The sequence below is a fragment of the Salvelinus namaycush genome, chromosome 22, assembly GCF_016432855.1.
Source record: "Salvelinus namaycush isolate Seneca chromosome 22, SaNama_1.0, whole genome shotgun sequence".
Taxonomy (NCBI): Eukaryota; Metazoa; Chordata; class Actinopteri; order Salmoniformes; family Salmonidae; genus Salvelinus; species Salvelinus namaycush.
Genome location: NC_052328.1, coordinates 22,111,967 through 22,184,055, shown reverse-complemented (window position 1 = coordinate 22,184,055; position 72,089 = coordinate 22,111,967). Strand labels below are relative to the sequence as shown.

Genomic DNA, 72,089 nt, shown 5'->3' with positions numbered 1-72,089 from the left:
CTAGTCAACAGAAATGCTTATCTTTGATTTAAACAGACACAGTGATGTTGATGAGGTCCATCTAAAAAAACAGGGTGCTTTGTGCAATACCACTACTGTTGTGGACAGAATTCATGCTGACGTATTGTGCAGGACACCGTCGCTTGTTTCCCACAGGCTCCCGCTGAGCATGAGCTCTATGTACAGTCTCATTCTACAGCAGAACATTTATTTAGCATCTCACCGTACCCAATGGGAGATGATGAGAGGAGATGCTGGAGGGCATGCTGGGCTACATTAAAGTGTGCAGAATGAGCAGAATCTTAGCAAAGGGGGCATCTTTGCCTTGCCAAATAAAATGTGACGTAGTAAAACTAATAGCACCCCTTCCTCCTCTAAACTTCTTACTAAGTCAAGGAACTGTGAACTTTTCTAATTTTCACTTGCTGTCAGCTGGGATAATGAATCTCAGGTGAAGATATAGGAAGAACGTTTATGAGATAAAAACTGAGATAATGGTCTGAATTTGGTTTGTTTACTACATGGAGCCATGTATGCTGTATCTGAACATATGGAAGGACAACAGGATACTTTACTGAGCTGCATGCAATCATTCGTTTTGACTGTGTTCATTTTAATTTAACAGTTTTACATAAGATTTATGAATCCCCTCTGTGAAACTTCATATACCCTTCCGAATAAACATGTTGTTCAACACAAGTAGTCATAATGATTATTGCATATATACTCATCATGTCTCAGGCTGCGCTAGAGAAAATTAACCAGAAGTTAACACACGTGACTGCCTCAAACAATGATACAAATATGTACGGTTCAGGTGGAAGCCAAACCTTTTACAAACACACTCAGTATGCTCTTTATAATGGCTGCTGCTGAGGTGCCAACATCAGGACCGCTGGACTGGAACCAATGTGTCAAGTGCTCTTGTGGTGTGTGTGTGTTGTATTGTATTGCCTGTGTGTGTGTGTGTGTGTGTGTGTGTGTGTGTGTGTGTGTGTGTGTGTGTGTGTGTGTGTGTGTGTGTGTGTGTGTGTGTGTGTGTGTGTGTGTGTGTGTGTGTGTGTGTGTGTGTGTGTGTGTGTGTGTGTGTGTGCCATACTGTCTGGGTGCGGTGGTGGTCTGGTGCGATAGTTCCAGTCTGTTTCCTTTAGGCTGTCAGGGCTCTCACAGACAAAGCATGAGTAGAATGATAGTAAGGTTTTCTGAAGAGTAGTTCCAGACAGTAACGTTAGAAACAAGAACTAATGAAGAAACAAACTAGGGATTAGAAACCAGTCTCAACGACTCTCCACATGTCTTGTGTCTTCTGGATAGAGGATTTCCATATAGCTAAATGAGACATTTCACAGTCATAGTCTGTACATATTTTTCAATAGAGTAGTTGTCAGCAAAGTCAGTGCTAGTTTAACTATCACGTATTTTTTTATTTTGTCATTTTGAAAACTATTCCTCATTCATTTGACATAATCCTCAATCTGTACTCATCTCTGATAGACCCTGAGTAATATTTCATTTGAAAGTAAACACAGTGTGGTGGAGTATCTACCACTTCACTTCAGATTTGGCTTCTCCTACAGTGCCTTCAGAAAGTATTCACACCCCTTGAATAAAAAATTAAAATAAAAAAGATGTTGTGTTACAGGCTGGATTAAATATGTATTTATATTTTGTCACTGGCCTACACACAATACCCCATAATGTCAATGTGGAATTATGTATATATACAGTATATGTACATATGTATATATACAGGACACACCTACTCATTCAAGGGTTTTTCTTTATCTTTACTATTTTCTACATTGTACAATAACAGTGAAGACATCAAAACTATGAAATAACACATATGGCGTCATGTAGTAACCAAAAGAGTGTTAAACAAATCAAAATATATTTGAGATTTGAGATTCTTCAAAGTACCCATTCTATTCCTTGATGACAGCTTTGCATACTCTTGGCATTCTCTCAACCAGCTACATGAGGTAGTCACCTGAAAAGCCTTTCCAACAGTCTTGAAGGAGTTCCCACATATGCTGAGCACTTGTTGGTTGCTTTTCCTTCACTCTGCGGTCCAACTCATCCCAAACCATCTCAATTGGGTTGAGGTTGGGGGATTGTGGAGGCCAGGTCATCTGATGCAGCACTCAATCACTCTCCGTCTTGGTCAAATAGCCCTTACACAGCCTGGAGGTGTGTTTTGGGTCATTGTCCTGTTGATAAACAAATGATAGTTCCACTAAACGCAAACCAGATGGCATGGCGTATCACTGCAGAATGCTGTGCTTGCCATGCTGGTTATGTCACTCCCTGATCTGTTTCACCTGTCCTTGTCATTGTCTCCACCCCCCTCCAGGTGTCACCCATCTTCCCCATTATCCCCTGTGTATTTATACCTGTGTTCTCTGTCTGTCTGTTGCCAGTTCAACTTGTTTGTCAAGTCAACCAGCGTTTTGTTTCTCATCTCCTGCTTTTTCTTTTCTCGCCCTCCTGGTTTTGACCCTTACCTGTCTTGACTCCGAGCCCACCTGCCTGACCACTCTGCCTGCCCCTGACCCTGAGCCTGCCTACCGACCTGTACCTTTGCCTTACCTCTGGTTTTCTGACCCATGCTGGCTTTTGACATCTGCTTACCCTGACCCTGAGTCTGCCTGCCATCCGGTACCGTTGCCTCACCTCTGGTTTTCTGACCCCTGTCTGCCTTGACCTGTCTATTGCCTGCCCCTATTGGATCATTAAACTATTGTTTATTCAATGTGGACTGCATCTGGGTCTTACCTTCATAGCTCATAGGTTAAGTGTGCCAAGAATTCTAAATAAATCACTGACAGTGTCACTAGCAAAGCACCCCCACACCATCACCCCTCCTCTTCCATGCTTCACGGTGGGAACCTAACATGCGGAGATCATCCGTTCACCTACTCTGCGTCTCACTAAGACATGGCGGTTGGAACATGGCGGTTGGAACAAAATATCTCAAATTTGGACTCAGAACCCCCCCCCCCCCCCCCCCCCCCCCAGACCAAAGGACATATTTCCACCGGTCTAATGTCCATTGCTCATGTTTCTTGGCCCAAGCAAGTCTCCTCTTGTTATTGGTGTCCTTTAGTAATGGTTTCTTTGCAGCAATTCGACCATGAAGGCCTGCTTCACGCAGTCTCCTCTGAACAGTTGATGTTGAGATGTGTCTGTTACTTGAACTCTGTGAAGCATTTATTTGGACTGCAATCTGAGGTGCAGTTTATTGCCGATTTCTGAGGCTGGTAACTCTAATGAACTTATCCTCTGCATCAGAGGTAACTCTGGGTCTTCCTTTCCTGTGGAGGTCCTCTTCAGAGCCAGTTTCATCATAGCACTTGATGGTTTTTGCGACTGTACTTGAAGAAACATTCAAAGTTCTTAATGTCCTGGATTGACTGACCTTCATGTCTTAAAGTAATGACGAACTCTCATTTCTCCTTGCTTATTTGAGCTGTTCTTCCCATAATATGGACTTGGTCTTTTACCAAATAGGGCTATCTTCCGTATACCAACCATACCTTGTCACAACACAACTGATTGGCTCAAACGCATTAAGAAGTAAAGAAATTCCACAAATGAACTTTTATCAAGGCACACATGTTCATTGAAATACGTTCCAGGTGACTACCTCATGAAGATGGTTGAGAGAATGCCAAGAGTGTCCAAAGCTGTCATCAAGGCAAAGGGTGGCTGCTATGAACAATCCCAAATATATATTTAGATTTCTTAAACTTTTTTTTACTTTTTTGGTTACTACATGATTCCATATGTATTATTTCATAGTTTTGATGTCTTCCCTATTATTCTACAATGTAGAAAATAGTACAAATAAAGAAAAACCCTTGAATGAGTAGGTGTGTCCAAACATTTGACTTGTACTGTATATCTTTTTTGTACAATTTAATACAAAATGAAAAGCTGAATTGTCTGAAGTCAATAAGTATTCAGCCCCTTTGTTATGGCAAGCCTAAATAAGTTCAGGAGTACAAATTTGCTTAGCAAGTCACATAATAAGTTGCATGGACTCATTCTGTTTGCAATAATAAGGTTTAACATGATTTTTTTTATGATGACCTCATCTCTGTACCCCACACATACAAGTATCTTTAAGGTCCCTCAATCGAGCAGTGTATTTCAAACACAGATTCAACCACAAAGACCAGCGGGGGTTTCCAATGCATCGCAAAGAGGGGCACCTATTGGTAGATGGATATAAAATGAAATAAACAGACATTGAACATCCTTTTGAGCATGGTGAAGTTATTAATTACACTTTGTATCAATACACCCAGTTACTACAAAGATACAGGTGTCCTTCCTAACTCAGATGCCAGAGAAGAAGGAAACCACTCAGGAATTTCACCAATAGTGACTTTAAAACAGTTACAGAGTTTAATGGCTGTTATAGGTGAAAACTGAGGATGGATCAACAACATTGTAGTTACTCCACAATACTAACCTAATTGACAGAGTGAAAAGAAGGATGTCTGTACAGAATTAAAATATTCCAAAACATGCATCCTCTTTGCAACAAGGCACTAAAGTAGTACTGCAAAAATTGTTGCAAAGCCATTCACTTTTTGTCCTGAATACAAAGTGTTATGTTTGGGGGAAATCCAATTCAACAAACTGGCCATATTTTTACTCTCCACATTTTCAAGGTTAGTGGTGGCAGCATCATGTTACAGGTATGTTTGTCATTGTTAAGGATTGGCAAGTTTTTTAGGATAAAAAAGAAACGGAATGGAGCTAAACACAAGCAAAATCCTACAGGAAAACCTGGCTCAGTCTGCTTTCCACCAGACATTAGGAGATTAATTCAGCTTTCAGCAGGACAATAACCGAAAACCCAATGCCAAATTTACACTGGAGTTGTTTACCAAGAAGAACGTTCCTGAGTGGCCGAGTTACAGTTTTGACTTAAATCTACTTGAAAATCTATGACAAGACCTACAAATGGTTATCTAGAAATGATCAACAACCAATTTAACAGAGCTTGTGGAATTTTGAAAATAATAATTAGAAAATGTTGCGCAATCCAGGTGTGGAAAGCTCTTAGAGACTTACCCAGAAGGACTCACAGCTGTAACCGCTGCCAAAGGTGCTTCTACAAAGCATTGACTCAGGGGTGTGAATACCTACGTAAATGAGATATTTCTGTATTTCATTTTCAATCAATTGGCAAAAATAGAAACATCTATTTAATCCATTTTGAATTCAGTAACACAACAAAATGTGGAATACTTTCTGATGGCACTCTATGTACAGCAGCTGTGATCTAAGACGTTACTTCAGGTGTAAAACAATCTATCCATTCAGTCCGCCTATATATATATTTTGTCATCTGTCACATACTATAAGTAATCAGCACTCAACAGCTTTCAGAGCTGTGACCAGTCACTTTCTAATCCCCGCCTACATGTACATATCTACTTCAATACTCCAGTATCCCTGCACATTGTAAATGTGGTACTGCCACTGACCCTGTATATAGCGTGCTCTCTTATTTCTTATTTCTCCTGTTTTCTTTAATTCATTTTTATTAGTTATACTATTTTGATATTGAATACTGCACTGTTGGGTAGTGCTCATATATTAAGTATTTCTGTACTTGTAAATGTGACAAATTAAACTTGAAACTTGAGAGAGCCTCTACAAAGCCATTGAACCACAGAGTGGCTCAGTGTACGAGAGCTGCCCATACACGCTCATTTACAGAGTCAGAGGAATCTCTGAGGGCAGATTTAGAGGTTGGATGAGAGCGATGTTCATTAGCAAACACCCACACCTCCCTTTGAGAACGCTGTGCGATGGGCAGGTAGTTGCTCTCCTGAGGAAATAACAAATCTTTGCCTTTCCTTTGCCCTCCCCTGTTTAATAGTCAAGGCATGCTGCAGATATTCTTTATGATCCTGTGTGCTCACCTCTGTTTCTCTCCTTCCCCTGCCTCCTTACTCACCGTTTCGCATGGTAGTTAATGTGGGTTTCGAAACAGCGGTTATAGGCTGACAGTATGGAAATGACTGCGGTCAAGTGAGGTTATATAGCCTGTGTATATGAGTTTCTTAATCCTGACAGAAAGAGGGAGAGACTTGATAAGGAAATATTGCACCTTAAAGGAAATTGTTTCCAACACAACTGCCAAAGATAATGGAGATGTTTGACATAACTGCAGGCAACAGAGAAATGGGGTCTTGCCCTTTTAATTAGAGTGTATTTTGCCATAAGTTAGCTGTCACTGTAGCTTTCTCTACCCACAATGTGCAGACATGATCCATGAGTGATACTTGTACAGTACTGTGTACAGTGCCTATAGAAAGTCTACACCCTATTGAACTTATTCCACAATTTGTTACGTTACAAAGTGGGATTGAAATATAACTAATAATAATTATTTGTAATGGATCTACACACAATGCTCCATAATGTCAAAGTGAAAATAAAATTCTGCATAATGTTTACAAATTAATACAAATTAAATAACAAAATATAGTTGCTGCATACGTATTCACAGGTTCAACTACAAAGACCAGAGGGTGTTTTTAAAGCCTCATAAGAAGGGCAGTGATTGGTAGATGGGGTAACAATAACAAATCAGACATGAATATATCTTTAAGCACGGTCAAGTTAATCATTGTGCTGCGAATGATGTATTAAACCACCCAGACACATCAAAGATGCAGTCGTCCTTCTGAACTGAGCTGCAGGACAGGAAGGAAACTGCTTAGGGATGTCACCATGAGGCCATTGGTGATTTTAAAACAGCTACAGCGTACAATGGCTGTGATGGGAGAAAACTGAGGAATGATCAAAAACATTGTAGTGACTCCACAAGAATGACCTAAGAATAATACAAATATACAGAATAAAAATATTTAAAAAAATGTATATTTATGCAACGACGTACTAAAGTAATACTGCAAAAAAACACTGCAAAGGAATACACTTTTGGGCCTAAATGCAAAGTCTTATGTTTAGGGCAAATCCAACACAACACAACACTGAGTAACTGCCTCCTTATTTTCAGGCATGCTGGTGGCTGCATCATGGTGTGGATATGCTTGACATTGGCAAAGACTGGAGAGTTTTCAGGCTGTAAAGAAATGGGATGGAGCTAAGGATAGGCAAAATCCTAGAGGAATGCCTTCTTCAGTCTGCTTTACACCAGACCCTGGGAGAGGACTTCACCTTTCAGTGTAACGGATGTGAAATGGCTAGCTAGTTAGCGGGTACGCGCTAGTAGCGTTTCAATCAGTTACGTCACTTGCTCTGAAACCTATTAGTAGTGTTGCCCCTTGCTCTGCAAGGGCCGTGGCCTTTGTGGAGCGATGGGTAACGATGCTTCGTGGGCGACCGTTGTTGATGTGTGCAGAAGGTCCCTGGTTCGCGCCCGTGTCGGGGCGAGGGGATGATTTAAAGTTATACTGTTACATCAGCAGGACAATAACCTACAACACAAAGCCAAATCCAAGAAAACAGTGAATGTTCCTGAGTGGCTAAGTTGCAGTTCTGAATTAAATCAAATTACAGTTTTGACTTAAATCTGCTTGAAAATCTATGCAAGACTTGAAAATTGCTGTCTAGCCATGATCCCCAACACCTTGACAGAGCTTAAAGAATTTTGAAAATAATAATGGGCAAATATTGCACAACACAGGTGTGCAAAGCTCTTATGAGACTTACCCAAGAATTCTGTAATAACTGAGTGAATATGTATATTAGTGTTTAATATTTCATTCATCTTTTTTATTTTATTTTTATCTTCCACATTACAGAGCATTTTGTGTTGATCGTTGATTAAAACATACAATTAAATCAATTTTAATCTCACGCTGTAAGACAATAAAATGTGAAGAAATCCAAGGAGGGAGTACGCTTTCCATAGTATATGACTCTACTCTATCCATATGTGCATTGGCCTCTAAAAATCACAGCCGCAATGCAGATACCATATCATAGTTTCTATGGAGAATGCAGTATCACCAAGGCCATGTTAGCGATGGATCCCTGTAGCTAAATACTTATTATGATTTGCTGGCTTACATCAATACTACTTGTCAATACTAATTTATGTCTGTTGTATTTGGCACTAGGCTTGGGCTGTTTTGTTGTGGCTATTTTACCTAAGTTTCCTTTAAAGGATAATACCTAACCTTATTGATTCCCCCTGTCTAGCTGTGAAAAAAATGGTCTGGGTCTAATTTCCCTCTCATCCTTATCTTAATAAACTACATAGTCTGCAGTATAGACTTATCCAGCCATCATCAGCAACATGAACACCTACCCATAGCTCATAAGCCTGATGAGAAATATCGACTTTACGTCAAGGATTCATGTGGTCTGTGAACACTATACTCTCAAAATGCAATATATTACTGAAGCAGCTGATGTACTGCAGGAGAGACTCCTATATTGTCTCATTGGTGTCTTTTCCTAGCTTACGTCACACGCTTTGTTTATGTGAGAAATATCAATTTGTGTGTTGATTAATAATGTGGGATGTGGGCTTCTCTAAGAACAGATTGAACTATCTGAACCCCTCAAACACCCTCAAGGCAAACCCTTGTACCGACCAATTGTAACGATCGTCCTGGGAAGAAGGAGTGGACCAAAACGCAGCGTGATAAGTGTCCATGTTAATATTTATTTTAACTCAGAACACTAAGACAAAATAACAAAAATAGACCAACACGAAACAGTTCTGTCTGGTGCAGACACAGAGACAGAAAACAACTACCCACAAAACCCATGTGGGCAAGAGCTACCTAAGTATGGTTCTCAATCAGAGACAACGATAGACAGCTGCCTCTGATTGAGAACCACACCCGGCCAACCAACAAAGAAATACAAAACATAGAACACAGAACATAGAATGCCCACCCCAACTCACGCCCTGACCAAACCAAAATAGAGACATAAAGGTCAGGGCGTGACACCAATCGTCTCTGTCCATATTCCATATTCTATTTTCCTTCCTCCGTCTGATTGGATCCCTTTTCAAAAATATATTTTACATTTATTTTTAATTTAACCTTTATTTAACTAGTCTGGATCCATTTATCCCTGAGGCACAGAGATATATGCAGTATGGGTGACAGATTCAGCATAGGAGATGTGATATGACACACCTGGTTGCTATGGAAATGGAGCCCAATGGCTCTGCAGATGTGTGTCAGGTAGAAAGGGTTAGTTGGCAGAGTGGCAGCTGGCAGTTTGCAAGGAAGGAGATACAAATGTCATGCTCTGAGGCTCATTTGGACATGTTATCCTGGCTGGAATAAGGACTTTCTTCTTCTACCTACAGCATCAGGATTAGGAGTCACATCTGCAGCATGATGAAGGGCAATCTCACGCACTCTTACCTGCCACATTTAATGATGTATTATTCATAACACTGTCTTGTCTGAGAAAACGTCTTGGTGGCGACTCATCCCACTGTTGAGAAGGACATTTTCTTTTTTTAAACTCTCAAAATGCATCTACCTCACGTAGCCTACAAACCAAGCAGAAACTATTTTGGTTATGATCCCAGTGGCCTACAGAATAACATCCAAAGCAACACACTGGATTATTAGAGGGGGGCCATTTCTGAGTGCACATGCTTTTAGCAGATATGTAACAGGCTTTTGGAGCTTCACTGCAAGATAAACACCCCGAAGATCAGGGCAGCAGAACAATATTACTGCACTAAACAACTTTCTCCCGCTGTCTCTCTCTTTTTTTCCCACTCTCTCTCACCCATTGTTCTCTTTCTCTGTTACTTACTGGTGCAAAGGTCACCTGGCACTAAAGTCGATGCAGCTGATATAATTAGTTAGAAAGGTGCCAGTCTACCTCTCAGTCTGACAGGTGAGAAAACTCCTCTCATTGTGTAACATTGTCAGTTGAATTCGCCGTGTATTAACCCCCTAAGGTCGATGTCCACGCCCCCGCGTACATCAAATTAGCATAATAAATAAATCCCCGTCAAAATCCATCAGGTTAAGCTAGAGATACCTATTTTTCTTTTTTGAAGCGACACCTGTCTCAATCCACCGCATCCGCCTATGTCGCTCTTCCGCATCTCGGGTGAAAGAGCTACAGCGATGTTTGTCAGACCATGAGACATCCTGAAAATCGGTCTTCTCACAAAATCGTCTGTAGTGTCTGAATGTTTGTGACCCCTCTATGGAAAGATGGGAAACACTTAACTTGACACCCAGCGTCATAAACCATTATGACACGGTGATAACCATGTCATAATATGTCATCACAGCAATCATAACTTGTCATAAACTGTCATGACACATATATTTAGACCTGTTTTGACATATATTGCATCATTTAATGGCTGGTTATGACACCTACATAAGAGTGTGAAGACCCAGAAAACCTACCACATAAGGCAAAACATAGCCTATGTGTCAACAGTATGTTGATGTTATATATTTTTTTTAAATGTACACCATGTACAAAATTGTACACCATGTACAATTTTCATTGTAATTGTGCACACATTTATGTCAGACATGCAGCTACCCCAATGCGCTGTTGATGATGACTGGGATGAATGCAGGAGCAGATTTCAGGAGCTGGACAAGACACCCTCTTTTTGACTGATGACTGACATAAGGGCATGTACATGATAGGCCTATCTGGCTTATATAATTATGATGGTATTAATGCTTCATGACAGTGTCATAAAGTTATTTAAAATATGATGGAAAAAAGCATGACTGTAAATAATTAATAAAAACAACAAAGGATTTAAGAAAGAAACTTTCAAATGAAAGGAAACTTCTTGGCAGGAAAAAACTAATTTCAATTAATTTGCATGTTGACGCTCTTATTTAGGTGTCATAACTGTTCATAAAATAACGCAACATATGTCACAACAGGTGTAAATATATGGGTCATGACAGTATTATGACCATATTATGACAGGTTATGACAAGTTATGTCAGCTGTTTACTCTGGGATGCCCACAGGCCTGAAGGTCTCCTGGTACCAGTTGAAAGGAACGGTAGCCCCTATCTGCAAAGCAAGGTATCTGAGTGAAGCTAAGTATATTGGCTATTGATCGGTGCATTCAAATTTTTTGGTATGACTTACTACCATATATGGGCATACACATTTATAAAGGCAGGCCGAGCCGATTACCTCATTTCAAGATGGCTGCTACCTACATTCCGGTTAGCGTTGTGAAGCATTAACGAAATTAACAAGGAATACGTTCATAAATACCGAAAGGCGGGACTCCACAGATCATGATCGTATTTGTCTGCCTGTGACCTACCATTACTGATCACCAGCCCCGAGAATCAAAATGTATATTTTACACAATGTTTTCACCAAACAGCAACATCTTACAAGGTAAGCTTCGATTTGGTCTGTGTTTGAGCTATATCTACATAGGGGGTATCAAATTAATTCTTAGGTTGGTAGGAACAAATCTAGCCTAATGATTGTATGACTTAAAATCTTGTTAATCTAAATGCACTGTCCAATTTACAGTAGCTATTACAGTGAAAGAATACCATGCTATTGTTTGAGGAGAGTGCACAATTTTGAACATAAAAAGTTAGGCATATTTGGGCAGTCTTGATACTACATTTTGAACAGAAATGCAATGGTTCATTGGATCAGTCTCAAACGTTGCACTTACACTGCTGCCATCTAGTGGCCAAAATGTATATTGCAACTGGGCTGGAATAATACATTATGGCCTTTCCCTTGCATTTCCCCCAAAAATATACAAAAGAACGGTTGTTTTTTTCTTTGTATTATCAGTTCTATTGTGTTATATTCTCCTACATTCCTTTCACATTTCCACAAACTTTAAAGTGTTTCCTTTCAAATGGTACCAAGAATATGCATATCCTTGCTTCAGGGCCTGAGCTAGATTTCTTAGATTTGAGTATGTCATTTCAGGCGAAAATTGAAAAAAAGGGGTGGATGGTAACATTGAAAGTACACTATATCTTTGCACATCAAAAAAATGATGTTGCCAGCTTACACGCTGTAGGCATCCATATCCCCATTTCTAGTTGTTAGGTCTATCAATCCCTTTTTTTCTGATATTGTTCACATGTTGTGGAAGCCATCTGATGTGTTTCCAGCTCTAGTCATCAGTAATTCACTTATAGCTTATCAATGAAAGATGACTATCAAAATAAAAAAATTAAAAAAGCGTATTTTGTGTGTGTTTGATCTTGTGTATTCTGAACTATGTAACTCCTATCTATCTTCTGATCATTTCCTCATAATCTCCCAGATGTCTTCTTTCCAAATATTTGCATGTCAGAATCATGTAATTACACATGAATAGCAGGTACTTTTGGGTATATCTATTTAGGCGGAATTTTACATTTTGCCATTACATTTAAGAGGTTTGTAAATACAAGGTTTCCTGATCTTTCTTATATCTCTCTGATTTTTCTGGGGGGGAACTATCTCTTGTTCCATGTAGGGAATTTGTTATTAAATGTGTTTGTACAGTATGGGCTAATAGCAGTAAGGCTAAAAATAGTTTTAAATCAAATATTTTGTTTAGATATTTTTTGTTATACTTCAAGTGGTATTAAAATTAAAAATCAAGGGCAAATCAGCAGATTGTTTACCTTCTTGGCTCTGGGATTCAAACTAGCGACCTTTCAGTTACTGGCCCAACGCTCTAACTTCTAGGCTGGACCCCAAGAAGAGTCACTCCTGCTTTGGCAGCAGCTAATGGGGATCCATAATAAATACAAATACCTGCTGCCCACATCATGGATGAGTGTGGCATGAAGTCACCCTGCTGAGTCTTTTCCTAGGGACTTGAGACGAAATGCTCCCATAAAGTGTTACTGAGCGGAGAAAAAAGGGTGAGAGGAGGGAGACTTGAGCTGCCTGGTGACATGACAGGAAGGGTGCTGATAATGAACTATATAGCTCAGCTCTGACATTGAAGCATTGCCCTGAGCTCTCTCCCTCCTCCCTCCTCCTTCTCCTTCCATCTTCCTCCATCGTTCTTCCACACATGATGTGAGCTGTCAAAGCACTGCTATGTCAGAAATGTCTCTGAGTAATCACAGTGCCTAACAATGCATGTAATGACACAGTGTTCTCCCCAAATACACTGCTGCGCAAAGTGCACAGAACATGAGAGGCAGCTTGTTCAAGGTCTCTCCGACAGCTTAGTGATGTCTCTGAACTAAACCTAGCACAATTTGAGTCTCATTTCAACAAATGGCCCTGTTGGGTGATGTTGAGTATTTTTTACCATGTGGAGTTACATTGTTGTTTGAGTAAGCCATGGTATTTTTAAAGAGTGTGTGATTCCCAAAGTCTAATTAAACACAAAAATACTGCCCTCTACAGTTATGATAGGTCTATGGTTGAACCTTGCCTCTAGGCCTCTACGGTTATGATAGGTCTATGGTTGAACCCTGCCTCTATCCCTCTACAGTTATGATAGGTCTATGGTTGAACCCTGCCTCTAGGCCTCTACAGTTATGATAGGTCTATGGTTGAACCCTGCCCACAGCTTTGACACCAGCTATATTACTGCAGCCTCATCAGTCTACTGTGCTTCAAACATATACTCACCACGGGGCAGGTTGCATAGGATTCCAACCTTCTAAACAGGTTAGTAATCAACAATTGAGTGTTCGCCACCAAGATCAGAGGTTTTGATGAGGTGTGGTGTGGTTTTATGATAAGCATGTCTCAGAGGCACACATCCTATGGTATAATTCCTTCCCTCAGTCCTCCTCCACACATACACATCTTTCATATGGAGCAAACACCGACCTCTCCATTCTTTGACCACTGACATTGGTCACAAATTATCTGTCCTCCCCCTTGTCAGTTGTTGTCCCACTTTGCGTCACTCATAAAATTGTGATGCGGCAAGCGATAGCTTTTAAAGCTTGCTTTTCCCGAAGCAGTCCATTATTATTTAACAAGCAGTAAGGATGGCTTGAATTTTAAGATTTAAGATTCAGTCCAGTCTTGACAAGCTCTCTCTGTCTCTGGGCTCTATTTTAACCAACCAAACGCAATGGTAAATCTAAGCGCTGTGTCTCTGAAATATTTTGTTACTGGCAGTGGTGCGAAAAGGGCTGAGCTTTGATTAATAAATAAGTTGTAGGTGTGTTGAGTCTTAACCCCGCACTGGCCAATCTGTCATGTATACTCCCTCTCTGGCCTCTAGGTCACCAGGCTGCTGATTATTACGCACACCTGTCACCATCGTCACGTGCACCAGCGCTTCATGACACTCACCTGGACTCCATCACCTCCTTGATTATCTTCCCTATATCTATCACTCCCCTTGGTTCTTTCCTCAGGTGTTATTGACGCTGTTCCATGTCAGCCCGTTGTTTGTGTTCCTTGTTTTGTGTTCCGTTTATTTACTAAACACTCACTCCCTGTACTTGCTTCCCGACTCTCAGTGCATTCGTTATACAATCAGAACATGCTCCATAGCTAAATATGTGGTTATTTCAAGTTGTGAATTTACGGAATTTTATGTATTGCCTTGGTATCAACTCAAATTCCAATCTTAGTCCATTTATATGTTTCAAAATGTTTCAAGCAGACCACCATAGTCCCTGTGCCCAAGAACACCAAGGTAACCTGCCTAAATGACTACCGACCAATAGCACTCACATCTGTAGCCATGAAGGGCTTTGAAAGGCTTGTCATGGCTCACATCAACACCATTATCCCAGAAACCCCAGACCCACTCCAATTTCCATACCGCCCAAACAGATCCACTGATGATGCAATCTCTATTGCACTCCACAATGCCCTTTCCCACCTGGACAAAAGGAACACCTACGTGAGAATGCCATTTATTGACTACAGTTCAGCGTTCACCACCATAGTGCCCTCAAAGCTCATCACTAAGCTAAGGACCCTGGGACACCTCCCTCTGCAACTGGATCCTGGACTTCCTGACGGGCTGCCCCCAGGTGGTGAGGGTAGTCTTGTGGAAATTCTTACACAAGGACAATCAAAGTCAATCTTAAATTAATCATTGTTTATTGTCAGCCTGCTGGAGAGGTTACAACCAACTGAGTGCACCATAGTACAAATGTCAATCAGGAGCTCTGCCTGGGCAGTCCCAGCAGTTGTCTTATATTTATTTATATGTAAATCAAATCAAATTTTATTTGTCACATACACATGGTTAGCAGATGTTAATGCGAGTGTAGCGAAATGCTTGTGCTTCTAGTTCCGACAATGCAGTAATAACCAACAAGTAATCTAACCTAACAATTCCACAACTACTACCTTATACACACAAGTGTAAAGGGATAAAGAATATGTACATAAAGATATATGAATGAGTGATGGTACAGAACGGCATAGGCAAGATGCAGTAGATGGTATAGAGTACAGTATATACATATGAGATGAGTAATGTAGGGTATGTAAACATAAAGTGGCATAGTTTAAAGTGGCTCGTGATACATGTATTACATAAAGATGGCAAGATGCAGTAGATGATATAGAGTACAGTATATACATATACATATGAGATGAGTAATATAGTGTATGTAAACATTTATATTAAGTGGCATTGTTTAAAGTGGCTAGTGGTACATTTTTACATAATTTCCATCAATTCCCATTATTAAAGTGGCTGGAGTTGAGTCAGTATGTTGGCAGCGGCCACTAAATGTTAGTGGTGGCTGTTTAACAGTCTGATGGCCTTGAGATAGAAGCTGTTTTTCAGTCTCTCGGTCCCTGCTTTGATGCACCTGTACTGACCTCGCCTTCTGGATGATAGCGGGGTGAACAGGCAGTGGCTTGGGTGGTTGTTGTCCTTGATGATCTTTATGGCCTTCCTGTGACATCGGGTGGTGTGGGTGTCCTGGAGGGCGGGTAGTTTTCCCCCGGTGATGCGTTGTGCAGACCTCACTACCCTCTGGAGAGCCTTACGGTTGTGGGCGGAGCAGTTGCCGTACCAGGCGGTGATACAGCCCGACAGGATGCTCTCGATTGTGCATCTGTAGAAGTTTGTGAGTGCTTTTGGTGACAAGCCGCAATTTCTTCAGCCTCCTGAGGTTGAAGAGGCGCTGCTGCGCCTTCTTCACAACGCTGTCTGTGTGGGTGGACCAATTCAGTTTGTCCGTGATGTGTACACCGAGGAACTTAAAACTTTCCACCTTCTCCACTACTGTCCCGTCGATGTGGATAGGGGGGTGCTCCCTCTGCTGTTTCCTGAAGTCTACAATCATCTCCTTTGTTTTGTTGACGTTGAGTGTGAGGTTATTTTCCTGACACCACACTCCGAGGGCCCTCACCTCCTCCCTGTAGGCCGTCTCGTCGTTGTTGGTAATCAAGCCTACCACTGTAGTGTCATCCGCAAACTTGATGATTGAGTTGGAGGCATGCATGGCCACACAGTCGTGGGTGAACAGGGAGTACAGGAGAGGGCTCAGAACGCACCCTTGTGGGGCCCCGGTGTTGAGGATCAGCGGGGTGGAGATGTTGTTACCTACCCTCACCACCTGGGGGCGGCCCGTCAGGAAGTCCAGGACCCAGTTGCACAGGGCGGGGTCGAGACCCAGGGTCTCGAGCTTGATGACGAGTTTGGAGGGTACTATGGTGTTAAATGCTGAGCTGTAGTCGATGAACAGCATTCTCACATAGTTATTCCTCTTGTCCAGATGGGTTAGGGCAGTGTGCAGTGTGGTTGCGATTGCGTCGTCTGTGGACCTATTGGGTCGGTAAGCAAATTGTAGTGGGTCTAGGGTGTCAGGTAGGGTGGAGGTGATATGGTCCTTGACTAGTCTCTCAAAGCACTTCATGATGACGGAAGTGAGTGCTACGGGGCGGTAGTCGTTTAGCTCAGTTACCTTAGCTTTCTTGGGAACAGGAACAATGGTGGCCCTCTTGAAGCATGTGGGAACAGCAGACTGGGATAAGGATTGATTGAATATGTCCGTAAACACACCAGCCAGCTGGTCTGCGCATGCTCTGAGGACGCGGCTGGGAATACCGTCTGGGCCTGCAGCCTTGCGAGGGTTAACACGTTTAAATGTTTTACTCACCTCGGCTGCAGTGAAGGAGAGCCCGCAGGTTTTGGTAGCGGGCCGTGTCAGTGGCACTGTATTGTCCTCAAAGCGAGCAAAAAAGTTATTAAGCCTGTCTGGGAGCAAGACATCCTGGTCCGCGACGGGGCTGGTTTTCTTTTTGTAATCCGTGATTGACTGTAGACCCTGCCACATACCTCTTGTGTCTGAGCTGTTGAATTGCGACTCTATTTTGTCTCTGTACTGGGACTTAGCTTGTTTGATTGCCTTGCGGAGAGAATAGCTACACTGTTTGTATTCGGTCATGTTTCCGGTCACCTTGCCCTGGTTAAAAGCAGTGGTTCGCGTTTTCAGTTTCACGCGAATGCTGCCGTCAATCCACGGTTTCTGGTTTGGGAATGTTTTAATCGTTGCTGTGGGTACGACATCGTCAATGCACTTTCTAATGAACTCGCTCACCGAATCAGCGTATTCGTCAATATTGTTGTTGGACGCAATGCGGAACATATCCCAATCCACGTGAGCGAAGCAGTCTTGAAGCGTGGAATCAGATTGGTCGGACCAGCGTTGAACAGACCTGAGCGAGGGAGCTTGTTGTTTTAGTTTCTGTTTGTAGGCTGGAAGCAACAAAATGGAGTCGTGGTCAGCTTTTCCGAAAGGAGGGCGGGGGAGGGCCTTATATGCATCGCGGAAGTTAGTATAACAATGATCCAAGGTTTTACCAGCCCTGGTAGCACAATCGATATGCTGATAGAATTTAGGGAGTTTTGTTTTCAGATTAGCCTTGTTAAAATCCCCAGCTACGATGAATGCAGCCTCAGGGTGTGTGGTTTCCAGTTTACAAAGAGTCAGATAAAGTTCGTTCAGGGCCATCGATGTGTCTGCTTGGGGGGGGAATATATACGGCTGTGATTATAATCGAAGAGAATTCCCTTGGTAGATAATGCGGTCGACATTTGATTGTGAGGAATTCTAGATCAGGTGAACAGAATGACTTGAGTTCCTGTATGTTGTTATGATCACACCACGTCTCGTTAATCATAAGGCATACACCCCCGCCCCTCTTCTTACCAGAAAGATGTTTGTTTCTGTCGGCGCGATGCGTGAAGAAACCAGCTGGCTGCACCGACTCCGTTAGCGTCTCTTGAGTGAGCCATGTTTCCGTGAAGCAGAGAACGTTACAATCCCTGATGTCTGTCTGGAATGTTACCCGTGCTTGGATTTCATCAACCTTATTGTCAAGAGACTGGACATTGGCGAGTAGTATGCTAGGGAGTGGAACGCGATGTGCCCGTCTCCGAAGCTTGACCAGGAGACCGCTTCGTTTGCCCCTTTTTCGACATCGCTTAGGGTCGCCGGCTGGGATCAGATCCATTGTATTGGGTGGAAGGCAAAACACTGGATCCGCTTCGGGAAAGTCATATTCCTGGTTGTAACGATGGTGAGTTGACGTTGCTCTTATATTCAGTAGTTCCTCCCGACTGTATGTAATGAAACCTAAGATTACCTGGGGTACCAATGTAAGGAACTACATATTCTTATTCCATCCCTTTAGATTTGTGTGTATTAGGTAGTTGTTGGGGAATTGTTAGATTACTTGCTAGATATTACTGTACTGCTGGAACTAGAAGCACAAGGATTCCCTTACACTTGCATTAACATCTGCTATCCATGTGTATGTGACCAATAAAATTTGATTTGATTTGATATTCGGCTATACACAGACAAGTTATATTTGCATGATTTAGTATAATTAATTAATCATTACCATTTTGTTTCATCCATGTGACAGACTGGTTCATAACATGTGACAGACCAATACCTCATGAGGCTTCTTCTCTCTAAGCTGAGACGTTGAAACGGAGATATCTTTGTTCATTCTCAAAACAAGGTCTGGGCGTACTGGCAAAGTGCAGCTACTAACAGTGAGGATTCGTTAAATCAGTCACTTGCATGTACACAGAAATTGGTTATTAGAACAGCACATGAATAGAAGACAGAAATTAGTTAAAAGAAAAGCACAGACATTACAATTCCCTTACTGTAGGTAACAACACATCTGCCATGCTGATCCTCAACATAGGGGCCCCTCAGGGGTGCGTGCTCAGTCCCCTCCTGTACAGCCTGTTCACCCATGACTGCATGTCAAGACACAACTCCAACACCATCATTAAGTTTGCCGACAACACAACAGTGGTAGGCCTGATCACTGGCAACGATGATACAGCCTATAGGGGAGAGGTCAGAGACCTGACAGTGTGGTGCCAGGATAACAACCTCTCCCTCAATGCGATCAAGACAAAGGAGATGATCGTGGACTACAGGAAAAGGAGGGCCGGGCACGCCCCCATTCTCATCGACGGGCTGTAGTGGAGCAGGTTGAGAGCTTCAAGTTCCTTGGTGTCCACATCACCAACGAACTATAATGACCCAAATACACCAAGACAGTTGTGAAGAGTGCACGACAACACCTATTCCCCCTAAGGAGACTGAAAAGATTTGGCATGGGTCCTTAAACGTCTTACTCACGTCGGCTATGGAGAGCGTGATCACACAGTCGTCCGGAATAGCTGATGCTCTCATGCATGCCTCAGTGTTGCTTGCATCGAAGCGAGCATAGAAGTGATTTAGCTCGTCTGGTAGGCTCGTGTCACTGGGCAGTTGTGCTTCCCTTTGTAGTCTGTAATAGTTTGCAAGCCCTGCCACATCCGACGAGCGTCGGAGCCGGTGTAGTATGATTCAATCTTAGCCCTGTATTGACGCTTTGCCTGTTTGATGGTTTGTCGCAGGGCATAGCGGGATTTCTTGTAAGCTTCCGGGTTAGAGTGAAAGCGGCAGCTCTACCCTTTAGCTCAGTATGAATGTTGCCTGTAATCCATGGCTTCTGGTTGGGGTATGTACGTACAGTCACTGTGGGGACGACGTCCTCGATGCACTTATTGATAAAGCCAGTGACTGATGTGGTGTATTCCTCAATGTCATCAGAAGAATCCCGGAACATGTTCCAGTCTGTGATAGCAAAACAGTCCTGTGGTTTGGCATCTGCTTCATCTGAGCACTTTTTTATAGACCGAGTCACTGGTGCTTCCTGCTTTAATTTTTGCTTGTAAGCAGGAATCAGGAGGATAGAGTTGTGGTCGGATTTACCAAATGGAGGGCGAGGGAGAGCTTTGTATGCGTCTCTGTGTGTGGAGTACAGGTAATCTAGAATTTTTTTCCCTCTGGTTGCACATTTAACATGTTGATCGAGATTTGGAAGAACTGATTTAAGTTTCCCTGCATTAAAGTCTCCGGCCACTAGGAGCGCCACCTCTGGGTGAGTGGTTTCCTGTTTGCTTATTTCCTTATACAGCTGACTGAGTGCGGTCTAGTCCCCGCATCTGATTGTGGTGGTAAATAAACAGCCACAACAAGTATACCTGAGAACTCTCTAGGCAAGTAGTGTGGCCTGCAATTTATCACAATATACTCTACTTCAGTATTAGTGTTTTTTCTATTTTCTTCTTTATTTATTAATTTTTTACTTCAGTTTATTTTAGTAAATACTTTTTTAACACTTATTTTCTTAAAACTGCATTGTTAAGGGCTTTATAAGTGAGCATTTTACTGTAAGGTTGTTGTATTCAGCGCATGTGACAAATACAATTTGATTTGATTTCGAGTTTGTTAAATAGCTTACAGAAACAAATAACAAAATGTAGACCTATCCCATCTTTTTTTAAATATATTAACTTGTTTGCAGTCCACATTGTTATAAGTAATAGCATAACTTCAATGTGGAAATATATACATAGCATTCACACTGATATAGGGGCTAGGCCTACTATAAATCACATTATGGCTGAGCATGGATATCGTAACAAAAATAAATACATGTAAAATGTAATGATATCATGAAATCTCCAGGATAGAAAATATACAACGCATTGCTGTTGAACAAACCTTTATTATAGCAGGGTAAGGCTAGCCTACTGGGGGCTTGGGTTCCGAACATATGAAACGTAAAATAAGCAATTGTGCGCATCACGGCTGGATAGGCTGCGTTTACCTTGTCAAAATTAGTGCCATAACCAACCGCGTTACTGCTAAAACCAGATTTTGGCTGGTCTTAAATACAGTGCTGTGTTTGAGACCACCTTAAGAGATACCGATTCAAGGCCAGGGCGGGTTTCAGACCCAGATCCCTAGCTTAATGATGAGCTTGGAGGGTTCTATGTTGTTGAATGCTGAGCTCTAGTCAATGAACAACATTCTTACATAGGTATTCCTCTTGTCCAGATGGGATAGGGCAGTGTGCAGTGCGATGGCGATGGCATCATTTGTGGATCTATTGGGGCGGAAAGCAAATTGAAGTGAGTCAAGGGTGTCAAGTAAGGTGATATAATCCTTGACTAGCCTCTCAAAGCAATTCATGATGACCAAAGTGAGTGCTACGGAGCGATAGTCATTTAGTTCAGTTACCTCTGCTTTCTTGGGTACAGGAACAATGGTGGAAATCTTGAAGCAAGTGGGGTCAGCAGACTGGGATAAGGAGAGATTGAATATGTCCGTAAACATTCCAGCCAGCTGATCTGCGTATGCTCTGAGGATGCGGGCTAGGGATGCTGTCTGGGCCGGCAGCCTTGTGAGGGTTACTCAAGTTGACCACGGAGAAGGAAAGCCTGAGATCCTTGGTAGCAGGCCGCGTCGGTGGCACTGTGTTATCCCCAAAGCGGGCAAAGAAGGTGTTTAGCTTTTCCGGAAGCAAGATGTCAGTGTCCGCGATGCGGCTGGTTTCCCCTTTGTAGTCCATGATTGTCTATAGACCCTGCCACATACGTCTCGTGTCTGAGCTGTTGCATTGCGACTCCACTTTGTCTCTGTGTTGGCTTTTTGCCTGTTTGATTGCCTTATGGAGGGAATAACTACACTGTTTGTATTCAGCCATATTCCCAGTCACCTTGCCATGGTTAACTGCGGTGGTTCACACTTTCAGTTTTGCTCGAATGCTGCCGTCTATCCACAGTTTCTGGTTTGGGTAGGTTTTAATAGTCACAGTGGGTACAACATCTCCTATACACTTCCTGATGAACTCAGTCACCGTATCCGTGCATTTGTCAATGTTATTCTTAGAGACTACCCGGAACATATCCCAGTCTGCGTGATCAAAGCAATCTTGAAGCATGGATTCCGATTGGTTAGACCAGCGTTGAATAGACCTTAGCATGGGTACTTCCTGTTTCAGTTTCTGCCTATAGGAAGGGAGGAGCAAAATGGAGTCGTGATCAGATTTGCCGAAGGGAGGGCAGGGGAGGGCCTTGCAGGAATTTCGAAAAGTTGAGTAGCAGTGGTCCAATGTTTTACTAGTACTACAGTCAATGTGTTGGTAGAACTTCGGTAGCGTTTTCCTCAAATGTGCTTTGTTAAAATCCCCATCTACAATAAATGTCGCCTCAGGATATGTGGTTCCCAGTTTGCATAAAGTCCAGTGTAGTTCTTTGAGGGCCGTCGTAATATCAGCTTGAGGGGAAAAATTCACGGCTGTGACTATTCTCTTGGGAGGTAATACGGTCGGCATTTGATTGTGAAGTATTCTAGGAAAGAACTTGAGTTTCTGTATGTTATCACAATCACATCATGAGTAGTTAATCATGAAATATTTTGCCATTTTTCTTTGCAGAGAGTTCTTTATTCCTGTCTGCGCGATGTACTGAGAACCCAAATGTCTGTATGGATGGCGACAGTATATGCCGAGAGAGCCATGTTTCCTTGAAACAGAGTATGTTACAATCCCTGATGTCTCTCTGGAAGGAGATCCTTGCCCTGAGCTTGTCTACTTTATTATCCAGAGACTGAACATTGACAAATAATATACACGGAAGCGGTGGATGGTGTGGAAGCCTACTCAGTCGGACTAGAAGTCCACTCCAAACTCTTCTCCTCCGGCGGTGTTATGGAGCAGCCACTGGAATAAGTTAAATTGCCCTGGGGGGTACGAACAAAGCATCCATTCGGGAAAGTCGTAATCTTGGATGTAATGTTGGTGAGTTACCACCGCTCTGATATCCAAAAGTTTGACAGAAATAACACATAAAAAAAACAAAATACTGGAAAGTTGCTTAGGAGCTAGAAGCAGAGCTGCCATATCTGTCGGCGCCATCTTACATCAATCTGATTGGGCTGATTGGCTCCCCAGTGGGTGGGCCAATCCATGTCTACGTCCCTGATGCAAACAGGCATGATGACAATTGCACATCACAAATAGCCTAGCCTACTAACCAACACTTCGGACTAAACTTTTTCAATACCTGGTTTGCATACCCATTGTTGCTTTAGTTAGCATTTACTGGTATATATCATAAGTTGAAACGTCTTTCCTACCGACTAGCGATGTCTTTCTTCTGTGAGCTGCTCCATGCCAAAACCAATTGAGAGCTGCACACTCTTGCTGCCTGCAGATGATGTTCCTCTGAAACTTGAGTATGTGTGCGGCGCGCATGTCAATATATTTCACATACTCTGCGATTGTATAGTCTACTTTGTGCATGATTTCTCTATTGTACTACATAATTGATAAGTCATATACCTCCACTACACTACTTTTATATGTATCAGTCGTGATTAAGGAGTATACGCAATGCCCACTGAAAAAATTGTGGGTATCCGGCTTATACCTGCAAATACTGTAGCCTCCACTACACCACTGGCCCTTTGTTTTACAAAAAGTGCACTCTCCTAAATGAGTGTGCTGGTATTACAGTTGCTGTCCTTTCAGAATCACAAACCTGTCACACAATGAAGGCCTATTCTGTAGGTTTGTCACTGCGCAAACATGTCTATAAAATATATAATGGCTGTTAAGATACTGTATTAATGTATCTAGAAAGGAGTGTATATATTTGACATGGCGAAGCGGTTTTATGGGCTGACTGAATGGAAGCTGATAAAAGGAGTTATTTACTCTGCTAGTCTCGGCTAGTCTTGGCAAGAAATGAAGAGTCCTCACTGTCCGAGACCGAGTCAAGACCGAGTACAAATGTATCAGACAGGAGACAAGACCTAGACACTTAAATATCCCTACCAGTGCTGCCTGAAATTAGCACTTGGGATCACGTTTATAAGGCCACACCTCAGATATTTCCACCCCTCCCAAGGAGCTGAGATAAAAATGGTAAATTACCAATCCTTGCATAACTGTTTAAAAATAGCAGCATGCTGGATGTAACATGGAAATTTCCAATGAAAGAACGTTTGACCGTAGCGCTGCCTTATTAAAAAACCCTAGAGTTGATGTCTGCGCCCCCGTTGAATTCTAATTAGCATAATTAAAACAATTCCCATAAAAATCTGTCAGTTTAAACTAGAGATAATCCTCCTATGTCGCACTTCCGCATCTGCTGTGAAAGGTGATAGAGCTAGAGTGGTGTTTTGCTCTATGACCCCCCACAAGCGTCTTGGGACTCGTCTGAAGTCGGTACAGTCGATCTACCAACTTCTGTCTGTAGCATCTGAACACTAATATGACCACTCTGTGAAAAGGTGAAACTCTCACGAACATGTACATGACGTTTGATTTGCTCTAATAGCCCTCAGGCCTCACAAGACTCGTCTGAAGGTCCCCAAGTACCAGTTGAAAACATTTCTGGAAGTATTTATGGAGACTGTTTAGTGCCAAGAATAATAAGAAATAACAAATGTTTCCTGATCTTTCTTATATCTCTCAGATATAAGACAAACACTTCAGAAGAAACTTCCTTTTTGGGGGGACTATCTGTTGTTCAATGTAGTGAATTTGTTTTTCAATGTGTTTGTATGGGCTAATAGTAAGGCCAAGTAACATTTTCCATCCAATGTTTTTTTTATATATGTTTTTGATATTTAACTAGGCAAGTCAGTTAAGAACCAATTCTTAATTACAATGATGGCCTACCGGGGAACAGTGGGTTAACTGCCTTGTTCAGGGGCAGAACAACAGATGTTTACCTTGTCAGCTCTGGGATTTGATCCAGCAACTTTTCGGTTACTGGCCCAACACTCTAACCACTTGGCTACCTGCCGCCCCATCATAATATATGCACAAACCGTACCAAACTGTTTCGGTTGGGAAGCATGGGGCCGCCTTTAGTCTGTAAAGGGTTAACACCAGCCAAAAATAGAACCTCCTCTCTCTCCCTCTCTCTTTCTCTTGCTTTCTCTCTCCCTCTCCTTTCTTCCTTCCTTTCTCCATCTCTGCATATACTGTACTGTATGTCCTAATAATGCTTTACATGGGAGTGGGTCCATAGGCTTGTATCTGTTCGTTAGTTTTTTTATGGGGATGTTTTACACCTGAAATAGGTGTGATACAGGAATGCAATGTAAAATTAATTGTGGCACATGGGCTTATGATTCAGATTTCTGTTAAACTTCATTTACATTTAAGTAATTTAGCAGATGCTCTTATCCAGAGCGACTTACAAATTGGAAAGTTCATACATATTCATCCTGGTCCCCCCGTGGCAATTGAACCCTGGTCCCCCCGTGGGAATTGAACCCACAACCCTGGCGTTGCAAGCGCCATGCTCTACCAACTGAGCCACACGGGACCACGCGACAACTTCATGATAAATACTAGTTTCTTTCTTAACAAAATCCAGTATGACAGGTTGTAAATTCAGGGAAATTTACAAACTTCCTAAACTCCCTAGCCTAGATTTGAGGAACTGCTTGGTTGTCACATGACATTGTCCACAACCTTATATTATTGGACTTGATGACTGCAGAAACAATGATAAAAGGGAAGTGTTCAATAATAAAGGGACAGAGATACAGTATAGCAAAACAAGCTCAGACACAGATCACTCACAGAGGCTGACCTCCACGTGAAGCGATCATAACGTGTACACGAGACTGGAGATAGATAAGCATTGTTTCTGTACAGAACAGAGAATGGGAGACGGAGAGAGATTCCCCAGGTCAGCACTGCAGATTGACCTGGACTGTTTCTTTGTGTCTGAGGAGTTTGGATTCATCCTGGAGCAGCCAGCAGTAAGGCATCTTTTTCCAACTTTATACATGTACTTTGAGCTGAGCATAAAAATGTTTCAAAATTACTGCAATTACTGTTAACAGATAACTTTATAAATGGTGAGTCTTCAGGTTCATCTGTTGGCATTTTATTTATTACAATATTGGTTAATTTTCCTTTACATGCTGTTTCGTTTTCTGTTAAAACAAGCTAGACTCCGCTGCTCTTTACAAATTTGATCTACTCACTAAGTCACCATTCAAATAATTTCCTGGTATTGTTTTGTGGATGTGAAAAGCAAAATTAAAGAACCTACTTCCACATTTAATATCAGTCTGTAGACTTCACAACAGAAACAATGAGAAGTGTGGAATTACTTCTGTGTCAGTGACCTATAGTATTTCCTCCAGTAAGTCTTGATCCACTAATCCCATGTGCTACCATGGTTTTAAACTCAGAAATATGTTTGCTTTGGTTAATGTTATATAGATACCTATTGATCTTTCTCCCTCCAGCGTGCACTGAGCTGTGAGCCAATGACAGTTGGTCTGTTCTGGTCTCTATTGACTTACACTGGAGACAGTGTGCTCAGTGTCAACACTAGATCAATGAGATTTGAGGAACTAGATACAGTTCTACTCTCTACTTTAGATCATGCTTTTATCCCATCACACCATACTGCCATGTCTAGTTTCTTTCTAACCAAAATCCAGTATGACAATCAACAGGTTGTAAATTTAGGGAAATTTACAAACTTCCTAAACTCCCTAGCCTAGATTTGAGGAACTGCTTGGTTGTCACATGACATTGTCCACAACCTTCTATTATTGCACTTGAGGACCGCAGAAACAATGATAAAAGGGATGTGTTCAATAATAAAGGGACAGAGATACAGTATAGCAAAACAAGCTCAGACACAGATCACTCACAGAGGCTGACCTCCACGTGAAGCGATCATAACGTGACAATGAGACTGGAGATAAATAAGAATAGATACTGTACAGAACAGAGAATGGGATGTTATATAGATACCTGTTGATCTTTCTCCCTCCAGCGTGCACTGAGCTGTGAGCCAATGACAGTTGGTCTGTTCTGGTCTCTATTGACTTACACTGGAGACAGTGTGCTCAATGTCAACACTAGATCAATGAGACTTGAGGGACTAAATACAGTTCTACTCTCTACTTTAGTGCATTATTTTATCCCATCACATCTCATTAACTTACAGTACGTTCCGATTTCAGACAGAAACATATTTTTTGCTTGAACTTCTAGAACCAACAATTTTCTTCTTTTGCGTATAGTGCACAGATAAAACAGTGTACTGTCATATCTAGCTATATGACCTTTGCCCATTTCAGACAGACCTTCCAGATTACTACCGGGTATGGATGGGCTTGGCCAGCAACCTCACACCCCTCATCCAAACACATCAGCTGCGAGACCTGGTCAATGAGGTGAGAAACCACATGTACTGTATCTCAGTCAACAATCAAATACACTTGATTTAGGCTTCAGTACTGATGTAATTTTGCATGTGTCTGGGCTTGTGATGTCCGTGCTGACGTGTGTGTAGTGGTGGAAAAAGTACCCAATTTTCATACTTGAGTAAAAGTAAAGATACTTTAAAAGAAAATGACTAAAGTCTAGAAGTATTTGGTTTTAAATGTACTCAAGTATCAAAAGTAAAAGTATAAATCATTTAACATTTATTATATTAAGCAAACCAGACAAGTTTTTTTAAATTTACGGATAGCCATGGGCAGTTCAACACTCAGACAAAATTCACAAGCGAAGCATTTGTTTAGTGAGTCTGCCAGATTAGAAGCAGTAGGGATGATATGGGATGTTCTCTTGATAAGTGCGTGAATTAGACAATCTTCTTGTCCTACTAAGCATTCAAAATGTAATGAGTACTTTTGGGTGTAAGGGAAAATGTAAGGAGTAAAAAGTACATTATTTTCTTTAGGAATGTAGTGGAGTAAAAGTAAAAGTTGTCAAAAATATAAATAGCAAAGTAAAGTACAGATTCCCCAAAAAACTACTTAAGTAGTACTTAAAAGTATTTATACTTAAGTATTTTACACCGCTGCGTGTGTGATTGTACCAGTGTTGCTGATAGACTCCATACTAACAGACTCATTGTTGCCATTGTTGTAAACAGATGCCCGTGCTGAGTTCCCATCACCTAAAGGGCCATCGGGAACTGAGGCTGGCTCACCTGGCCCTGGGCTTCATCACCATGGGGTATGTCTGGCAGGAGGGGCAACACCTGCCGGCCCAGGTAAAAACCAGCTCAGAGTGACCTTTAACCTCGGACATGAACACTGGAATCTGTCCCATTGATTGTTGGCATGTTTATTGTTTGTGTTTATTAGACTCTCCCCAAATCCCTGGCTCTGCCCTACTGGCTGATCTCCAAGAGACTCGGCCTGCCTCCCATCCTGACCTATGCAGACTCTGTTCTGGTCAACTGGAGACTAAAGGACCCTACAGGGTGAGCTGGGCCTTTGACCCTTACACCCTGGTCTGTCAATATAACCTCTACCCCCTTGACCACTTTCTTTCCAACCCGTACCAAAATGCCACTACACCTATGTCTACTACCATTTCTTCTACTAACACGACGGGAATATGTACTGTTTAGGAAACACATGCAATGTATTGACATTCTTTCTCACACTTGTTATTTCAGGGACATGGAAATTGGGTGAGTTTGACAGAAACACTGTCATGAGAATTACGTCTCCTGTAAATTCCTGTTTTCGGTTCCGTTTGGTTTCTATTTGATATTGTTGTGGTTTCCATGTGATATTCATGTGCATTTTAATATAGGAACTTGGAAACACTGTTCTCTTTCCCTGGGGGAGAAAGCTGTAAAGGGTTCTTCCTGGTCTCTCTTTTGGTGGAGAGGGCTGCTAGCTCAGGGATACAGGTAAGTCTCTATGTGTGTCTCTGTCTTTCTTTGTCTCTGTCTCTATCTATGTACTGTATCTCTCACACACTTTGCATCTCTCTGTCTCTCATAACCCAGTTTCTCCCTCTCTCTCTGTTTTTGTAATCTCTTTCTCTCTTTAATGTTCTCTCTTTCGCTATGACCACTAAGGGTCTTTTGATTATGAGTACTAATTGTCCTGAACTACGTCTAGGGGGCGTTTTCAGTGATGAATGCTGTGGTAACCTGTGACATCATCAGCATACAGAAGGGCCTCTACAAAGTGGGCCAGTCTCTGAGGAAGATGAAGGAAATATTTGAGCTCATGCACAGTAAGTTGCATCCTTACCTTATCCACAGTGAATCATATCCATACCCAGGTAGTATACAGTTGAAGTTGTAAGTTTACATACACCTTAGCCAAATACATTTAACCTCTTAGTGAACCCTCCGCGCACCAATCCCGTTAACGGGATTGATTTTACAACACCCAGTGAAATAGCAGTGCGCCAAATTCAAAAACAGAAATACTCATAATAATAATTAATGAATCATACAAGTGTTATAAATCGGTTTAAAGATGAACTTCTTGTTAATCCAGCCACAGTGTCAGATTTCAAAAAGGCTTTACGGCGAAAACAAACCATGCTATTATCGCAAACGTCCCACCGGCCAATAGCCAGGGAAAATACAGCGCGGCATATTCAAATAACATGATATAAAAATCAAACTTTCATTAAATCACACATGTACCAAATTAAAGCTACACTCGTTGTGAATCCAGCCAACATGTCAGATTTCAAAAGGGCTTTTCGGCGAAAGCATAAGATGCTATTATCTGATGACAGCACAATGTCAACAAAGAGAGAGTAGCATATTTCAACACTGCAAGCACGACACAAAACGCAGAAATAAAATATAAATCATGCCTTACCTTTGACGAAATTCTTTTGTTGGCACTCCAATATGTCCCATAAACATCACAAATGGTCCTTTTGTTCGATTAATTCCGTCAATATATATCCAAAATGTCAATTTATCAAAAGTTACATGTAAACTTTACCAAAACATTTCAAACTAATTTTGTAATACAACGTTAGGTATTTTTAAACGTTAATAATCGATCAATTTGAAGACGGGATGATCTGTGTCCAATACAAAAGAAAACAAACTGACGCAACTTTTTTCGTAACGTGGCTCTCTCAAAAAATTTACTTCATGTGACCCTCATTTACGATAGTCCTACTTCTTCAGTACACAAAGGAATAACCTCAACCAATTTCCAAGGACCGGAGACATCCAGTGGAAGCGGTAGGAACTGCAAGCAAGTCAATTAGAAATCTGGTGTCTCTAAAAAACCTCATTGAAAAGACAGTGACATCAAAAAAATACAAATTCTGAATGGTTTGTCCTCAGGGTTTTGCCTGCTACATAAGTTCTGTTATTCTCACAGATATGATTCAAACAGTTTTAGAAACTTCAGAGTGTTTTCCATCCAAATATACTAATAATATGCATATCTCATATTCTGGGGATGAGTAGCAGGCAGTTGAATTTTTGCATGCAATTCTTCCGAAAGTGAAAATGCTGGCCCCTGCCCACAAGAAGTTAACTTCTTTGATATAGGGGGCAGCATTTTCACTTTTGGGTGAATTGCGTGTCCATAGTGAACCGCCTCCTACTCTGTCCCAGATGCTAATATATGCATATTATTATTACTATTGGATAGAAAACACTCTGAAGTTTCTAAAACTTCACTAGATGTCAACAGTCGGTAGAGCGTTGAATGAAGTTTATACTGTGTTGTGGGGCCGGATGAGAGGGGAATGAGTCAGTGGTCTGGCAGATTGCCAGTTCCTGGTCATGCGCTTTCCTCATGATATCGCCTTGCGTTCCATAACTTCTACAGACATGAAGGAATGCTCCGGTTGGAACATTATTGGATATATATGATAACAACATCCTGAAGATTGATTCTCTACTTACTTTGACCAGTTTATTCGACTTGTAATATAACTTTTTGAAGTTTTTGTCCGACGTTTAACTGCATCTGCGCGAGCGTTTGGACACGTGTACTACACATGCTAGCAAAAGTAGCTACTTGGACATAAGTAATGGACATTATCGAACAAAATAACGATTTATTGTGGAACTAGGATTCCTTGGAGTGCATTCTGATGAAGATGATCAAAGGTAAGGGAATATTTATGATGTAATTTCGTATTTCTGTTGACTCCAACATGGCGGAGAAATGTTGTTAAATCTGAGCGCCGTCTCAGATTATTGCATGGTGTGCTTTTTACCTAAAGTTTTTTGGAAATCTGACACAGCGGTTGCATTAAGAACAAGTGTATCTTTAATTCTATGTAAAACATGTATCTTTCATCAAAGTTTATGATGAGTATTTCTGTTATTTGACGTGGCTCTCTGCAATTTCTCCGGATATTTTGGAGGCATTTCTGAACATGGCGCCAATGTAAACCGAGATTTGTGGATATAAATATGCACATTATCGAACAAAACATAAAGGTATTGTGTAACATGATGTCCTATGAGTGTCATCTGATGAAGATCATCAAAGGTTCGTGATTAATTTGATCTCTATTTCTGCTTTTTGTGACTACTATCTTTTGCTGGGAAAATGGCTGTGTTTTTCTGTGGCTATGTACTGAGCTAACATAATTGTTTGGTGTGCTTTCCCTGTAAATCCTTTTTGAAATCAGACTGGATTCACAACATGTGTAGCTTTAATTTGGTGTCTTTCACGTGTGATTTCATGAAAGATTGATTATTATAGTAATACATTTGAATTTGGCGCGCTACATTTTTTCTGGCTTTTGGCCAAGTGGGACGCTACCATCCCACATAACCCAGAGAAGTTAAACATTACAAATGGTCATTTTGTTTGATAAATTCTGTTGTTATATCTCCAAAATGTAAATTTATTTGGTGCGTTTGATCCAGAAAAACACCGGTTCCAACTCGTGCAACATGACTACAAAGTATCTAATATAGTTACCTGTAAACTTGATCCAAACATTTCAAACAACTTTCCTAATCCAAATTTAGGTATTTTTTCAACGTAAATAATTGATAAAATTTAAACTGTGTTCAATACCGGACGAAAACAAAGTGGAGCAAGCTTTCAGGTAGTGCGCCCCAACCACAACACTAGACTCGACCCTCATTTTGAACAGCCCTACTTCTTCATTTCTCAAAGGAAAAACATCAACCAACTTCTAAAGATTGTTGACATCTAGTGGAAGCGATAGGAACTGCAAGCAAGTGCCTTAGAAATCTAGATCCACATAGAAACCCATTGAAAAGAGAGTGACCTCAAACATTTTTTTTCCTGCATGGTTTGTCATCGGGGTTTCGCCTGCCAAATAAGTTCTGTTATAATCACAGACATAGTTTTAACAGTTTTAGAAATTTTAGAGTGTTTTCTATCCAAGTATATGCATATCCTAGCTTCTGGGCCTGAGTAGCAGGCCGTTTAATTTTGGCACACTTTTCATCCGGACGTGAAAATAGTGCCCCCTAGCCTTAAAATAGTGCCCCCTAGCCTGAGTTTAAAACTCAGTTTTTCACAATTCCTTACATTTAATCCGATTAAAAATGCTCTGTCTTCGGTCAGTTAGGATCAACACTTTATTTTAAGAATGTGAAATGTCAGAATAATAATAGAGAGATTTATTTATTTCAGCTTTTATTTCTTTCATCACATTCCCAGTGAGTCAGAAGTTTACATATACTCAATTAGTATCTGGAAGCATTGCCATTAAATTGTTTAACTTGGGTCAAACATTTCGAGTAGCTTTCCACAAGCTTCCCACAATAAGTTGGATGAATTTTGGCCCATTCCTCCTGACAGAACTGGTGTAACTGAATCAGGTTTGCAGGCCTCCTTGCTCGCACACGCTTTTTCAGTTATGCCCACAAATTTTCTGTAGGATTGAGGTCAGAGCTTTGTGATGGCCACTCCAATACCTTGACTTTGTTGTCTTAAAGCCATTTTGCCACAACTTTGGAAGTATGCTTGGGGTCATTGTCCATTTGGAAGAACCATTTGCAACCACGCTTTAACTTCCTGACTGATGTCTTGAGATGTTGCTTCAATATGTCCAAATAATTTTCCGTCCTCATGATGCCATCTATTTTGTGAAGTGCACCAGTCCCTCCTGCAGCAAAGCACCGCCACAACATGATGCTGCCATCCCCGTGCTTCACGGTTGGGATGGTGTTTTTTTGGCTTGCAACCCTCCCCCTTTTTCCTCCAAACATAACGATGGTCATTATGGCCAAACAGTTCTATTTTTGTTTCATCAGACCAGAGGACATTTCTCTAAAAAGTACATTCTTTGTCCCCATGTGCAGTTGTAAACCGTAGTCTGTGTCTTCTTCCTTGCATGGGGGGCCTTTCAGGTTATGTCGATATAGGACTCGTTTTACTGTGGATATAGATACTTTTCTACCTGTTTCCTCCTGTATCTTCACAAGGTCCTTTGCTGTTGTTCTGGAATTGATTTTCACTTTTCGCACCAAAGTACGTTCATCTCTAGGAGACAGAACGCGTCTCCTTCCTGAGCGGTATGACGGCTGCGTGGTCCCATGGTGTTTATACTTGCGTACTATTGTTTGTACAGATGAATGTGGTAACTTCAGGCGTTTGGAAATTGCTCCCAAGGATGAACCAGACTTGTGGAGGTCTACAATTTTTTTCTGAGATCTTGGCTGATTTCTTTTAATTTTCCCATTATATCAAGCAAAGATGCACTGAGTTTGAAGGTAGGCCTTGAAATACATCCACAGGTACACCTCCAATTAACTAAAATTATGTCAATTAGCCTATTAGAAGCTTCTAAAGCCATGACATAATTTTCTGGAATTTTTCAAGTTGTTTAAAGGCAATGTCAACTTAGTTTATGTAAACGTCTGACCCACTGGAACCAAACACGCGCACTAAGCACAACTAGAATACACATGGGGTATTTTTTGGGAGATTTGCACACTGTGGGAAAGGGGGGAATTCAGCAACCAGTTCACAGTCCACAATCCGTTCTCGTTGTCCGTTCCATTCTCCAGGGGTAATCCTAAAACTCGGGTCCTCAGCCACACCGGTTCGGTACACAGTGGGGGTAATCAGACAGTCCAGGTCACAACGGGTAATCACACAGATAATTCTCTCTTCTCACACTCTCCATAACACACGTTACCCTCTCAGTCATCTCCCTGGTTGTGCAGCCCGCTTTCTCTTTTATCCCCAAGTACTCCATGGCTTAATGACCCACAGGCTTGCCTCGTTGGCGCAGGATGTCCATATAAGGATCAGGGGTGGAGCCAGCGGGCTGCAAGATATCTCCCTTCAATCACCACTCCCCTCACCTCTCCCTGACATGTACGACACCACCCCCCCCCCATGAGGGGGGGTCCAGCTCCCTAGAGCATCCCTCCTGGAGAGGGCATCGGCATTTCCATGGGCTGCACCTGAACTGTGGACGACAGAGAAAGCAAAGGGCTGTAAGGATAGGAACCAGCGGGTGACCCGGGCATTACTGTCCTTATTCCGTGACATCCAAACCAGTGGTGCATGGTCCGTTACTAGGGTGAAGTGCCGTCCAAATAACTAATATTTCAGTATCTCCAGTGCGCACTGGATCGCTAGACATTCTTTCTCCACAGTGGAATATATTTATTCCCGCGGCAACAGCTTCCGGCTAATGTACACGACTGAGTGTTCCTCACCTTCTTGTAGCTGTGATAGGACGGCACCCACCCCTGTTTCAGACGCATCGGTCTGTACCACCAGTGGTTTGGAGAAGTCCGGGATCACCAGCATTGGTCCAGAACACAGTGCTCCCTTTTGGTCCTGGGAGGCTTTCTCCATCTCCTCGGTCTACGTCACTTGACGGCTCCTGGTCAGATCTGTCAGGGGGCTGGCTAGGGAGGCAAAGTGGGAAATAATTCTCCGGTAGTAACTAGTCAATCCCACAAAAGTGCGTACCTGCATCTTGGTGAGCGGGTGGGGCCAGTCCCGAATCGCCTCCACTTTCTTCACCTAGGGTTTGACACATCCCCTCCCGATCGTGTACCCCCAGGTACTCAGCCTCCCGCAGGCCGAGCCGACATTTCCTTGGATTAGCTGTTAGCCCTGCCCCCGTAAGGCCTGCAATACCATGCTCACCTGGTTTAGATGTGTCTCCCACTCGCTGCGTACTCACGATGGGGACGGAGAATCCGGGTCCATCAACCTTTGGAAGGTGGCTGGGGCCCTGTGCAACCCAAAGGGCAACTTCTTGTAGTGGAACAGTCCGTCAGGGGTGGTGAAAGCAGTTTTCACCTGCACCTCGGGAACTAAGGGCACCTGCCAATAACTCTTCGTCAGGTCGAGTGTGCTGATAAATCGGGCGGTCCCTAGCCGTTCGATTAGTTCATCAATTCGGGAATGGGGTAGGCGTTGAACTTTGAGATTTAATTTACCTTTCTAAAATCATTAGAGAAGCGAAGGGTGCTAATTGTCCAGGTAGCCATTTGATTACCTGTTCAGGAGTCTTATGGCTTGGGGGTAAAAACTGTTGAGAAGCCTTTTTGTCCTAGACTTGGCACTCCGGTACCGCTTGCCATGCGATAGTAGAGAGAACAGTCTATGACTGGGGTGGCTGGGGTCTTTGACAATTTTTAGGGCCTTCCTCTGTCACCGCCTGGTGTAGAGGTCCTGGATGGCAGGCAGCTTTGCCCCAATGATGTACTGGGCCGGAAGCACTAACCTCTGTAGTGCCTTGCGGTCAGAGGCCGAGCAATTGCCATACCAGGCAGTGATGCAACCAGTCAGGATGCTCTCGATGTTGCAGCTGTAGAACCTTTTGAGGATCTCAGGACCCATGCCAAATCCTTTTAGTTCCCTGAGGGGGAATAGGCTTTGTCGTGCCCTCTTCACGACTGTCTTGGTGTTTTTGGACCATTCTAGTTTGTTGTTGATGTGGACACCAAGGAACTTGAAGCTCTCAAGCTGCTCCACTACAGCCCCGTTGATGAGAATGGGGGCGTGCTCTGTACTCCTTTTCCTGTAGTCCACAATCATCTCCTAAGTCTTGGTTATGTTGAGGGATAGGTTGTTATTCTGGCACCACATGGCCAGGTCTCTGACCTCCTCCCTATAGGCTGTCTTGTCGTTGTCTGTGATCAGGCACTGTTGTGTCGTCTGCAAACTTAATGATGGTGTTGGAATCGTGCCTGGCCATGCAGTCGTGGGTGAACAGGGAGTACAGGAGGGGACTGAGCACGCACCCCTGTGGAGCTCCAGTGTTGAGGATCAGCGTTGCAGATGTGTTGCTACCTACCCTCACCACCTCGGGGCGGCCCATCAGGAAATACAGGATCCAGTTGCAGAGGGAGGTGTTTAGTCCCAGGATTCTTAGCTTAGTGATGAGCTTTGAGGGTACTATGCTGTTGAACGCTGAGCTGTAGTCAACGAATAGCATCCTCACATAAGTGTTCCTTTTGTCCAGGTGTGAAAGGGCAGTGTGGAGTGCAATAGAGATTGCATCATCTGTGGATCTGTTTGGGCGGTATGCAAATTGGAGTGGGTCTAGGGTTTCTGGGATAATGGTGTTGATGTGAGCCATTACCAACCTTTCAAAGCACTTCATGGCTACAGATGTGAGTGCTACGGGTCTGTATTCATTTAGGCAGGTTGCCTTTGTGTTCTTGGGCACAGTGACTATGGTGGTCTGCTTGAAACATGTACAGACTCAATCAGGGACATGTTGAAAATGTCAGTGAAGACACCTGCCAGTTGGTCAGCACATGCCCGGAGCACATGTCCTGGTAATCTGTCTGGCCCCGCAGCCTTGTGTATGTTGACCTGTTTAAAGGTCTTACTCACGTTGGCTACGGAGATCGTGATCACACAGTCGTCCAGAACAGCTGATGCTCTCATGCATGCCTCAGTGTTGCTTGCCTCGAAGCGAGCAAAGAAGTGATTTAGCTCGTCTGGTAGGCTCGTGTCACTGGGCAGCTCGCAGCTGTGCTTCCCTATGTAGTCTCTAATAGTTTGCAAGCCCTGCCACATAAGACGAGCATCGGAACCAGTGTAGTATGATTCAATCTTAGCCCTGTATTGAAGCTTTGCCTGTTTGATGGTTTGTCGCAGGGCATAGTGGGATTTCTTGTAAGCTTCGGGGTTAGAGTCCCGCACCTTGAAAGCGGCAGCTCTACCCTTTAGCTCAGTGCGAATGTTGCCTGTAATCCATGGCTTCTGGTTGGGGTATGTACGTACAATCACTGTGGGGACGACGTCCTCGATGCACTTATTGATAAAGCCAGTGACTGATGTGGTGTACTCCTCAATGCCATCGGAAGAATCCCGGAACATGTTCCAGTCTGTGATAGCAAAACAGTCCTGTAGTTTAGCATTTGCTTCATTTGACCACTTTTTTATAGACTGAGTCACTGGTGCTTCCTGCTTTAATTTTTGCTTGTAAGCAGGAATCAGGAGGATAGAGTTGTGGTTGGATTTACCAAATGGAGGGCGAGGGAGGCAAGTAGTGTAGCCTGCAATTTATCACAATATACTCTACTTCAGGCGAGCAAAATCTAGAGACTTAGATTTCATGCACCAGCTGTTGTTTACAAATATGCACAGACCGCCCCCCCTTGTCTTACCAGAGTGTGCTGTTCTATCTTGCCGGTGCAGCGTATATCCCGCTAGCTGAATATCCATGTCGTCATTCAGCCACGATTCCGTGAAACATAGGATATTACAGTTTTTGATGTCCCATTGGTAGGATATTCGTGATTGTACCTCATCTATTTTATTGTCCAATGATTGGCGAGTAGTATTGACGGTAATGGCAGCTTTCCAAGTCGCCTTCTCCGGGTCCTGACCAGGCATCCGGCTCTTTTTCCTTTGTACCTGCGTCGCTTCCTCTTGCAAATAACGGGGATGTCGGTCCTGTGGGGTGTTTGGAGAATGTCTTGTGCGTCGTCTTGTTGTAGAAAAAATCTTTTTCTAATCCGAGGTGAACCATCGTTGTCCTGATATCCAGAAGCTCTTTTTTGCAGTACGATACAGTTGCAGAAATATTATGTACAAAATAAGTTACAAATAATGCGAAAAAAAACCATATAACAGCACAATTGGTTGGGCACCCGTAAAACTGCTGCCATTTCTTCCGCCGCCATTTTAGTTCATGGTTTGCTTTGCCCGCATTCTCCACCACATGTAGCAGGCTCAAGGGGGTGGGGTTTCCACATCACCAAGTTCAATAACCAAACACGCACACAAAGCACAACTAGAATACACATGGGGTGTTTATAAGGGACATTTTCACACTGTGGGAAAAGGGGGAATTCAGCAACCAGTTCACAGTCCACAATCTGTTCTCGTTGTCCGTTTCATTCTCCAAGGGTAATCCTAAAACTCGGGTCCTCAGCCACACCGGTTCGGTACACAGTGGGGGTAATCAGACAGTCCAGGTCACAACGGGTAATCACACAGATAATTCTCTCTTCTCACACTCTCCACAACACACATTTTCCTTTCAGTCCTCTCTCTGTTTGTGCAGCCCGCTTCCTCTTTTATCCCCAAGCACTCCATGGCTTAATGACCCACAGGCTTCCTGGGGTAGGAAGTCCATATAAGGCTTCAGGGTGGAGCCAGCAAGATATCTCCCTTCAATCACCACTCCCCCTGACACCTGTCACAATATATATATATATATATATATATATATATATATATATATATATATATATATATATATATATATATATATATATATATAAACACAAGTGCAAATTATTGGAATATTGAAATATTTCTGTTTTCAGGGCACGTGGACCCCACTGCATTCCATGGAACTCTGAGAATCTTCTTCTCAGGGTAATGTATGAGGCAATGAATACATGTCAAATCCATTTAATTATCAACTAAATGTATTCAACTTATTATAAATTTGATTAATTTGCCCAAGTTAATCATAAGACATTAACAAAACGCATCAGTGATTTATATTTTCAACTTTCTGAAGAGGCAATGTGGGAATGCCCCTGTCTGTGTGCACGTTTGTAGCACTTTGTTTAGCAGTTAGCAAAGATGATAATGCTAACCATCTTCTGGTAGATGGAAAGGCTTTCCAAAATGCCTTTTCAATTAAATGTTAAGTACAGAATGATATCATTATTTGCTGTAATCCAGTGGCGATTTGTTTAGCAAACTCGGAAATCACATGTGTGCTACAGAAACACTGCTATTCAAACAAGTCTCTTGTTGGTGCACACTTGAATGAAAGGGCATCTATGCTGAGCATACAAAACATTAGGAACACCTAAGAACAGCCTCAATTCGTCAGAGCATGGACTACAATGTGACAAAAACGTTCCACAGGGATGCTGGCCCATGTTTACTCCAATGTTTCCCACAGTTGTGTCAAGTTGGCTGGATGTCCTTTGGGTGGTGGACCATTCTTGATACACACGGGAAACTGTTGAGCGTAAAAAACCTAGCAACGTTGCAGTTCTTGATACACTCAAAACGGTGCGCCTGGCACCTACTACCATACCCCGTTCAAAGGCAGTTACATATTTTGTCTTGTCCATTCACCCTCTGAATGGGACACATACACAATCCATGTCTCAATTGTCTCAAGGCTTTGAATGACGTGTATTTAAGGTGACATCAATAAAGGATCATAGCTTTCACCTGGATTCACCTGGTCAGTCTATGTCATGGAAAGAGCAGGTTTTCCTAATGTTTTGTACACTCAATGTATATTCTACACCCAAAAATTATTTTTCCCAGACCTCAAAAGTGTCTCCTGATGTGGTTTATGCATTTTTGAGGACTTATAACATACAATTTGAAAAATTCTGAAACGTGGAAAAACACAATGGAGAAAACAGAATTTGGCAAAAAATTAAAACGGATTTTATACATTATCCCTACATTATGTACCCCATTCTGTGCTGTAATAGTTTCATGCATAACTCTGTATTGTGCTTTCGTAGATGGAGGGATAACCCCATGCTTCCAGGAGGGCTGCTGTATGAGGGTGTGGTTGAGGAGCCGATGATGCTGTCAGGAGGAAGTGCCGCCCAGAGTTCCTCCATTCAGTGCTTTGATGCGCTACTGGGCATCTGTCATGACGACCATGCAGGTATGACCCCATTCTGACCCCATAAGGCTCTGTTTCTGAATAAAATTCCAAGCGAATTTCCAGTGATATTTCAATTTGGGTTTGTCGTGGAAAATTACATAATTAGTCATGCTATCCCATGTTTTATTGCTTAATTAAAGAATAGTCTCTTGTTATATGCTAGTGTTTTTCCTAACCTGATACAAACTTGTCTTGGTGTGACTTAGTCATAAGACTGGGCTTACAGCTAAGAGATATTTGGGTGCAACTGCAGCATGTGAAATCCTGTAGGTTTACTATCTACAGAAAGTCACATGTATGGAACCTTGCAGAAAGGAGTACATTATAGTGTTTGTTGATGTGAACGCAGTTAGACGGTTGAGCCCTCGGGCTATCAACCTTGTGCTATCTTAAGTTTACATAGACAACAAATTACCTTTTACACACTATCTGCTGACTGCCACGTATACAGAAATGAGTTGTATGTATTTTCTCTATAAAAGCATTGATCCGGCACTATTCGTTGAGCTTTTCAACTATGCACTGTTGAGTGGGTAGTTGATTCTCCATTTTTGCAAATCTTATGATAGTGTTGTTTGAAAGAATCTGCAGTCTCTCTTCCCTTTTATTAGATATTCCAAGGCAGGTTCTAATCAAAGCGTATCTCCCCTCTGATCTCACCTTTCCCCTCTCCTCATTTTTCCTCAATTGTTCCTCCTCTCCATCTCTCCATGTACAGCATCTTTCCTGAAGCGCATGCGGGAGTACATGCTCCCCTCCCACCGCCAGCTGATAGAGACTCTGTCTGGCTGTCCCCCTCTACGTGACTTTATCCTCTCCTGCTCAAGCCCCTCTCTCTGCATCAATTATGACTCCTGTGTGTCTGCCCTGGTGAACCTGCGGAGTTATCACCTCTCCGCCGTGACCCGATACATCACTGTACCTGGTCACCGGGCCCGTGCCATGCGCTGTCCACTCAACGGGGTCGGCTCAGCGTTGGATGAAACCGGTACCGGAGGCTCCAGCCCACTGCCCTTCCTGAAGAGCATCCGTGATGCCACTCAGAGAGCACTGATCTCACAGACACGACTCACATCACAGAGTCAACGCTGATATAGATCACTATCGTTTGGTTACTTATACAGCATATGTTCCATCAACATGCTGTTGTATCAAACTGTCGCTGCTCTGCAATTCACATAGTATACCATAGAATAATTTCAGCACACCTTTCATAATTTTATTGGTTGTATATACAGTATATATCATTATGCTTGACTATTATATTTGTGTTTCTTGTGGCAAACACTACATAATTATTGTAAATATTACTCAAACTAGTTGAAAATTGGGTTCTGGCGAGGGCCGGCCCACTTCCAACACTGCCTAGTGCGTTTTAGTTTGATGATCTATTTGACTAGGAATAACCAAGCGAATGATGTAGAGCAGGGCTGTCAAACTCATTCCATGGAGGGCCGAGTAACTGCAGTTTTTTTTCTTCTTTCAATTAAGACCTAGACAACCAGGTGAGGGGAGTTCCTTACTAATTAGTGACCTTAATTCATCAATCAAGTACAAGGGAGTAGCGAAAACCCGCAGACACTCGTCCCTCCGCAGAATGAGCTTGACACGTGATGTAGAGCTATCAACTAAGCCATCACAGCTAAATGCTTTATATACCAGCTGTTTATGACCTAACAACACAACTTTATGGTTGTGGAAAATGTACAACCCAATCGCCATACTAGCATACAAGACAAATACAGATGTAGGATCTTCATTTGAGCCAGTTTCCTTCAGCAGGAAAATAATCCTGCAAACAACAGGAAATGTGAATCATTATGTGGAATACATTTTGGATGAAGTTCATACATTTTTCTTTAGGGTGAATCATGTCTGACATTTAAAGTGAAAATTACAAACTTTAGAATTCTTTCAATTTTGCATTTCCTGCTGTGCATAAAAATTCTCAACAACAAAAATAGTGATCAAATGAAGATCCTACATCTGTATACGGTATATAGAAATCTTAAAACATTGATGCTTTGGTGATAGTGGTGGTTTCTGTGATAGGTATTGAATTGTAAAACCCTTTGCCTTGTAACCTTCATTGTGGAACTCCAACTCTACCCAAAGTACATCTTAAACCTGCCAGCAGTTATTGGATTCATGGTTTAAAGGATTCTATGCTTGAGTAGGAACCCTCAGTCATGAAGTGTGATGTTGGCTGGCTTACAGTAGATAAACCACATGGACTTACCAGCCATGCTTTTGTATGGGGTCTCAAATGGCCCCAAAAAATGATGGTTGTTCACTGATGTCTTTTATGGTTATCTGTCTGTAGTAGTGGCCACAGTACTGGGTCGGGTTGGTAAAAGGGATTGAAAGTGGATGGTCCTGTGATGTGCACAGGACACTTAACATGAAAGGACCTGGCTGATGCCATAGCAAATCCTTCACTGATGTGGTAAACTGCAGTAGGCTACATGCCTCAGCATTGCCTCACATTTCAACTTGAAATATCAGTATGCAGTTTGAGAGGGCTCCCTTATCAAGTAGCTTTTATGACTAGATATCCCAATAATGGATAGAGTAAGTATGGGCAGAAATGCCATCATCGCCTGGCTTTAATCACCATGGGGATGTGGATAATGAGAAGGCTCTTACATTGTTCTATAAAGGGAGATTTTCTATTCCATCAAATTTTTCCTGGAAAGTTGACACATACAAAAGCACAGTTAAACTCATACACTATAAATATCCTTAGGGACCTGAGCCACTGAGCTCCTTAGGGAGCTGAGCCACTGAGCGTCAATTATCCAACCTGTTTCACCATAGTAACCGTGGTTTCACTGTAGCTCGGGGACCTAGCTCCACAAGCCGGAAGTGAGGGATGAAGCAATATAGGGAGGGAGGTAGAGAGAGGGAAATTACACCCTTGAATTCAGGTGTCCAAGCAGACAGTATCTTGGCAGCAGGTGGCAGGCTGGAAACTGTCAAACCTCAGGGCACGCCAGTAGTGTCCCTGCCAGAGAGTGAGCCAATCACATTTAGAGAAAGAGAGGGCGAAAGAGTTCTGAGAGTGACTGGGCAGACCTCTACACAATCCTACACTGCAGCTGAGCCCTGGTCATGCTACAAGTCTTTCTCAACAAGACAGGGAAGAGATCATAGATTAAGAAATGTACTGTACCATGTTGATGTACCTACTGGTTCTCAGATGGTCCAACTTTTTATGTTCCATCAACATTGCTTTGTATCAAATTGTCGCTGCCCTGCAATTCACATAGTATACCACAGAATAATTTCAGCACACCTTTCATAATTATATTGGTTTTATTGAAAATGCATTTTGTGTGAGGTAAAAACAGTACAAAATGCATAATATTGCACATGATCAATGAATTGCACTTCCTTAAGGTATCGCTATGTGTCTGTCTTTCAGTATGCTACAGCCAAACAATGAAAGACTTGGTAACCCAGTCGACAAGAACAGATGTGTGATTGAATCACATGATGTCTGTGTGACATTTTTAAATGTGAGATTGAAATGATTGTCCATAAAATAATGGTGCAGTAAGTGTATAGTTTTAGTGGCTACATCAACTGAATCTCTCTGCTACCAAAGTCACTATTTATCACTGGTCTAGAAATATAAAGATTGCAAGTTCAGTGCATGGATTGCTTCTCCTGGGTGGTGAGTTGATTTCACCCCTAACCTAATCATATAGGAGATGGTAATCAAAGGCGTTTGGTGCTGATCAGTGTTAATCAAAATTATTGGTGAGCTGCAGAATTATAGCATGTGAATAACCATGTGGTCTGTGATGAGGATCAATTGAGCCAAGTGTGTTAGAATGTGAAATACATATCGCAGAGAGAATAGTGATGAATTTCATCATGTCTTTACAGTACATTTCCTTGCTGTGGGTGAGAATAAGTTAGTGCGATGTTAGCCAGTACGTAAGTTAAAGCTTTATGCGTGTGACATGACAAAGAAGTTGCAAAATATGCTTACTTTTTCAACTGATATTCAAGAAAAGCATTTAAGGTATTTTTTGATATAAAATAGTCTGCTGCAGGTTGAATAACACAGTAATAAAACATATCAATAAACTTTAATATGTTAAAAATAAGTCAATTTTTCTATTTCTGAACACTGATGGATTAGAACAGCTTCGAGGAGAACTATAACTTGGATTACATCCTGTTTCTAAAAGACAAAGCGGCCTAGGATCTCAGATACCTCAATCATTCTTAACTTACTCCTGAAGTGCATGTCTGTGTGCAGACAGAGAGAGAGAGAGAGAGCGAGAGAATGAGGGAGAGAGATGGAAGAGAGCGAGAGAGAGAGAAATGGGAGAGAGAGACAGAGCGAGCGCGAGAGAGAGAGATGGAAGAGAAAGAGCGAGGGGGGAGAAAGAGAGAGAGAGAGAGAGAGAGAGGGGGGAAAGAGAGACAGAGAGAGAGTGAAGAGAGTGAGAGGGTATAGAGAGAGACAGAGAGAGAGAGAGACTGGGAGACAGAGATTGGGTTCTCTCAAGACTAGAGAGAAGGGGCAAGAAGGGTTCATGTAGAGTTGGTTCACTAATATACTGTAATGTACTGTATATAACTTCTTCTTCCATGATGCTCTCAGTCTCCAAATGTTTGTGCTTTGCCGACAGGCTGATGTACGGTTAAAGTAGCTTTGTAGAGAAACAGGCCTTCCACATGGTGATTCCTCTTCTACTCAAGCAGAGGTCTCTGGGGAAAGAGACCAAAAAGGTGTGCCATTGGAATTCATAAATAAAAAGTGAGAGAAGCATTTGCCCAGTAAATAAATAACATCCGTCTTCATATTGTAGGCTACATCTCAAGATGACCTAAATATATCCAGTCTCACCTTGTTGTTTTGCTAACCTCTAGCCAGGGTATAAGTTGATCTTCTCTGGCGTTTGAGCCAGAAACTGAAGGCTTGGCAGACTCTAAACCTCCATGAGAAAATATATATATATTTTTTTTTTACCCCCCCATTGATTTCTAGTGCAGTTCCAACTCAGAATCCTGATATACTGTAGATGGTTTACTGGTATCTGGTTATCTGTCCTCTGGAGCAAAAAATCTGTTCTGAAAAATCCCTTTGAGGGAAGATAGTAAATGGGTAAAAACTGATCCCTAAAGGCCATTCCAAAATCCAAAGTGTTCCCTAAGTTAAAGGAACCAGAGTTTCCAGCGACCATGCTTTTTGGACTCAGTCTTGGACTTGCGTTTGGGGGTTGAGGTGAACACCTCGTGGGGGTAAGGCAGAGCAGGGTATTGAGGGTCGTCCAAGGGGCACAGTCTCTTAATCAGGGGCTGTAATTTGTCCTCCTGCTGCTTGAAGTCCAGCTCCACACTGCAACACACACACACAAAAACTATCACATTGGGTTACAGTAACACATACAAACATACAATAAAACACAATATTATTTTATTCTTGTGGGGGATAAACCGGATGTAAATGTCTGAATTCTACTGGTAATTCTACTAAATACTTAGAGAAGGAAAATACTACAATTTGAAACTGTGGAAGGGCGGTTCAATCCTATTTTAGCTTTAGTTTTTAGACTACCAGGATTTAAGAGATTAAATTACATTCAAACCAATCTTAATTGTGGGTATCACAAATTTAACATGAATGACGCAGCTCAAGTATGAACCACGACTCTGCACAATCTGGTACATTGAATTTTGATCCCATAAAAGTTATGTTAAGTTAATAATAGGATGCAAGACTACTGCCAAAACGCCGGCATTCAATTTGTCTGTTGATAATCCAGGGCAGTTGCTAGCCATAGGCTCCAAATGGATTGTCGGGGGAGGGCACAGTACAGTCTGATAATTCTAGCAACACAAATACATTCCTTTGATGCTGAAATGTACTGAGTGTGAAATCAGACAAATGTAAACAGTCTGCACATCTGTATGTTTTAGTGCATAGTCATGATACAATATGTCTGTTATTGTATGGGTCATTTCTGGAGTCTGATTTCCTCATCCGTTCCTGTAATCCCTGGCTGGCCATCATCTGATTCCATTCGGGAACCGAGGTTGAACTCACAGATTAAATCTCTGACTGTTGGGAGAAGCAGCTTAATCCCAACCAAATGAAATCATTCGGAACCAAAGCAGACCCGGACGTACTACAGCATAAGCGAGGGACATATTATGCATTAGTACACATTGTGTATTCCCCATCTATACAGCTATCGATTAAGTTCATCTACATGTATGTACAGCATTTATGTATCATCTTTGGCAGAATACTAGCTTGGAATGAGTCAAGTATGAATCATACTGTCATACTTGCCCGCCCATTTAATACACATTGACAAAAATGATTGCCACAAAGTCATTATATTTCCAATCCTCTGCCAACTTAATCAAAAACATAGTTTCTCTGAAGATTATAATGTATGGTTGTACCGCAGTAGAAGTAACAATAGCAATAGTAGCAGAACGTTTCATTTTAATAGCATGAACCTTATCACACAATGTTGTTTATCATTGATACATTGTTTTATTGAAAGCATAGAATGATTTGAAGTGGCATATTTCTGCCAGTCAAACACATGGAAGGATAGAGGAAGAGCCAAACTTGCTTAAAGGACATTAAACCCTCCAAGGTCAAACACAAGTCTAGACAGCTTAGGCAGCCAGATGAATGTGCAAAGCCCTGTTCAGCTCTGTTCAGATTCACCGGCCTGACAGGCAGTCCAATTCATTTTCTGAAGGCGATGCTCTGCTTAAAGTGACAGAATGAATCTTAGTAACTATCCTTACCCTTACGATAAGTGTCAGTTATTCAACTCTATTACAACCTTCAGAGAAAACGGTACAGGGTGCCAGAGAGGAATTTGGCAGTGCAGAAGATTGAATCAATCAATAAAGGTCTGATTATATGAATATAAACTTGACTATGAATACAATCTTGAATGTATACAGTTAATTAACCCCTGAGAGTCGATTGACGCACCAGTGCGTCAGTCTAAATTACATAACAAAAAATCCCCATCAAAATCTGTCAATTTAAGCTAGAGATATCTGTTTTTCTGCATTGGATGTGTCTCAATCCACCGCACTACCGCATCTGCGGTGAAAGGTGGCAGAGCCAGAGCGGTGTTTGTCAGACCATGAGACATCCCGAAAATTGGTCTTCTCGCGAAAACATCTGTAGCGTGTGTCCAAACGGTTCGACCTACAAACTATGGAAAGGGAAGACTCTCACGAACACTATGGTATTCTCCGCTTTGCTCTACAACCCCCACATGTGTCACACGACTTGCCTGAAGGTAACCGGTACCTGTTTAAAAAAACTAATGGAAGTATGAAGGTAGCTTTGTGCCTACCCCCTTTATTTATTTGTGTGTAAAAAAATATACATTGCATATATGTATTTCCCGATTTTTTTTATATCTCCTAGATTTATGACAGACACTTCAAAACCTCGTTTCTTATGATTGATTTTTGGACTGTCTTTTATGAATGTGTTATTCAATGCGTTTCTATGGGTTTTAGTAGTAAAAGCCAAAAGCAATATTTTATCAAATACTCGTTTAATATTTTTGTTGGAACTCCTACACTTCCAATCAAATATCGAAATAATCCATAGTATGACCATCTTAAAACAATACCATATAACCCCCCCCCCCCCCCCCCCCCCCCAACGTCTTAGACTATCAGGAATTAATAGCTGACCTTTAACCCCAAAACATAATTGTGACATGATGAAACCACTTCAATTACACAGTATGTGCCAGCACACACCTCTGATAAGGGTTGTCGAGATTTGGAATGGGCCTTTATATCCTCAAAAAGTTCTACAGCTGCACCAGTAAGAGCATCTTGACTGGCTGCGCAAAGCGCTACAGAGGGTGGTGCAGACAGCCCAGTATATCACTGGGGCTGAACTCCATGCCATCCAGGACCTCTATCATTGCCAAAGACTCCAGCCACCAAACCCCATAGACTGTTCACTCTGCTATTGTCTGGCAAACGCTACTGGAGCAGCTCTCTTACCAACAGGCTCAGAGACAGCTTCTACCCCCAAGCCATAAGACTACTAAATAGTTAATAAAAGGTTTACCCAGACTATCTGTACTGATCCTATCTTGTGCTGACTCTTTGCACACTCACAAGACTATATATACACACTATACACACAACTCTCACTCACACTACACTGGCACTCTCACACAATACCCACACACATAACATACACATGCATAACACAAACACACATACACACACTCATACATACACACGCACTTTTACACATAATTTGCTGCTGTTACTCTGTTCTCTATTTTACTCGTATTATTATCTATCCTGATGCCTAGTGACTTTACTCTGCCTTTATGTACATATCTACCTCAAGTACCTTGTATCTATGCACATTGATCTGGTACTGATACTCCCAGTATACGAGCCCCACCCAGTATAGCTCCATTTTTGTGCATTTTATTCCTCTTGTGTTACTATTCATGTAATTTTTAACTGCATCGTTGGGAAGGGCTCGTAAGCAAGCATTTCACTGTAAAGTCTACACCCGTCGTCCTTGGCGCATGTGACAATTTTATTTTATTTCACATTGCTCAGTAGCAACACACAAAGACCAGCTTCTTACTTCCATCAAGACTGAATTGCCACAACATTTGAAATAGTTGCACGCTTTGTATATTTACAGAAGACGTGCCCTTGTTTCCCAGTATTTTTAGAGCCATTCTAAAAGTTCACCATCTCTGGGCTCTTGTTGATGCCAAGCTTTCGCTAGAGAACAGCAGAAAAGACAACAGCGCAGCACACTATGGAATGGTCTTGGCACTTATTAAGCAATTAATCACTTGGCAGAGAGCTGCAATTACTGTATGCTGTGGACAATTGGCTCTGCAGGGAGCCTGAGGCACGCTGTACTGTGCGGGTGGTCCTGGAGAGCAGGTGACTGAGTAAACAAAGACCACAGACCTCAAATCATCTCATCGGCCAAAAGATCGGGACGGCTAAAGACAGGGTGTATCATTTTCAAGCATTCACAAGCAGATGAATCATCTGTTTAGCTACGGTCTGGGAATAGCTGTGTCTGTGATCACTGGTGCCTGATTGTTTAGCTGGAGTGAACCCTGTTTAATGATTGTTCTTTATGGGAGGGAGGTGTTGTCTTCCATATCCTCTCACTGTCTCCCTTCACTGGTTGGTTTCTACTTGAAACCACATTACTTTACCATTACTGTACGTTTGATTTTTATTCAAGATTGAGCTTCTGTTAAATGAAGATGCAAATGCTTTTGATATTTTCTCCCCTTCCAATAGCACTTCCAGGATATTATTGTACAATGCTCCCTATTTGTCTCTCCTTCTGGGCTACCTACATGTATTGTATAGGCCTAATGTTTCCCCCAAACAAATCCAACAAATTGTACGTCAATTGGTTTATTGATTTAATTCACCAGAGTACAAATTACTTGAAACCACTGAGCATATTTCTCTTTGACTGACGAGGGGCCATTTTGATAGAGTGCCTTTATTGTTAAAAAGCCAACTAAGGTCCAGCTCTATTTAATGGTTGACTGCCTTACAATAGCACAATGATGTCCACACACAGACTGACAGACATGTACTTTAATGAACACATCGATACTCCAAGTTTTCTCAACACCAATGAAACAACTGCATCTTCCTTAACAGCATGGGGCATAAGAGCTAACCTAATTAGCTACTTGCTCTTATGAGTAATTGAATGACATCTTAATTAAACCCAACTTACACAACCAGGAACTGTATTAGTACTGATTTGTTAAGCCATTATTAGCCTCAAATGTAATAAAACATCTGTGCAAACAAGATTAAACCCTCCCCTTTTTGTAATCTTATTCTTATACCTATTAGGCATTATGAACACTGAATGATCACCCATTCAGTGTGGGTGTGCATTAGAAAGCAGGTGACCCCTTTGTGTTCCCTTGGTATGGGATATGGGCAAAGACCCCACCTTGTTTACTGTTGATGTTACTGCAGAGCCAGACTAAGTGGTCTAAGCTCCAGAAGGACATTAGCATGGGAACTGTAAGGAGCAGAGGCTAGAAACACTGGGCCGTAATCTATCTCTTCGTCCACTGTTTTCTCAGGGGCCCGCTTAGACTACTTTTCTGCGGTCAAATGCATTTCTTTGCATTTGTTTCCCCAGCCTGCTTTTCAATGGGATGTGATGTGACTACAGTAGTGGGGCATTTATGCCCTCTCTCTCATCTCCATCCCTCCTCCTTCTCTCTCTCCCATCTCCCTCTCTTTCTTTCTCATCTCCTCCTCTCTCTCTCTATGCTTTGTTTGTGTCCTATTTGTATCAGTAGCAGTGATGCATGGGATGCTGCAGTATACAAGGGGGAGGGGGCTGGGAGTGTCGGTCGGGTGTTGAATTCTGGGTAGGGCTTGTAGATTGACTATCTCAGCTCAACTGAGCACCAGCAGGAGCCCAAGCCCTGGATTTATTAGCCATATTGGTACTGACTTGCTGTTCGGAATTAGAGGCCACATCGCCGCGGCTGCTAATCTTGGCAATGAGCAGTTACTGTCCAAGTCTGAGGAATAATTGGCCTTTTGGTTCAAATTTTGTTTCTTCTTGGCTCTTTTTAATTCTGCTCACTGTAGCCAGGCCAGCTCATTAAGTGGAAGGGCTGAGTGGCGTGCCCAGCAAGGGGATTACTGGTGCCCTATGAGCACTTTGAGTCACCAGCACAGGCCCTGGCAGAAATAACAAACCTGTAGAATATACTTTACCGTATGTTCAAGTTCAAGTTTATGTCGGATATCTAGTTTTATCCACATAGCTAGCACTGAAAGCCACGGTCATAACTTAACAGTTCAAGATATCAACAAAAATCTCTGAAAAGAAAGAATTGCAAAAAAGGAATGGTTAAACATATACACTGTAAAACGTAACACTGTAATAGTGTAAACAGAGTGCATGATATAAGAAAATGGTAAACAACCGAATCATCGTTCACCCGGCTGACTTTGATAAATACCTTCGGTGTGACACATCACTCAATCCAGTCTGTAAATAAGCAAGATCGAGGAAGGAGATATGGTAGAGAAAAAAAACGAACTATATCTATTTGCAAAGTTTTGGGATATATTTACTGCCATTTGCTTTGGCAGAGACAGATAGAGCTTGGTAGAGAGTCGTCTTGCTCGCCAATTGCTGTTAAGTCCTATTCAAGGAAAGTAAAAAAAATAATGTGGAGATGCACAATTTAGGAACGATGAGCTGAAAAATCTGTTGACCACAGATGGAATTATAGTATTTTCCCTTGTACACGTTCCACAAGCCTTCTTCTAATAACAAAATGGATAATTTGTATTGACTTGTCATAGAACGGCTTTGTTTAGAAATGTTACATTACGGCACTTTCAGTGAAAACGTATTTCCCTTGTTAGAGATTGTTGAGAACCTTCTATTGATTATCTCAAGTTTTGAACAGAATTATCATGCATTCTTGACCTGGGTCTTTGTGAAGCTGTTCTCTCTGTGATCAGTGCATTGATAAAGAGCTTTATAATTGTCCCTCATGATGAAATTGGGTAGTGGACTCTGGATCTATCTCCGTCCGTATGTCCATTTGTCCGTTCGTACGTTCGTCCGTACGTTCGTACGATAGTCACATGTTATATCTCACAATTTTGACGAAACTTGGTGAATGATGCGTCTTGCCATAGAGAACCGGCATATACAAAATTGCACTGATTGGTCCAAGGCGGGAGCTACAGTAATTAACTGAAATTTGTTAGTCACACGCAATATCTCAATTGGCTCAATCATTCGTGGGAGACAACATGTTTACTATTTAGTATTTCCGTCTCTATCAGAACAGTTCTCATTCTGTGCCTATTATGCTTCCTGGCTGTATACTTTGTTGTTTAGTGTTTGTTTGCCTCTGTAGAGGATGCTGAATCTCTGACCCTATAGTGTTTATGATGTAATGTACTGTAATGCATCTGCAGTTAGTAAACAGTACATTATCTGCTTTCTTCCATGTGACCATGTGACTTAAATAGATATCAAGCACCACTTCAGGATCTCGATTACAATCAACCTCTACTGAAACAAAGCCATTCAGAATTCATGTAACATCTTTGCATTTCGCCAACCAAGGTTCATGAATAAAGCAGCAAATGTGTACATATTTAGGCCCTCTTGGATGATGATGAGAATGGACATGAAAAAGGAACATGTCGCAGCTTATTCAGTAGTAATCCAGGAATTACAAGAGTTTCAAGACATCTTTTTTCAGTACATACACTACCCAAAGGACATTAGGCTACCCACAAACATTTTACCTACGTAAATACTTATATTTTAGTCTGGCTTTCAGATCTATGCTTTAATATTTATCTGTTTAGTTGTTGCATGTTATGACATGCATTCCCATATTAGTATGGGAACTGTGTTTATTTAATGTAATCCTATAATCATATCACACCTAATGCATATAGCATCACCAACAAGAAGGAGCATTCTAGTGAAATCATTCCAACACATCAACTACTGTAATCACTTTGTTAGCACACAACAGCTCATACATACACTAATTACATTATACGGGTTGTAAATCCGGAAGACAACAATACTAAGCAATGTGACTCATAGCAGAATTCGGGGTATGAATTGAATCATTTGAAATCCTCTTTCATGCCATACTGGTCTTCAATTAGATACTGTACTAGCAAATGTGCATTGTCACATGAGTTATCTCAGATCATAGATCATCGCTTGAGAAAATGTAACATATTTCTCGTGAGACTATGTTGCAGGAAATTACACATAATTACATTAATGATTCTTGCATGTCAGTTCCTTCAATCTGACACCATGGCTGTTAAATTATGCATTCTTTATGCAATGATGATGCATTCTTTATTCTTTATTAAATAAAGGTTAAATAAAAACAGGAGTGTATTTATTACTACTGTTGCAAAACATTTCTTAAACTGAAGCAAATGGAACGAAACAGGGAGTGACCTTCCTGAATTTGCCCAACTGCAAAACCCAACTGGCTGCAACTGTTTGGACTAATGATTAACACCCCAGGGATGAACAAAAAAGTAGGCTTTGATTGGATGAGAACATTGATTGACAAGGAATTGATTAGGTTAAGATGGAGATGAACATCTACTAATTGGAGACACGAGTGAGGTTGTTGGTCAAAGTTAGATGTCCCCTCAGCCAAAGTAAACAAACGTATGCTGTTTTGTCATTGAGTAAAGCGGATGTACTTATGCATGAGTTGTTTACTAAGACGACGATAATGAGTGCAAAAAATGAACATGAAAAGACTTGTATTTTTAGAACTTGGTTCACTTTTTAAATTTAGAACTCTGCTGCAGCAGTGCTTGTTGTGGTGTTTATTTGCGACTCCGTGACCTCACAAACCCTGCTATCTGATGTTTTCCCCTGTGAGTCTTTCTCTGGCTGCAAGGCTAGAACAGGCCGTACAGCTGAAGAAGCAGAACACAATGGAAGGTGTTTGCAGGCACACTAGGGTACAACAACGACTCAAATCTTGATCGTACCAGACTTTGGAGGCTCAGTAATCATGTTTTTACCAATTATTCAGATAGTATGCTATAGTATGTTCTGCAATACTGTATATTCTTTAAATTGGCGTTGATCTCTAAGATGGATGTTTTTATTCTTGTCTGAACGGAGTCACAGTGTGAGTGGATTTTGCAACCTGCCTGAGGCTCTCTCAGACGAGTGGAAAAGTCGGAACATCTGTGAGTGTTTACCCAAGTGAGACGGTTGGGTGGTGGAATCGTTCGTCAACTACTTCTGGACCAGTTGAAGTGAAGTGGACACAGAAGTTGAGTCAAGTTTCCATGGCTTTTAGCGTCCATCACTGCAGCCGTTATTCATAAGGCACTTTGAAAGGGGACTCTGTCAGGATATCATGTCCAGTTCCCAGCTGCTCTCATACTGTACGAGCCCCAATTGCATTTCCTCTCTGGGCTAATTCATTTCCCTCTGTTGTGTGTGATTACTTATTCCCTCAGGAGGTGTGCTTCACCCACAAGTGCTTTGCAATTGTGCTGGAAAGATTTGTCTTTATTTATTTTATTACCTTCTACAATAACAACATTATAGTTGCACCACCTGTGTCTAGAAATTCAACTCAATTTGCTGCTTCCAATTCGGCTGAAGTGTTAATTCCTTTCTACAGTGAGTATATTCTGTATTTATTACCAGAGTCTGAAATCAGAGTTGAGGACATCTCTGCATCATTGTAATAGGATATCAAACGTTTATTTTCATCATTGATCTGAATCCCATATAGGAGTGTTCTATTCTCCTTCAGTTAACTTGTCATTGATCTCAGTCACACCATTTCCTAGTATCTAATGGTGCTCAATTCAATTCTCTCACTCTGACAGAAGTATTCTATCAATTGTCATTATTGTATCACAACCGAGCTATGCCCTTAATACTTCATTAAAATCTTGCAATGAGACAAATAATATCCCCTGAGTTCAGTAAAGTATTCCATTCTACTCATTACCCGGAAAAGGCGTTTATTGCTATATGGAGAAACATTTCAAGGCCTACAGTAAAATACATTATATTCAATTGACTCTTAGCACTTGGTTTGTCGCATTACAGTATATCACCTCACACATAAATCACCCTTTACAGAAAAAACGTGTGAATTCACATGTGAAAAATCACGAGTTCACACAAAATTTCACGTGATCATGTTTTCACATGTGTAGTTTATTGTTATCACATGTTGCTTTACATGTTGTCACGGTAACTTCACATAAGAGCACGTGATCACACAAAACTTATTTTTGGAACACTTCACGTGTACACATATACAATTCATGTTGTTTTCCCGTAAGGTATCTCTCGCCTCACGCCATCAATATGTTGTGCCATAGCAGGCGGAAGCGACCTTTCAAGCTGCTAACAAGAGAGTAGATGTTAAGGTACTCACCTATAAATGATGCAGGCACTGTTTCGACACGTGTCGCAGTTGGCTGTGTCCTGTCCTGTTCGGTAGGAAAGCCTGGGGAGTGGTGAGAGAATGGATGATTTTCATGGCTCGTTTGACTTGGATTATTTTAATTTACATGATCTATTTTTCAAACTGATATGGATTTGCGTTCTGAATGGTACAGTCTTCTGTGAGATTAGGTTGGTCCGGTAATAGACATGCTCACTTGATATAATATGCTGATCTCTTTCCTATTGACACGGTATTCACATGGTTTTCGTCATCTTTCTGACAAAACAAAATGCATTATTATTCATGTTTATGAATACTATAGAAAAGTCAATATACTCGATCTCCCTGTGCTCCATCCAACTCAACGTTTTCAGAAAATAATGAGACTTGGGAGGCAAAAGACAATCAACATGACACATTATGTCTGTGTTCTGTATGGCATTTCAAAGAGCCCTAAAGCCCAGTGTCCGCCCTGTACTGTCCTGTCATTACTTAGATTGCAATGCCTCCTCCATCTTCGGCACAACTCTATGTACATTCTGCTCCCGAGGCATCTCGGAGGAAAACTTGAGCAGACGTAAGTGTGCACTGAACATGCATGGAGATTTGATGGCATCTGTATCAATCTCTTCAGGTCTCTCCCAGAAGTAACAGTCACCATCCATCATGTCGCGTACGTTGGTGGCAGCGATGGGATTTCTCATTCATTTTGATCAGAGGGTGTGTAGAGAGTGGTCAACTGGAAAGCGGATGGGGCAAGCGGGTCCACTAGGACATGTAATTGCCTATTGTCACTGGGAGCTGATGAATGGTAACTAGAGAGGTTGAACCCTGCTGCTCACCATGTCATAAGGGTGACCTTGTCTGCCTTGGATAGATCGAAAGTGCTGATGGGAATGGAAGGTCACCAAGTTCATCTGTCCATGTCACCTTAGAGGTGGTTGCTCTTGACTGTGGAGTTGAGGGCCTGAATTCACAATAACTCCTTTGATATATCAAATCATTGGGAGAAAAAAAAATGTCAATTCGAGTCACCAAACAGAAGGGATTTTTTTTGTTGAGATATTGAGTGGCACAGTCATAATCAAGGTCGTCAATTTTTTTTGCACAACCTCCATGTACTGTAATACACCATCTAAACGACAATTGTATTTACTGAACTGTATTTTCAGTTAATCTAGCAATGTACCAATGTTCTATTCTGCTAGGCCAGATTAATTTATGTACGGACGCTGTGTCGGAAAATCATTCTCTAAACTCTGACACTATAAGTCAACTATAAGCTGTGCCACTGTTTGTTTGCACAGGCTCACTCCGGTGTTACTTGTTTGCACAGGCTCACTCCTGTGTTATTTGTTTGCACAGGCTCACTCCTGTGTTACTTGTTTGCACAGGCTCACTCCGGTGTTATTTGTTTGCACAGGCTAACTCCGGTGTTATTTGTTTGCACAGGCTCACTCCGGTGTTATTTGTTTGCACAGGCTCACTCCGGTGTTATTTGTTTGCACAGGCTCACTCCGGTGTTATTTGTTTGCACAGGCTCACTCCTGTGTTATTTGTTTGCACAGGCTCACTCCGGTGTTATTTGTTTGCACAGGCTCACTCCGGTGTTATTTGTTTGCACAGGCTCACTCCTGTGTTATTTGTTTGCGCAGGCTCACTCCTGTGTTATTTGTTTGCGCAGGCTCACTCCTGTGTTATTTGTTTGCACAGGCTCACTCCTGTGTTATTTGTTTGCGCAGGCTCACTCCTGTGTTATTTGTTTGCGCAGGCTCACTCCGGTGTTATTTGTTTGCACAGGCTCACTCCGGTGTTATTTGTTTGCACAGGCTCACTCCGGTGTTATTTGTTTGCACAGGCTCACTCCGGTGTTATTTGTTTGCACAGGCTCACTCCGGTGTTATTTGTTTGCACAGGCTCACTCCGGTGTTATTTGTTTGCACAGGTTCACTCCGGTGTTATTTGTTTGCACAGGCTCACTCCGGTGTTATTTGCACACGTCAGCTCTCCGGAGAGATATCCTCACTGTCCCTATACCGCTGACTGCCTGGCTGAATGGATATCGCTCTCTGCTCTTTTGATATCTTGTGAACAACATATACAGTGGGGTCAGGTTGGATAATCCTGTATGTTAGCAGAATAGGATTCAGTCCCTAACCTGACTGGTATGAACTGTAAGCAAATCATCCTGAGACCTTGAAACCAGCAGGAGTGTTGGACCAGTGATGACCCTCAGAATGTGATAGGAGTTTAGTACAGGGAGGAAAAAGAGGCTTGTGCAACACTAAATCATTCACCTCACATTGATGTATTGTGTGAGCATTAACAAAGCCAATAGAAATAGGAATGAGCATCATTGATAAGGTCATGCAAACATCTGCAAACCAAGTAACCACTGCTTAACACAGTATGTTATAAATGTGCCTGTCTCAGTCTTTGGTCTGCTGGGAACAGCACTGAAACCTCTCGTGGACACATCACCGTGAGCAGAGCTTTCTCCTGAAAATACCACCCACATGATGCCTTTATCCCGGCGAGAATAAGAGGGGCTTTCAGACACTATTCTGTTCCACCAGTAGTCTGGGACCATCACTTTGAAGACAGAAAGCTTTAGAGTGGCTTGGCAGGGAGAGAGAGAGAACGTGGTGAGAGAGTTAGAGTGCCTTGGCAGGGAGAGAGGGAGAAGGTGGGGAGGAGTTGAGATGCTTGGGCCTTATGGTGAGTAGCAGGCTCTAATAATAGTGATGAAACATACTGAAGGTGTCATATGAGCCACACACTTCAGAGGAGATGAAAGCCAGTGCTTTATGAGGCGCTGCTAATTGGTCCTTTTAAACCAGGTTTCAGGGAGCAACATCAGGGGAGTCCGGTGGCTTTGGAGAAGGCTTAATACAATTAGCATTGTGCCGCTCCAGGTTTTAAGAAGCAAAGCAGACAGCCTTGTACGTTCAGTCTATTGCTGTAGAGTTTTGGTGTATTGGACACGGCTCAGAAACGTTATGCACTTGTTATTGCCTCTGTACCCCTGAGCAAATACATGGAACGATAGAGTATCTACAGAACAATCAGAGACCACTCACTTCCTTGCTCTTGGAATTAAATGACACAGGTAGCCGTGATGTTTGTATTCACATGCTAAATGTAGCTTACACATGCTGTAGACCACAGCAGTTTCAAGGGCTGCAGGACCAGCAGGAACATCAAACCTCAGTGAAGATTGAACCACACACAGAAAATGTCTGTTTTACTTGAATAGGTTAGTTATGTGGAGCGGCAGGTAGCCTAGCGGTTAAGAACGTTGGGCCAGCAATCGAAAGATCGCTGAAACGTCGCTGGTTTGAATATCTGAGGCACTAGGTGAAAAATCTGTTGATGTCACCTTGAGCAAAGAAATTAACCCTAATTGCTCCTGTAAGTTTCTCTGGATAAGAGCATCTGCTAATGATGTAAATGTAATGCCAATCCTATACGATGCCTGGTGAACATAAATTATTTCCACTCACCCTTCTCTCTGAGCCTCGCCCTTCTCCAGCTCTTGGATGACCCCAAGTAAGACTTTGATGGTCTCCTGACTGGAGCTGATGAGGTTTTCCATGGCCTGGAGCTTTTCTTTAATATCCCCGTTCCCAGCTAAGGGCACTATCTCCTTGCAGGCACCCTGCCGTCCTGGGGGGCAAGCCTGGCTCTCCAGGCCCGGTTGGGGTTTCATTGGGGTTGGTAAAGTCCCTGATCGGCACTGATGTGCCTTTACCCTAGCTACAGAGCAGCCAGCACTGTGGGGGTGGGGCAGTGTCTGGGACTGTTGTCCATTGGGCTGCATGGCCTTTTTGCGTTTGCAGCGCACCGATGGACTCCCTAGGCCTAGACCTTCCACTTGCGTCAGGGAGTTCCAGGCAACTGGACTTATGACCTTTGACCTTGTGTCCTGTAAGGGTTCCTCACAGTTGGCCAGCTGGCGCTTGGCAGAAGGGTTGGCACCCATTGTGTCCGCTTTGGATAATCCTTTGTGTTTGGTCCTCGCGCCACAGGCAGGATTCTCTGGCTCTCCCCTGGGAGTTGGGTCGTTTGCAAAGCATTCTGTGTCCTTTGTGATGCGAGAGGAGTCCGGGCACGCACGCCCATCTACACAGTTGGCAATGGATAACAGATCCTCTGTGCCACTGCTGTCGTCCGTGTGGTGGAGCAGTGCCTGCGTCTGCCGCACATGCTTCCCTGCACCCTGAGAAGATGAGCACTCCTCTAAACTCAGCGCCTCCTCCTGCCCTTTCAAGTCACTCAAAAACCCGTTGTTTTGGCCCTTGTAGTCCTCCACCAAGGCTGTGTGTTTGATCGTGTGTCCTTTCTTTCGCTCGAAGGGGAAAGTCTGGTAGTGTTTCGTAAGGTCCGGTGACGTCTGGACACCTGTGCTCTTAGTCACATTGGGGATGGAGCGCCGCGCAGGCATCGTCATGTACTTCCTGTAAGCCACTTTACAGGAAATGGACCTGGCTCCTCGCCCCTCTGCCCGCTGCTCCTTCTGGGCGTCACATATGTCCTTGAAGCGGACTTGTAAGGCTTTGTTCCTCTTCTTCACCTGCTGTTTGCCGTCAGGACCGTACTGCACCTCCAGGCTTTGTGACGGGCCTGCCTCTGAATCGGACTCTGAGTTGGATAGCACGACCTTGCTGTTTTCCTTGCTCACCATGGTTTCTGGGAGAAGGGAGAGAAATATACAGTGTATGTAATATTATTCTGGGGTGGAATCACAGTAGATATACTGTAGGATATAGCAGATGTAGCAGATGGCCTAGTTTTTCTTATTTTCTGTCACTGAGCAACTAACATCTAAACTGTCAGAGCTTTATTTATACCAGATCATGATTGATATCATAGATGACACACGGACAGACACACCTTCTTTTTCATGTGCCCTGCCCCAAAAATTCTATAGGTATTCCATATGCAGAGCTGTCATATTAAGGGGCTGTATTGCATTGAATAATGTCTGACAAGATTAATAAGAGATTTGATTACCAATGGATAAACATGGAAAGCAGTGTAAGGGAATGAAAGGGGGATAAAGGACACATCACTGCTGAGGTAGTTCATCATCTTTATACGACGAGACACCATGTGATGAATAAACCTAAATGGATTGTTTGTTATTACACAAAGGCAGGCCCTTCATGACATAGTCGCTTCTCTGAGAGCAATCACGTTTAATCATTTTGAGACATAGTAATTCCATCAATATGCTTGTTGGGGTGATATTTTTTTTTTGTCATTGATAAAATTAGTCACTTTCACGTCAAAGCCCAAAGCACTGCCTCACACAATTTGCTTATAATGAAACAGATTGTAATGAGGTTATGAAGCTAGCATAGGTAAGTCATTAATATTTCAGAGTCGTCCAAGAGTCTGTATTATCCTTAGTATTGCCCTCTGTCCATGTGATTGATTTATCAGCACTGATTCTACCACAGTTTCCCACAATGTCACCTGAATGGAAGAAGGAAGAAAGTAAGAAGCCCCATTACCTTTTAAAGAAAGTCTGTCAGTATTTTAGTCAGAGAGGTCCTCTCACTCACACAATACTCTGATAGCAGTGGATGAGGCCTGATGAAAGGGCCAGCTGAATGCACTGGGAATCCTGCCTGGTGGATCACCATGCGAGCAGGACATTGTGACTTTTCTGTATCTCAGTCTACCGGACGTTTTTTCAGACATATTTTTCTCTTCATGTCTATATCGGAAGTAGAATCTTAACCCACTTCAGATACCTTAAACGACTACTTCATGCCAAACAATGCTGAAATTATAATTTATGAAAGGTTGATTGACAAAAAAAGTATATTATTACATTTCCATTGCTTCAAGGCTGATTTACATGGGATCCTACTATTTCACACCAGGAAATAGCAATCTTACACACTGAAACCATATCTACGTTCATACAATGTCCACTCAAGTCCTCCTCGCTTTATATTCAGACACAAGCCAAGCATGTAAATAAGCTAAATGGTAATTCAACCTTGGAGAATATAAAAGAAAAAATCCCTCATTCCCTTACGGTTCTTGAGCCAACCTGGAGTGGCATATATTTAAAGACAACTAAGTCTGTGTCACCAACACAATCCCTCTGAATCCCCAGTTCCTTTTCCTTTTTCTTCCTCACTCCCCACTTCCCAGGGCTAGCTATCGCTGCTAATGACCAGAGGTCCTTTCCTGGTTTGGCCCCAGCCATCCAGGGGATTATAAATAATGCATTGACTCTAAAATTGCAAAAGTAATCCTCTTAAATCTACTTATGTTCTCTGGCAGACCATGTTGTCTGTTCCAATTTCCCTTCAGTTCTTCATACAAAAATGTTAGATATAAAACTCCACTTCAGATGCTATGATTGAGTGGTCATCTCCATAATTATCTTGAGTTTCCTGTCAGTTCTTTGGACATAGGGCTGAGCTGACTGGTTATAGATAAGAATGTATCACTATCCCTGCTCGCAAGTCTATAACATTTCTGACTTACGATATTTAGCTCTGCCTCCAGCTCCAACACCAGCTTCTTAAAGGAGAGGGTCTCTTGAGGTGTTGTGTCACGGACCCACACATGACCTGATAAATGATTGACATGCTCCTCTATGGCGTGTTTATAGGATGAAAATGCAGCCTATCCACTCTCATTAATTGTGTAGTAATGCTATTAGAGTGGCCCTTGACTTTGACTGTTCTAACACGGCAACCATTTGGAAAACAGTGCTATCAATGGCATTGACCTTGACACAGCACACGTGATACGTATCATCAGTGTGTGGAAGGCCATATCTCACTTTCTGTTTGCTGTCTATCTGTTGCAAAGGCATGTTCTTTCAGTGCATCAAATCATAACAATTTGGAAAATTTCTGTTATGACACCATATAGCGTTAGTGCTTCTGATAATCACCAGGCTACATTCAGTGTTGTTTATTATATGATCTGTACATTATCCATGTATGCACCGTATGCATGGTCAATAATGAATATAAATTGGCTGCTGTACATACAGTGCCAAGTGAAAGTCTACACACCACTTGCACATTTTGCTGCCTTAAAATAAAAAATAATGGATTTAATTAGATTTTTCCCCCACAGATCTGAACAACATACTCCCCAATTTCAAAGTGAAAGTTTTTCAAATGTATGTATATATAAAAAGAAGATGTCTTGATTGCGTATGTCTTCACACCCCAGAGTTAATACTTTGTGGAAGCAAAACATTTAATTGAATCGCTTTTTAGATTTAATTGAAGGCAGAAAGTTGTGTGTAGACTTTCACTAGGCACTGTACATGAAGCAATAAGAAGGCACATACCAATTCCCCAACGCACCAATCCCCCCATGACATCAGCTTGGGAAAACCCATTAATACAGAAGATAATAGGGTATATATGAGGACATGCCAGATGTTGAATAGCATACTGTCAGCATTTTTAAAGCCCATCTAGGATGCCCAAAGAGGAGGGGTCATAACTCTTGGTTGGGTACTTTGTGTCTACGGTTTGACCATGCAAGGTTTCTTACAATGCCTTCAGAAAGTATTCACACCCCTGTATTTTTATCACATTTTGTTGTGTTACAGCGTGAAATTAAAATTGATTACATTTAGATTTTGTGTCACTGCCCTACCCACAAAACCCAATAATGTCAAAATGGAATTATGTTTTTAGAATTTATTACAAATTTATAATAAAGGAAAAGCTGTCTTCAGTCAATAAGTCAATAAGTATTCAACCTCTTTGTCATGGCAAGCCTAAATTAAGTTCAGGAGTACAAATGTGTCACATAATAAGTCACATGGACTCTCTCTGTGTGCAATAATCATGTTTAACATGATTTTTGAATAACTACCTCATCTCTGTACCCCACACATACAATTAATTATCTGTAAGTTTCCTCAGTCAAGCAGTGAATTTCAAACACAGATTCAAAATCAAATCAAATCAAATTGTATTTGTCACATGCGCCCGTGAAATGCTTAATTACAAGCTCTTAACCAACAATGCAGTTTGAAGAAAATAAAGTAAAGAAAATATTTACTAAATAAACTAAGGTAAAAACGTAACACAATAAAATATCAATAATGAAGCTATATACAGGGGGGTACTGGTACCAAGTCAATGTGCGGGGGTACAGATTAGTCAAGGTAATTGAGGTAATATGTACATGCAGTCATGGGTTAAGTGACTATGCATAGATAATAAACAGTGAGTAGCAGCATTGTAAAAACGGCCCGTCAGGAAGTCCAGGATCGAGATGTAGGGGGAGGTGTTTAGTCCCAGGGTCCTTAGCTTAGTGATGAGCTTGGTGGGCACTATGGTGTTGAACGCTGAGCTGTAGTCAATGAACAGCATTCTCACATATGCATTCCTTTTGTCCAGGTGGGAAATGGCAGTGTGGAGTGCAATTGAGATCTTTGGATCTGTTGGGGCAGTATGCAAATTGGAGTGGGTCTAGGGTTTTTCCGGATGATGGTGTTGACGTGAACCATGACAAGCCGTTCAAAGCACTTCATGGCTACTGATAATCATTTAGTCGATAGTCATTTAGTCAAGTTAATTTGGCATTCTTGGGCACAGGGACTATGGTCTGGTTGAAACATACAGGTATTACAGACTCGGTCAGGGAGAGGTTGAAAATGTCAGTGAAGACACTTGCCAGTTGGTCCGCGCATGCTTGGAGTACATGGCCTGGTAATCCGTCTTGCCCCGCGGCCTTGTGAATGTTGACCTGTTTAAAGGTCTTGCTCACATCAACTATGGAAAGAGCATGATCACACAGTCATCCCGAAAAGCTGGTGCTCTCCTGCATGCTTCAGTGTTACTTGCCTCAAAGCGAGTATTAAAGGCACTCAGCCCATCTGGTAGGCTCACAAAGCAGCTCGCGGCTGGGTTTCCTTTTGTTGTCTGTAGTAGTTTGCAAGCCCTGCCACATCCAACGAGCGTCAGAGCTGAGATGATAGTTCTAGGTCCCAAGAAACAAAGAGATCTGCTTTAGGATATGACAATTAATCTTGATGGCTGTACTCTAGACCCTGATCTCTCTTTTCACGAACATATCAATTAAATTTCGAGGACAGCTTTTTTCCCATCTTCGTGACGTTGCATAAATCTGAACCTTTTATTCCAAAAAGTATCCAGAAAAGTTAATCCATGCTTTTGTCACTTCTAGATTAGACTACTGCAATGCTCTTCTCTCCGACTTCCTGGATAAAGGACTAAATAAACTTCAGTTAGTGCTAAACACGGCTGCTAAAATCTTGACAAGAACCAAAAAATGTGATAATATTAATCCAGTGCTAGCCTCTCTACTCTGGCTTCCTGTTAAGGTTAGGGCTAATTTCAAGGCTTTACTGCTAAAATAAAAATCATCACATGGGCTTGCTCCTACCTACTGTATCTCTCCGATTTGGAAGTCGGACGTTTACATACACTTAGGTTGGAGTCATTAAAACTTGTTTTTCAACCACTCCACAAATGTCCCGTTAACAAACTATAGTTTTGGCAAGTCGGTTAGGACATCTACTTTGTGCATGACACAAGTAATTTTTACAAAAATTGTTTACAGATAGATTATTTCACTTATAATTCACTGCATCACAATTCCAGTGGGTCAGAAGTTTACATACACTAAGTTGACTGTGCCTTTAAACAGCTTGAAAAATTCCAGAAAATTATGTCATGGCTTTAGAAGCTTCTGATAGGCTAATTGACATCCTTTGAGTCAATTGGAGGTGTACCTGTGGTTGCATTTCAAGGTCTAACTTCAAACCCAGTGCCTCTTTGCTTGACATCATGTGGAAATCAAAATAAATCAGCCAAGACCTCAGAAGAAAAATGGAGTCCTCCACAAGCCTCTGGTCTGATGAAACAAAAATAGAACTGTTTGGCCATAATGACCATCGTTATGTTTGGAGGAAAAAGGGGGAGGCTTGCAAGCCGAAGAACACCATCCCAACCGTGAAGCATGGGGGTGGCAGCATCATGTTGTGGGGGTGCTTTGCCGCAGGAGGGACTGGTGCACTTCACAAAATAGATGGTATCATGAGGCAGGAAAATGGCTTAAGGACAACAAGGTCAAGGTATTGGAGTGGCCATCACAAAGCCCTGACCTCAAGCCTACAGAAAATGTGTTGGCAGAACTGAAAAAGCGTGTGCGAGCAATGAGGCCTACAAACCTGACTCAGTTACACCAGCTCTGTCAGGAGGAATGGGCCCATATTCACCCAACTTATTGTGGGAAGCCTCTGGAAGGCTACCTGAAACGTTTGACCGAAGTTAAACAATTTAAAGGCAATGCTACCAAATACTAATTGAGTGTATGTAAACTTCTGACCCACTGGGAATGTGATGAAAGAAATAAAAGCTGAAAGAAATCATTCTCTCTACTATTATTCTGACATTTCACATTCTTAAAATAAAGTGGTGATCCTAACTGACCTAAGACAGGGAATTTTTACTTGGATTAAATGTCAGGAATTGTGAAAAGCTTAGTTTAAATGTATTTGGCTAAGGTGTATGTAAACTTCCGACTTCAACTCTACCTACACCTACGCTACAGGCCTCCTTATTGTCCCTAGAATTTCTAAGCAAACAGCTGGATGCAGGGCTTTCTCCTATAGAGCTCCAGCCAACTGACATTTTCTTATGAGTTACTGACCTGTTGCACTCTCTGCAATCCTGCTGGTCATCTACGAACGTTTGAACATCTTGAAGAACAATCTGACCTTGATGGCCATGTACTCTTATAATCTCCACCTGGCACAGCCACAAGAGGACTGGCCACACCTCAGAGCCTGGTTCCTCTCTAGGTTTCTTCCTAGGTTCTTGTATTTCTAGGGATTCTTTTCTAGCCACGTGCTTCTACATCTGCATTGGTTGGTGTTTGGCATTTTAGGTTGGGTTTCTGTACAGCACTTTGTGACATCTGCTGATGTAAAAAAGGCTTTATAAATACATTTGATTGATTCAATCTTAGTCCTGTATTGACACTTTGCCTGTTTGATGGTTTGTTTGAGGGCATAGCAGGATTTCTTATAAGTGTCTGGATGTTGCCTGTAATCCATGGCTTCTGGTTGGGATATTTACAGCATGTAAGATCAAAGTGGGGACGACGACATCAATTCACTTATTGATGAAGCTGGTGACTGAGGTGGTATACTCCTCAATGCCATTGGATGAATCCCGGAAATATTCCAGTCTGTACTAGCAAAACAGTCCTGTAGCTCAGCATCCACGTCAACTGACCACTTCCGCATTGAGTGAGTCACTGGTACTTCCTGCTTTCGTTTTTTCTTGTTAGCACAAAGACCAGGGAGGTTTTCCAATGCATCACAAAGGGCACCTATTTTAAGATGGGTATAAAAAGCAGACATTGAATATCCCTTTGAGCATGGTGAAGTTATTAATTACAGGCGTCCTTCATAATTCAGTTGCTGGACAGGAAGGAAACCGCTCAAGGATTTCACCATAAGGTCAATGGTGACTTTTAAACAGTTAAAGAGTTTAATGTGGGATAGCAGAAAACTGAAAATGTGGCAAAGAAATGAACATCATGTCCTAAATGCATAGCGTTATATTTGGGGCAAGTCCAACACAACACATCACAGTACCATTCTTCATATTTTCAAGTATGGTGGTGGCTGCATCATATTATGGGTATGGACTAGGGAGTTTTTTGGGATAAAAATAAACGGAATAAAGATAAGCACAGGCAAAATCCTAGAGTAAATTCTGGTTCAGTCTGTTTTAATACAGACACTGGGAGACACATTCACCTTTCAGCAGGACAATAACCTAAAACACAAGGCCAAATATTCACTGGAGTTGCTTACCAAGACGACATTAAATGTTCCTGAGTGGCATAGTTACAGTTTTGACTTAAATCGGCTTGAAAATCTATGGCAAGACTTGAAAATGGCTATCTAGCAATGATCAACAACCAACTTGACAGAGCTTGAAGAATAAAAAATAAAAAAAGTGCTAATATTGTACAATCTAGATGTGCAAAGCTCTTAGAGACATACCCAGAAAGGCTCACATCTGTAATTACTGCCAAAGTTGATTCTAACATGTATACTTAAGTCAATTAAATATTTGTGTTTTTAATTTTCAATACATTTGTAAAAATGTCTAAAAAGATGTTTTCACTTTGTCATTATGGGGTATTGCGCGTATAATTTTTAATTGAGTCTGTAATACAACAAAATGTGGAATAAAGTCAAGGGGTATGAATACTTTCTGAAGGTACTGTAATGCTTTGAATCCGAAGCACTTCGCCATCCATTGCACAGCATGTGATTTGAGAGTAATGTGAGTGATGTGAGGACAACCGCAAGTTTTTTTTGTTTTTGTTATTGTATTTCTAGTTGATTGTATCGCATTGCCCTTCAGTAGACACTCACACCAAGTTATAGGATAGGTATCCCCCAGTTGCGTGTGAATTCTTAGTACCTTGCTGGGCTGCAGGCTTCACCTGTGAAAGTGTGCTTTATGACATTGACTTAAAAGATGCATCACTGCACAGCACCTTCTGTTACAGAGGAGTAGGGGAGCTTTTTAAAAAGCCTACGTTTCCCCATCTGCTCACTGAAAGCTATAGATTATGAAATGGATCCTCCGAAAAGTAGGTTTAGCATTGCCATGACAGGCAGAAGTGCATTACACCTGACGCATTGACATTGTTAAAAGTGGGAAGGAAGAGAATACTGTGGGGAACTGAGGGCTGTTTCCCTGATGCAGGAGAGCATGAGAGGCAGATTGGTTTATGTTCCCTTGCCAGTAATTGTTCCTTTCCCAATTGTGCCATAGTTACTGTATCACAACTGACCATGATGGGGAGTCCCATAGGGCGGTGCACAATTGGCCCAGTGTCGTCTGGGCTAGGGGAGGGTTTGGCCGAGGTAGGCCGTCATTGTAAAATAAGAATTTGTTCTTAACTGACTTGCCTATTTAAATAAAAAATAAAAGATGTGGAGGGCCTAGGATAGAAGATGGCTAGGGCGCATACCATGAGCTGGTTTCTAAGACCGAGGTTTCTGTAGAGACAGAGAAGAGTAGAAAGAGATGATCATAAACAAAAACAGAATAATTAATAAAAAGGCCACATGAACACGTCTCTATTTAGAATGAGGCAGGGGGAGAACAAACCTTCTGAACTGGTTTTAGAAGCCTTGTTTACACCTTGCACTAACGTGTGTTCCGTGATCTGATCCACACATGGCATTAAAACGTGTCCACTGTGTCTGCATTGCGACCAGATTTCTTGCTTCCTCCCTGTATTTAAATTATTTGACCGATATGAATAAAAAAATAGACAATTATTAATGTCATAAGTCAGTGGTGCTACCTGACAATGATTTAGAGGCCTGTATAATGAGGATTTAAATGGTTTGACTCTCCAGATCTGTTTACACTTGATTGATATCCAGATGCAATGGGTCCCTGACTACATAAGGAGGTGGTCAGAGAGACAATGCGTATTTTAATCGTCTACACTTGTTTAATGTAAGCACCAGGTTAGAACCATGTCTAAACGGGGCTATAGAGAGAGAGAGGGGAGAGAGCGAGAGACAGTATCTAATAGAGAGAAAGAGAGAGAGAGAGATCGAGAGAGAGAGAGCGAGAGAGAGAGAGAATCTGATCTGCCCTGAATGTGATGCAGTGCCCTGCCTGTGGCGTCAAGATCACACATGTCATTACTCATGATACGTCTCCAGTCCCAGGCAAGATCCTCATCTCCTCGTCACATGAAGTCTTGAAGAACACGTCCATCGCCCATGATACTCACTGTGCTTTCAGCAGCAATTCTGTAGTTATGGTTTTTAACACTGAACACCTATTACATCTCACTGTCATGAGCACTTGATCACTATCATTGATATCCCTAAAAATCAAGCCATGGTAAATTATGGTAAGTTATACAATGTCAATGATTGCCTCGTCTGTTTAAGTCATTCAAAAGAGCAATAATGGCTTAAGTTCAATTGATCAATGTTTAATCAACACATAAATTCTGACTGAATATTAATCTGAACATTTTCTTGTTCAGTAAGCTGTTCATTACACTTTCAAAACAGGGAATCAGATAGTATCAGCCAAAAGTGAAACAGCTAACATAAAGACAACATCATTGCTTTCTCCAGATAAATCGTGAGCCCTTTACTGCTTGGCTGGAATGCAGATATGCTTCCCCCCACCCGCCATCCCCCCCACCTCCTGAATCATATCAGCCTACAAAAAACTAACGCAGTTAAACATACAACACTACAATATATCACAGCGCATACAGTACAGACATTCAAACCACTCAGGCGCCTACTATATATTGACAAATCATAGCTGATAAACTGACATTAAGTGCAGATTCTCCTATGTTTGTACATTCACTTCCTATCAGTATTTCTTTACAGACTTAAAACACTTACCTTGAGAAACAAATCAGTGATTCAAAGGACAACAAAGCAGAGATCTCCCACTGAGCCGGTGCATATCCATTCATTGAGTGGCATAGAGAGCTCTGTCCAGAGAGAGGAGAGGGGACCGCTGCAGTGACAGCTGCAATAGTTGTGGCACATCAGCCAAGGTTCAGGATAGCAGTGAGAAAGAAAGAAAAAAGCCTCTAAACCCGTAAGATCCACAATGATATCCCCCCCTTCTCTCCTCTCTCTCTGCCTCTCTCTCTCTCTTTCCCCTCACTCAAGCACCACTGACACTCGTCCGCTGCCGTTCCTGCACTCACCGGCAATAGGCACTCACACACGCAGTGGAGATCTCCATCTCGCGCTGCTGCAATCCCTGTGCATTTGGGAGTGTGAGTGAGTGAGAGAAAGAGAGCGAGAGAGGGGAAGAGTGAGGGTGAGAGAGAGTGAGGGTGAGAGAGGGTGAGGGTGAGTGATAGGGAGGGTGAGAGAGGGGGATAGTGCAAGCTGTTGGGGAAAGTCCAGAGTCGCCACAGCTGGTGAGCTCATGCAGCAACAGTAAAGAGCTCCTTATCATGTCCTCTGAGCTGGCGTAGTGGCGTAGGGGCTGGTGAGACTAGCTGTCACAGAGCTGTTATATCATCCGATGTGCTTCCCAGATGGCGGGGGGGAAGGCTCTGAAATAATAATGCATTGTGTTTTTAATTGGATGCCTCCTGCCCCCGTTACTTTTAGATATCTGACACCCTGTTTGTGAGAGGAGAGGAGAAGAGGCAGAGGGGGATGGAAGGAAAAGAGGGAGAGGAAACGGTGGGGAGAGAGAGGAGTTGAGGCAGCAATAGTATGTGTGAGAGCAATATAGAGGGAAGGGGGAGTCAGGGAGGAGAATTGAGAGTACATAGAGAGAATGCGAGCGAGATGAGAGAAAAATAGATGAGAGAGAGAGAATGAGAGAGAATGAGAGAGATGAGAGAGAAAGAGATGAGAGAGAGACATAATGAAAGGGAATGAGAGAGAAAGAGATGAGAGAGAGAGATTAATTAATTTCATCCAACTGCATGACCTACTGCTGATTTCTGACCTCACAGAGATAACTTGACTTGCAGCCAACGATAGTAATTCCAAAATATAATACACTCAAAATGTATATTGATTGTCCAACTTATTCTCAGTCTTGTTATCGTGTTATTGGAATTTGCATGGTATACTAGCAAGAAACACAACGCCTGTATCAAAGCCTATCTGGCTTTGATTTCTTGATTGATGCAAGTGTTCTATTCTTTTTCTCTGCAGTCATGGTCAGTGCACTGGCATGTCTGTTATTCAGTCAGGGATTCGTGCTTCTGAGATGCACTAACGTCTGTGAAATACTTGAACTCTATTCAGTTGGCTGTGATACACGCTTTAGATATAGTGAAATGAAATGTGGTGTGCATATCAAGAGGGGGATAAGTGATTGGAAAGGATCTTCAAAACAATACAATCCGCCACCTTTGTGGGTTGTTTTTCTCTGCTGGAAAAACTACAGCATCGCTACCATAAAAAAGATGCAGTGTTTCCTAAGGCACCACAGGTGGCTGCTGGGAGAGCTCTCAGCACAACTTCAGCCAGTGTGACTAAAAGTTTCCCTGTGCTTTGCTTGTGTAAGCAACCTGCAGAAAGCGTTCCAAATTAAGTTTTTCTTGCAAAGAGCTGAGGGGGAGGCAGAATGGTAATCTGCTGACTGCTGTCTTATTGATTTAATTGTCTGTTTCCCTCATGGCTCCCCCTGTTCATAAGCCTGACTATGCCACACTACGGAATGCACATGTAGCTCTGCTCTCTCACTCCCAGAAACAGCCTTAAGTTCTCACCATCAGCCTGAAGCCATGATAAAACTGACTTAAAGAGTGGACAACGCAAAGTCGAACTGGAGAAAAATATCTCTCTTCATCTCTCTTCCACTCCACTTATTGATCCGCCAAGGCTGGCTAGTGAGTGTGTGTTTTATGCAAATAGCTTGTCCGTGGTGATGACTGTCAGTTCTTAACTGTTCATTGTGGTCCCAGGGGTACTGTTTGTGCCTGGAAGGCCACTGTACGTGCTGAGACTGGAAAGTGATCCCATTTTGTTGGTAACAGAGAACATGGGAAATGTATTCGCAAATTGTAAGGGGACTCTTTTGAGGTTCAGTAGCCAACGCTATTCTGTGTCTTCGACTTGTTTTTCCAGTTAATTTTCCACTCTTCCAAGGCTCAGAAGAAAGGAAGAGTGCTGTCAAATGCCTCTCTCAGATCTCCATCCCTAGGTGAAACTGAAATGTTTACATTAGCATATTATGGCTTGGGATGAAACACTTGAAGCACTAAACATTTTTATCAAAATTATTCATTTTTCCTTTGCTGGTAAATAAGGGGACCAGAACAAATAAAACGTGGAGAATGTGTCCCAATGCAAAAATAAAGGAACATTTCTTGAATAGGCCAATAATGGAACTTCACTCTCAGCCATTTCTACTGAGTTGAGAGACATGGGTTGTCGTCAATTTAAAAAATAAATATATTTCACCTTTATTT

General features: G+C 42.0%; 2 protein-coding genes across 2 annotated transcripts; one reads left to right on the top strand and one right to left on the bottom strand.

Annotated features, from left to right (window-relative positions):
- The first annotated feature begins 25,861 nt into the window (after positions 1-25,861).
- LOC120017668 (indoleamine 2,3-dioxygenase 2-like) lies at positions 25,862-44,203 on the top strand. Its single transcript, XM_038960584.1, has 10 exons — positions 25,862-26,030; positions 27,372-27,467; positions 28,175-28,294; positions 28,389-28,507; positions 28,706-28,720; positions 28,846-28,945; positions 29,160-29,277; positions 38,777-38,828; positions 39,953-40,101; positions 40,820-44,203. Exons 1-10 carry the CDS (start codon positions 25,932-25,934, stop codon positions 41,191-41,193), a joined length of 1,242 nt encoding a protein of 413 aa, XP_038816512.1. The 5' UTR covers positions 25,862-25,931; the 3' UTR covers positions 41,194-44,203.
- Positions 44,204-45,273: 1,070 nt separating this feature from the next.
- LOC120017789 (inhibitory synaptic factor 2A-like) lies at positions 45,274-59,784 on the bottom strand. Its single transcript, XM_038960761.1, has 3 exons — positions 58,604-59,784; positions 55,089-55,160; positions 45,274-45,457 (listed from the first exon to the last, which is right to left on the bottom strand). The coding sequence occupies exons 1-3, from the start codon at positions 59,782-59,784 to the stop codon at positions 45,274-45,276; spliced, it is 1,437 nt and encodes a 478-aa protein (XP_038816689.1).
- Between the last annotated feature and the right edge of the window lie 12,305 nt (positions 59,785-72,089).

Coding starts and splice junctions, on each gene's coding strand:
- LOC120017668 (XM_038960584.1), top strand. CDS start 25,932: ATGGGAGACGGAGAGAGATTCCCCAGGTCAGCACTGCAGATTGACCTG. Junction 28,295..28,388: donor GGCAACACCTGCCGGCCCAG/GTAAAAACCAGC, acceptor TGTGTTTATTAG/ACTCTCCCCAAATCCCTGGC. Junction 29,278..38,776: donor AATATTTGAGCTCATGCACA/GTAAGTTGCATC, acceptor TTCTGTTTTCAG/GGCACGTGGACCCCACTGCA.
- LOC120017789 (XM_038960761.1), bottom strand. CDS start 59,784: ATGGTGAGCAAGGAAAACAGCAAGGTCGTGCTATCCAACTCAGAGTCC. Junction 55,161..58,603: donor GGCGAGGCTCAGAGAGAAGG/GTGAGTGGAAAT, acceptor ACCACTCCCCAG/GCTTTCCTACCGAACAGGAC. Junction 45,458..55,088: donor AGTGCCTGCATCATTTATAG/GTGAGTACCTTA, acceptor TGTGTGTTGCAG/TGTGGAGCTGGACTTCAAGC.